The sequence below is a fragment of the Micromys minutus genome (assembly GCF_963924665.1).
Source record: "Micromys minutus genome assembly, chromosome: 16".
Lineage (NCBI taxonomy): Eukaryota > Metazoa > Chordata > Mammalia > Rodentia > Muridae > Micromys > Micromys minutus.
Window position 1 is genome coordinate 41804286 of NC_137985.1, and position 72089 is coordinate 41876374.

At 45.3% G+C, this 72089-nt stretch overlaps 2 protein-coding genes across 2 annotated transcripts in view; both read left to right on the forward strand.

Moving 5' to 3' along the window:
* Positions 1–39291: 39291 nt before the first annotated feature.
* LOC308431074 (large ribosomal subunit protein uL14-like) lies at positions 39292–39714 on the forward strand (the record flags this gene model as incomplete). Its single annotated transcript, XM_080930424.1, has 1 exon — positions 39292–39714. One exon carries the CDS (start codon positions 39292–39294, stop codon positions 39712–39714), a length of 423 nt encoding a protein of 140 aa, XP_080786550.1.
* A 23833-nt stretch (positions 39715–63547) lies between these two features.
* PLET1 (placenta expressed transcript 1) overlaps positions 63548–72089 on the forward strand; it is a 10918-nt gene continuing 2376 nt past the window's right edge. Inside the window, exons 1-3 of the mRNA XM_080929888.1 lie at positions 63548–63743; positions 67984–68182; positions 70022–70077. Coding sequence (XP_080786014.1) covers positions 63560–63743; positions 67984–68182; positions 70022–70077 — 439 coding nt within the window. The 5' untranslated portion in view covers positions 63548–63559. The remainder of the gene's footprint in view (positions 63744–67983; positions 68183–70021; positions 70078–72089) is intronic.

The window sequence follows — 72089 nt, forward strand, 5'->3', positions numbered from 1 at the left end:
TGAGTGTCCCGCAGGTGGTGTCAGGGAGGTAAGGTGGTCAGATAATGTCCCCTTCACTGGTAGTCCCCAGAGTCGCAGCACCACCTGGGAGCTAGTTCTGAATCTCAGGCCTCGGAGAAGAGCCTGATGCCCAGCACGATCCACAGCGTCCTTGTCATTCTAAAGAAACGGGTCAGCAGGAACTGACCACCAGCCGAGGCTGTGGGGAGAGCAGGCAGCCTGGTTGGAATCTCCTGAGAAGCTTTGAAAACCCTGCAAACCCAGCTGCCTTAAAGCAGGCTCAGTGGGGATGCCCCTGTAAGGTCCGAATTTCAAACTTCAGTATAACAGACACTGCTGTGTGACTGATTGTTAAGAGAAAGAAATCCGGTGACAAGGGACATGAGTTCAAATTCTGACCCCGTTTACTGACCATTTCACCAAGGGCAGGTCACCTCACGTCTCGGGGCTCTGGGGTCCTCGTGCGAATAAAAGTGGCAATAACCATGTCTAGCACACATAAACTATAAACACCCTCATAAACTGTGAAGGGCTGTAATGGTGGTCCCTACTCTTCCGGCCTTCTGTGGCATGTTTCCTGCAAAACCAAAGGAAGAAAGAAGGGCCTTCTAGCTCTCCGTTTTGTCATTTAACTTCATCCTATTTGAGCCCACAATGTCGCTTGAAGGCTCAGAGGAAAAGAGTCATCTCCTGGATGTGTCTCACTTAGTGCTCCATGACTCTCCTGCCTGAGGGGGCTCATTTCATTTCCCTCCTAACTGCTCATGGCGTGTGACACAGAGGAGAGCAGTCAGACCTCACAGGCTTTGCCGTCTGATGGGCCAGTAGCTTTCAACTACCAATTCATGTCCAGGATCCCCGTCAGCACACTCCACATGTAGACCCAGGCCAAGAGCTCTTCTTGGGTTTCAAGAGTGTCTTCCTTTGGTCCAAACCAGATGGATCACTGAGAGCTGAGGTGGGAGGGTATACCAGAAAGAGCCACGGAGACAATCTGCACGTGATTCTTAACTGCAGCTCTGCGTTTATTTACCTATGCTCCTACCTGCTCCTACCTGCTCCTACCTGCTCCTACCTGCTCCTACCTGCTCCTACCTGCTCCTACCTGCTCCTACCTGCTCCTACCTGCTCCTCCTGCATCTCTTTCTAACATCACCTGCTGCAGATCCCCATCGACTATTGAAATCTTGTTAGACAGTTGCAAATATTCCACCCAAAGTCAAGCAACATGGGATGTCTGCAGCTCAGGTGTGAAATTACATAAGTGGTGAACAAAAAAAAAAAAAATGCCATTGTTATCCATCTACAAGTTCAAAACTGAGATTTGTGTCCATTTTGAAAATGGTCCATGGGGGCTGAAGATGTGGGTCGAACATTAAGAGCACTGGATGCTCTTCCAGAAGATCCAGGTTCAATTCCCAGCACCTACATGTTGGCTAACAGGCGGCTGTAATTCCACTTCCAAAGGATCTAATCTCCCTTTCTAGACTCCACAGACACTGAACGCAGAGGGTGTAAGCAAAACATCCACACATATAAAATAATTTTTTTTTATTTTAAAAGAAAATTATCCAAAGCCTTGAAGCTTTGCCTGAAAGGCAATGTCAAGAATGAAATCCAAGGCAAAAATGTAACATAAGTTATTATATTAAGTTATATAATATTATAATAGGATAAAATTAAATATATTTGCTAAACATGATTACTAGCGCGTGCTTAGGAATTGCTACATCAATCTAATTAGCATATGAATTACCTCACGTGGTTCAGATCTCTTGAACTTACTCCCCTGGTAGTTACATCCTTTGACAAGAATCTTCCCCTTCCCAAAGACCTTTTTAACACCATCCTATGGTCTGTCTTTATGAATTCAGTCACCTTGGATCCCACACAGACACGAGAGCTAAAGCATTGTTCAGTGCCTGGATTATTTCACTTGAGGTAGCATCTTCCATTTCATCCACGTTGCTGCCAGAACCAGAGTTCTCCTTTTGTGAGGCTGGTCAGTATTCCGCGCCACATCTTCCTTAGCCAGACAACGACTGATGGAAATTTACAGTATTCTGTATTCTGGCCATTATAAAAAGCTGCACAGTGAACACAGGAATATAGATATTTCTTGAACATGCCGGCTTACGTCCTTTGGATATGAGTGAAATTGATACATAATATGTTTGTTCTGTGTTTAATTTTTGAAAAGCACCCGCATGGTTTTCCAGAGTAGCAATATTAATTTACATTCCCATCAGCATGACACGCGAACTCTAATTTATTCACGTCTCTGTCAATACTTTTCTCTCAGCCTTTTGACAATAGCTATTCTAATGGTGTGAGCTCTGCCTTTTGTGATGACCCATATTCAGTGTAACAGGTTTAAAGGGGGGGCTCAGTTGAAAAACTGCCTCCATCCGATTGACCTGAGGACCTGCCCCTTGACCATGAACCGAGGTAGAAGACCCTGCCCACTGCTGTTCTTAGGCGGGTAATAAAAGGGAGTGGCTGATGTGAATAGAGCAAACCCTGGTCTCCAGGTCTCTGCTCTAGGTCCCTGCTGAAGCTGAACCCCTTTCTTCCCCACCTTGATGATGGGTTGCAGGCTGTAAGATGGAGTGTACCCCTTCCTCCCCAGGTGACTTTTGAAAGCAGCAGAAAAACAAACCAGAACACTTCACTTGCATTCCTGATGGTTAGCTTTTTCATGGGCCTGTTGGGGTGTCTGTAAATAAAAATGGAATTTATTAAACCATCAAAACCTCTGTGTGAGAAGCAATACAAGAGTTGACCGGATAGGGTGCACAGCCCAAGATGTATTGTGGGTGGCAAACATTGTCAGGAAGGTCTCATTTCATGGACTCCACGGGGTCTGTTTCCTATAAGTCGGTGATTCTGCAAGTGGGTGGAAGTATGCAGTCAGCGGCATCTGACAACCACATGTGCCAGGGGGCTGTCATGGTAAGGCTGGCACAGCCCAGGCTTGGGTGGACTTGGTCTCAGTTCTGCCTGTTGTGAGCTCTTTAACTGAGTTATGTACATTGTTGTGATTACACGTGAGTGTAATTGCCACTTAAAACATCTTTTAAAAGATTCCGCTATGGTTTGGCATTGAAGCAAGAAGTTACTGAGCACACGGAATGGTGTGGAATTAGAGCAGCGGGGTGTAATTTGGTATTCCCGGGGCAAAAGCCTGTTAGTGAGTCAGGGTCGGAATCCACCCTTTGGGGTTTTGTGGGTTTGGGGGGTGGTTGTTTTGTTTTGGGTTTTGGTTTTTTTTTTTTTTTTTTTTTGAGGAAAACAAAACATGTTTTACAAGACCTAAGAAAGGAAGCTATTATGTGTTATTGACTGATAAATATGCATATACCTCACATATGCATATATGTATTCATTGCATGTCAAACAAAGCAAATAAAGACAAAAGACACTGCCAAGTCCCCAGAAGAAACAGATGAAAGTGAGGGGCTGGTGGGATCAATTTAGCGATTTCACAGGGCTAGCATTATAGCATTATGTCATAGGCTGCACTCTGAGTTTATGTGCACACAATGAAGGAACGTGCTGTCGGCCATATGCAAGGCAGGTATGGTGGCTAATGCCCCTAGTCCCAGTCAGAGAACGAGAGGACCATGTGATCCTAAAACTAATTCAAAATAGAGATCATCCTAAAGTTTTTCAAATTAAATTACAGGACAGTGGTTTCAAAAATATAATCAATACTAGAAGCATTAATTACATTAGAAACTATTAGAAACAGTAATTGTCAGAAGACAATAGCAACAGGAAACCAAAACAGAACAAGAACAAAAAAAAAAAAAAAAAAAAAAAAAAAAAAAAAAACCCTCAGCCTAAGAATCAAGAATCATGTTTCTGAAGAATTCAGAATGGGAGAGAGGAGCAACAACTGAAGGTTTGGTAAAAGAGAATACTCCAAAAATAAACATTAAGAGAGGCTGTGAAGAAAGAAATGTTCGCCAGGTACCAATAACAAAACAAGAGGTAGGTGTCGCTGTTAGTCCCAGCTACTTAGGAGGATTGTTTGAGCCCAGCCATTTGGGGCTAGCCTGGGCAACACAGATAGGCCACTCACTTCAAAAAGGGGGGAGGGGAGGTGTGAAGGACGAGGAAGAGAAGATAAAGGGGAGTTAAGCAAGAGCTGTGTCCATAAATAGTCCAGCAAGTTTCTTCATTCTAAGCAGCAGCAGTAATAAACAATTCCATCTACATCCTGAACTAACAGGGGGCGGGGGAGGGAGGAAGAGGGAGGAAGGGAGGAAGGGGAAGGAGGGGACGGAAGAGGAAAAGAAGTAGAAAAAGAAGGAGAATCTCTAAATCAAGAATGTACAGACTCAAGAATGTACTCTCTGGTACACTCTAGTATTCCAAAAGGAACCACATTCAGAACAACTGTCACTCACATTTTCTTTAAATCACTATGTTAATTTACACTTCAGCTTCCCAAGTGATGAGAGTTGACATTAGAAAATTTAAAAGGAAGGAAGGAAGAAAGGAAGGAAAAAGAAGAAAGGAGGAAGGAAGGAAAAAGAAAGGAAGGAGGAAGAAAGGAGAAAGGAAGGAAGAAGAAAGGAAGGAGGAAGGAAGGAAGGAAGAAGAAAGAAGGAAGAAAGAAAGAAGGAAGAAGGAAGGAAGGAGGAAGAAAGGAAGGAAGGAAAAAGGAAGGAAGGAAAAAGGAAGGAAGGAAGAGGAGATGGCAGACGAATAAGCAATGGGCACAAAATCCGATTCAACATAGAGATCAGTCAGTCATGTGATTGTTACGGTATGGTTACAAGACAGAGTAATTTCAAAAACATGCTAGGATGGAAAGCCAAATAACACCAAAAAAAGTGATTGGATAGTAACGCAGACCCCAAACACAGTAAGCTTCATGCAGGCAGGAGACACAGAGTAAAGTGAAATCACATGGTTTCTTCGGTCTACACAGCTGAGGGCTGAAAGGTGAGGACTATCAAACCCCTTTATTCTTTAATAAAGGAAACATTGTTTGGGAACTGCATACATTTAATTTTTTATTTATCCTTTAGTAATCTTAGACATGAATACAATGTGTTTAGATTATATCCACCCCTGTTCCTCCCAGACACACCCACACCAATATATACATGTCAATGTGTACACACACACACACACACACACACACACACACACACCTCCCAAATTCACATGCTCTTTTTTTTTTAATGGCCCACTGAGTCCAGTCTGTGCTGCCTGTGTGTGCATAAGTGTGGGGTGCCATTGATTTCGGGGGCATTCACAATGTACCATGGTCATACCCCTTGCATATGTTACACAGGAGAGTAGAGGCTGGCCTTTAAAGTAATACTTGGCCTCTGCTGCAAGGAACTCCCACCCGACAGACATAAATATATCCATTTGTTATGAAAAAAAATGAATATCAAATTCCTTGAAGAAATCTGCAAAGAACCCATCTTCAAAAGGTATTTGGGCCTTGCTGCCTGTGGTGGTCTGAAAGTGCTTGACCCAGAGAGTGGCACTGTTGTGAGGTGTGGCCTTAATGGAGAAAGTATGTCATTGTGGAGGTGGGCTTTGAGACCCTCCTCCTTGCTGCCTGAAAGACAGTCTTCTCCTGGCTGCCTTTGGATGAAGATGTAGAACTCTCAGCTCCTCTTGCACCATGCCTGCCTGGATGCTGCCATGCTTCCTGCCTTGATGATATTGGACTAAACCTCTGATCCTGTAAGCCAGGCCAATGAAATGTTGTCCTTCATATAAGAGTTGCTTTGGTCATGGTAGGGTTTCACAGCAATGGAGACCCTAACTAAGACACTGCCTTCTTTGTAAAGGTTCCCGAAGTTTGATATCAAGGGACAGCAGGATTCCTGGTCAGAGTGGCCCTTTCCACACCTGCGGACAGAGCCACCTGATGCCACGTTCATGATGATCCATTTTTGTCTTGTCCAATGCCATCCCCAGCATACCTCACTCAGCCTGTAGGGACAGCTCTCCACAGTAACCATGGTCATGCTTCAGCCCGACACTGGAACAGGCAGCAGGCAGGACAAGAACCATCCTGGTAGGTAACATTTGTTTCCAATTTTACAAAGGAGTTTGAGAAAAAAAAATATTTCTCACAATTACTATGAGGAACGTCAGAGAAGAATCAATTTCTGACTCAAAGTTCTTTGGAGCCTACCACACCATTTCCCTAATCCAGGAAAGGAGAGGGAATAGTTCTGTAATTTATTCAAGTATGAGAACAGAAGCTGCCTTCTTCACAAAATAATGAGAATAAAGCAAAGGCATCAAACTAACCATGCTGTCCTCAGAGCTCACAAACTCCCTTCAAACCTTCACATATTGGATAGAGGCTCCTCCAGGACAACCAGCTTCTTAATAAAAAAGGATCCTGACCATCCCAGGCAATGAGCTGGTCTCTGGTTTGCCTGGCAGGGACCAATTAAAGGACCGTCCTTCCTACTAGCATCTGTAGTATCTAAACTAACCTTTCTCTATCCTAGAGTGGCTTGACTAAGTCACTGACTCACCCTGAGAAATCTAAGCTCTAAGGGACTCTTTGCTGGAGTCTTCAAGAAAGGGCAGTATTTCTGATTTAAAAAAAAATCTCCAGGGGTTTCTCATCTTTTTAATCTTTCTCCCCGGCACACACACACACACACACACACACACACACACACACACACACACACACACACACACGCTAAACAATCCTTCACACCACATCCTACCGAGGTAGTGTACCAAGGACTCTGGCTAACCTGAGGGTTGTCTAGCCCATGACTTGCTTCCGACAAATCATAAGGGCTAAACCAGGGTGTGTCGTGTCCTGCTGATTAATCTAGTTCCAGCTCCCAAGCCAGCCCTCCCAGATGCATCGGGTTGCACCTGAGACCGTCCCCTAGGACGAGGGTCAGCCTAGCCCAATGCCCAGGAGAGGAGCCGCGCCCACCCCAGCCCTGGTGTTGTCCTCACTGCTGGGGCTGCACCCTGGCTGCTTACGGGTCACTGCTGCCACCTGTCGGCTGTCTGTCTAAAGCAGCGCTCCCAAGGAGGCCCTGGCCATGAAAGGAGGGGACTGTCCTGGTAGAAGCTTCCTGCAGGGACATCTTCCTGTCCTTCCAGGTCATTCCTGCTGCCCCTGCAAACAGGACTTGCAGATGTGTGTGCCTATACACAGAACTCTCCTGGGTTCCTTTCAGAGGCATAGCCCTCGCCCTTCCTATCCCAGATTGATCCCTAAAGACCACATACCTGGTACCCAGGTAACCTCATAACCACCAGAACCCACAAATATGGGTAAGCCAGCCCTTAGCTGAAACACTAAGAAATACAGGCAAAGATCTTTTAAACTCAAAGGCAAATGTCAGAATTCCCCAGAGCAGGTATCAAGAAGCTATTAATTACTGTCACAAGTTCCCCCCCCCCCAGGTATCCCCAACAAGCTTGGAGACCCACAAGAGCAGTAGATCCAAATGACCTTTTTAACTTAAATTACACACACACACACACACACACACACACATACACACACACACACACACACACACACACACACACACACACACACACACACACACCAGTCTCTGCCCTTGGCCCTTGGAGGTAGGAAATATTTTCACCAACTTGCCCAGTAGCCTCCAAGGTCTCATGGGTCTCCTTCCTAGTTAAGCCATTTCTGAGACGTCTGTGTTCTAAAGACTGAGTAGCCACTAGAAATAAAAAGAAAATGTGTAAACTGAAAGGGATGGTTTCATTCCATCCTTAAATAGTCACAGCTACTTTGAAATGGGCTGTGTATGGCTTGTGGGTCCTGCAGAGCTTCTCGGACCCTGGAAGTAAGTCAGACACGGGCTGCCTCCTCTGTTCTTACCCTGACTTTCCAGGTTTCTAGTGCAAGCGTCCCGCTCTCTCTTTCTGTGGATGCTATGAGACCATATGCTTCCTGCTCTTGCTGCCACGTTTTATCCACGAATTCCTTCTTCCTTGAGTTGCGTTGGCCTGGTGTTTTGTGAGGTAAGTAACCCAACCGCTGGCTTTCAGCGACCCCTGAAAACCCAGCATCATGGAGACGTTATCAAAAGGCACATAGAATCTGACCCCGAGACCACGAGGCATCCTACGCTGGTGAGTCATTTGTAGGGAGTCATCTTGGACCTTCAGCTTTTCTGTGGGGTCTGTGGGTTCACTGCAGAACCCCAGTCCCTCAGCTTCAGGTTTAGGAACACCTTGGGGCTACACTTCCATGTGGTCTCACCTCTCCCCACACTCCTCACCTCTGCTGCAAAGACCTTCTCTCTTCCTCTGAGCTGGCCAGACATCTCCCCACCACAATATGCTTTGTCCTGTTGTTTTCTATGCCTGTTTTAGCAGGCTTAAGCTCTTAGCCCTGGGGCCTGGATTCAAATACAACCACCCTCCCCACCCCAAAGCCCAACACCCAAACACTCTCCTCAGATCAGCCTGCCCTTGCAACTCCCCTCACAGTCGGCAATGAGCCTGCTTCTTTCTCAGCTTTCTTGTTTCCTGTCTCCCAGAGAGAATGTGTGCTTTATGAACGCCAAGACTAGTCCGCAGACTACAGGCCAGCTCTCTGCAATGAGAAGGCGATTGTTTCGTGAGTGAATGCAGTCACCCCACCCAGCTCAAACAGATAAAAGATATGAAGACTGTTCATCGCGTCTTATTCTCCTCGGTTCTCACAACCGCCTTTTAAAAATAAATATTAACATTGCTTAATAGACCTGGAGCCAGACATGCAGAAATGCTAGGCTTTCAAGGTTGTGCAGCTGAAGTGGGAGGGAACCAAGAACAACGCTTTACATATGTATAATAAGTTGCTTTAGAAAATGTTTTGGATTGGAACTAGGGAGATAAGTGCTCCCCTTGCCAGCCCGAGGACCTGAGTTCAAGCCCCAAAACTCACACTAAACAGCCAGGCGTGGTGGTGTGTGCCTGCAATCCCAGTGCTGGGGCGTAGAGACAGGCGGATCCCTGAGGCTCACTACCAACCAGCCTAGCCTACTCGGACAGTCCCAGGCCAGTGAGAGACCCTGATGGATAACACATGAAGAATGGCACCTGAACTTATCCTTTGACCTGCACACACACACACACACACACACACACACACACACACAAAAGGACAATATTTTAAGTCCTGTGTGGTGCTTCCCAAGTCCTGTCTGTGACAGACCAGTGGTAAAATTGGTAAATGGGCTGATAGACAGCGTCCTTAGATTGGCATTTATCTCCTAACACTCCAGCCCCTCTGTGGAGAGCAACACAGAGGTGCCCCTGGGAAGGCCTAGCCCTGCTGATCCCCCTGGAAGTAACTGGTACCATGAAGGCCTCTGGCTGCCACATCTTCTAGCCTGGTCCGTGTTTCCCTTTATCTGTAATAACAGTGTGACTGGCATGGCTGCTCTAACTGCTGCGTTCCTGTTGATTGACAGGCAGGAGGCTGGCAGACACAACTGCGGGCGGCGACTTGGCAGGCACCAGCCATGTGCCCTCTGCTGCGCTGGATGCTATGAAGTCACATGTTTAGCCAGTCCCACAGTAGGACAGGGATTATCGGGGACCTCATCTGCAGGCCCCAAGGGATTAGGGTACCCTTGGCCCTCTGCGGGGAGCTGCAAAGGCGATACACAGACCAGGGTTCCAGTAGATGAATAAAGTTTGGGACACTCACACAAAATAAAGGTTTAAAATGGGGAGACTGGGGGTGTAACTCGTTGGTAAGCACGGCCAAACTTGTCTAGAATGCATGAGGCTCTAGGTTTGATTCTCAGCCCCACATAGACCAGATGTGGTAGTGCACACCTGTTATCAGCACTCAGGTTCAAGGCCAGCCTAGGCTACTTAGTGAACTGAAGGCCACCTGGTTGCAGGAGTACATTTGAGAGACAGACAGAAAGAAGAAAGGGAGAGAGGAAGGGAAGGAGGGAGGGAGTGTTTCAAATATCCTACATATAACTGGACCCTGGGATATGTCTAGCTGCAGTACGGAGTCTGTGTGCAGTATGGACCTGTGTGGGGTGTGTCTCTCTGCTGAGGCTGTGAGCTGTTTACATGACCTAACATGTGGTTGGCAGACAAGATTTGCTGGGTGTTGCTGTGCCGAAGACATTTTCATAAGACCCCAGGCCTTAGAGGTCATCTCATACAACACATGGGAAACCTCCATCCAGAGACCGCTGTCACAAGGAGGAGCATCCAGGAAGAACTCAAAGACCAAAGCAAGGAAGACCTAGAAAAAGCTAGCCCCCTCCCCGAAGGCCGCCATCACTCTGAGGCTCCTAGCCTGCATCACCAACTGTTTAGAACAAACTGTTCAGGTCGGAGGAGGGGCTACACCTCGGCTCTGCATCGGGTCATGGTGACCGCTTCCTGCACACTCTGCCACAAACCCAGCCTTCTACATGGCACAGATAACTTGTCAGGAAGCTCTTAACAAGGGACTGGGGATCAAGGAAAGGGAAGTACTCGGGAACAGAGGAGACGGCCCTTGTTTTGCCAGCTGCAGAGACCTGGCACTAGGAAGCCTTGGTAGAAGGTCTTAATCACCATCCTCTGCCATGGTGCCTTGTTTCTTCAGAAGCAAGAAACATGTCAGTGTAGGGCCTGAAGAGGCTACCTGAGCCAGGTCTGAGAGAGCAAGGCTTCTGTTCAGGGGAGCGGCAGGCCGACTCCACCACAGCCTGCAGAGGACTGGCTGCTTCTCTACAGGTGAACTCAGAGTGGTTAGAGTGGGAACAAATGTTTCAGGAACTCCAGATGGCCAAATGTCTGCATGCACAGAGAACTTGGGAAGAGAGAAAGAATCAGCAGAGAAAGATAAAGCCAAGTGTGTTATCTTGTAAGAGATAGAAGAGGGAAGAGGCAGAGTTAAGAACTTAATGAATTTTCGGGGAGGGAATAGATAAGTTTTTTTATCATCAATTAGAGTTGCCAGGGTGTGTGAGGCCCCGGAGAGAAAGAGGATTATGAAAGGTGACTAGAATGTTCTAGACCTTATCGCCAAAGACAGCAAACCCAGGCCCTTTGCTTTCATTCCTCCAAACTTTGGTCACCTGAGACTGAAACCCATAGGCCCCAACCATTCAGTTGTCAGCAGCCGGAGTTTTTGTAGTCTTATCTAAATAAAAGTTAAGATGAAGACCCAATACCGCTAGCATTCCTCTTTCCACAAAGCCACCAACCCTCAGCTTCATCATCCACACTTCATGATCTGACCCTGCCTCTCAGCTCACCTGCAGCTACTTTGCACAGTCAGCCCTTTCCATAGCTCACCTTTGTACGAGCTGGACCTTCTCTCCCGACTCTAGACCCATTTTTCTTTTTTAAAACCGGCCCACCCCATCCCCCACAACTCCCCAGAGACACTGTCACTTCTGGGGAGTGAACTTGCTTTGAGTCATCTGGTCAAGACGTGCCTGCTTCCTATGCTAGGGCTGCTCAGGATGCCTTCCACCAGAACAAGAGGGAAAGGGGGTTGGGAAATGGCCCTGTGGGTGAACAAGTCAGTTGGTGGTGAGATCTGACGCTGAAATGTCCTGAAGTAAGGGGATGGAAAAGGTGGATGGACCACAGTGAACCAAGGACATCCAGAGTTCAGAAGAAGCAGAAGCTACCAGAAGCACCAACAAGGGCTGGAGACAGGGCAAGAAGAAGCTCGAAAGAACCTGCAGAGAGAAGCCAGATTGTTGCAGTAAATATTAAAAGGATGGTTTATCCTTTTATCGGCCCCCGAGGTCTCACTCCACAGATCCAGTGTGGAGCCGAGCATACACGGTCATTCCCCACGACACTTGGCACTTCAGGCCACCTCTAAGAACTCGGGCACCATTTGCTTCACCTCCCCTGTTACTTCTATCCCGGGTGGATACAACCGCCCTGGCATGTTCCATTTCTCCATTGCCCGGCACAGACACGACTCCAAAGCCCAAAAGTTTTTCATGCAGGTTTATGTATTAAATTCTCAATCCACAAACCCTCTACACAATAAGGTTACATCCAATGGACAAAGATGCAAACTGCTCTTCTATGTGAGATAAAAGGCCTATAGAACCCATTAAAAATATCCGTATCTACCTATTGCCAATTAAGTCCACCTGGATCTAGATCCTCCTTCTCCAGCTCCATCTTGATTCCTTCTCCGAATCTCCTTTTCGCCCCTGCCTCTGCTTCCTCTCCTCCACTTCCGCCCGCCTATCTCTCTTGTCCAATCATGTATCACCTTAGCATAAATCTACACCAGGTCACTTGCGTGGGCTAAGATTAGTGCAAAGACTTGGGAGTCGTGCTGTGAGATCTCAGGACTGAGGCACGGGCTCCATGAGCACCCTGTTCCTTTATCCTGTCCACTCCCTCCCCGACTTCACGAGCTGCTGTGAGGGGGACTGTGGCAAAGAATTTGCCCTTGTTCTAAAAATCTACCTGAAGCTAAACTGAAGGCTTTTGGATTAACAGCGCTGGTGGAAATTTCAAGATAGCCAAGTATTGATTGGATCATGTGGTTACTAGTAATCTCTCTTATATAGATCTATAAATGAAAAGGAATAAGCCAAACAAAGAGAAATAGAAAATGTGCGGTGTGAGGAGAAAGGTGGGCACCTGGAAATGTAACGGAGCTAAGCCCAGTGCTCTGGGAAATGGGATTTAAAGAGAAGCCAGAGACTGTTTGCTGAAAACAATGGGAACTCAACTAGTGTCAAGGAGGGAAGGAAGCCTCCGGAAGGGGAGACCTTGCTGGACTTTCTGGGAATTATGCTAACTGACACATGAGTAACAATGTTCAAATTCTGGCTTAGGAGAACTATGACTGCGGGGGTGGGGTGGGAGAGTGTTGAGGCGCATGCGCGCACGCAGGCGCACTCTCACCAGCCACTTCACAGAATCCCTCATCAAAAACTGATCGTCAAGAAGCTTTATGCTTTGCATTTGTAGTTCCCCGGGCCACAGCTCAGCACATGCCCTTGAGCTGTAAAGAAAGCTTACAGTGACCTACACAAGAACAGGCCATGGGTAGAGAGAGGATATATCCATGAGGATGTGCTCATAAGGACCATCGGTTTCCCCTAAGCCAATGACCGTCAACTGTTGCTGGGGCCTGTCAGCTTCTCTAATAGCCACTGAGGGATGTCTCGGTGGGAAGGAGTTCAGAGGGAAAGAAAGGGGTTTCCATGGCATAACGAGGGTGAATATATTCACAGTGCATTACGTGTGTGTGTGTGTGTGTGTGTGTGTGTGTGTGTGTGTGTGTGTGTGTGTGTGTGTGTGTGTCAAGAAAGAGGAAAAGGAAGGCCTGGCGCAGTCAAGGGTTTGGAGACAGGAAGAAAGCGTCGCGTTATACATCAGGCAGCCACAAGAGGGCGATACTTCCTTGTGAAACATTTCAACAGCTCAAGGGCATACAAGGGTAAGAAAACCACATTCCATACACGCATAATATGCATTCTTGGGCGTGGGTGGAATCCACAGAATATTTACCTGTGAAATTTTCTCCTTATCTTGTACTTCTGTAATGCTAAATGTGCTACCTAAGCGAGACGGCATCTTAGAACCAGTTTTACTGTCATCCGAATCTCGGGCATCAGATAAAAAGAATTCAGAGGCCCTGGGCTATGATGAAACGTAGCACAAAGTAACACAAAGCAAATTCTGCCTACATTAGACGTCACCATCTTAGAACACGGAGACATAATCTCAAAAAGTGTTAAAGTTTTACAGATAGCTATCCCTGTTACTCCTACCTTTTTCTCTGTCTGTCTGCCTGTCTGTGTGTGTGCGCGCGCGTGCTTGCGTGCGTGCGTGCGTGCGTGCGTGCGTGCGTGCGTGCGTGCGTGCGTGTGTGTGTGTGTGTGTGTGTGTGTGTGTGGCTGTCAGTATGCACAAGCCACAGCACAAATGTGGAGGTCAGGAGACAACCTTGGGGCGTCAGGGTCTCTCAGTCTGATGCTGTGCAGAACACAGGCTTCTGTCTGGTTCTCTTGTCTCCACCTTCATCTCAAAGGAGCAAATGCCAGAATTATAGGTCGATGCCACCACATCTGGCTTTTTAATGTGGATTCCTAGGGTCAGACTCAGGTTGCCATACTTTCAGGCCAGCACTTTTACCCACTGAGCCACCTCCCGGGCATCATCAAGAATCTTTTTATTCTGTGTTTTCATTTAAATGACAATCTGAAACCTTTTATTTAACAGTTTGGATCAAGCAGATGTCTACCTTAAAACTAAACCTAGTACCTGAGGCACAACACTGCTGCGTACCCAATGAGAAAGGACGTCACCTCCTGAGCTTTGAGAGCAATGGTGCCCATAGAGGAAGCCCCCAAGCCAGCATGGCTGTCTAGACACCAGCATGACAACTATAAAGCGGATGGCACTGCCTGAAGCTTATGGGGCTTTAGTTTTACTTCTGCCTTTAGATTTATGAGGCTTGTATTAAGGCTATATTCATGCATATGTACGTATGTGTGTGTTCATATTGTGTGTGTGTGTGTGTGTGTGTGTGTGTAAAGGAGCTACAGTTTTGTTAAATTTATTAAAGGGTAAGAAAGTAATAAATTCAAATAGAATCTAAGATACATGAATTCACTATCAAATGTACATTTATAATTACTTTTGTTGACCATGCAAGTACCAACCTACCTCTAAAAAATACTATATTAATTAACATTTCATTTATTTAATACAATCCAAAGTAAATTCTCTTCTCTGTGAATAAGGTGGTAAGGTGGGGGGCATTTATAATTTTTTTAATTATTGTTTATTTATTTTATGAGTACACTGTAGCTATCTTCAGATACACCAGAAGAGGGCCTCAGATCTCATTACAGATGGTTGTGAGTCACCATGTGGTTGCTGGGAATTGAACTCAGGACCTCTGGAAGAGCAGTTGGTGCTCTTAACCACTGAGCCATCTCTCCAGCCCCTATTCATAATTTTTCTAAAGTCTGTAAAGAAACTTTGGTTTTAAAATGTAAGAGCCCAAAGGTGGTGGGAAAGGACACCTGAGAAACAGTGCCCTCCAGACAGGGCCATTGCATCCCTGAACTCACAACAGCCATGGTTGCCTGCACAAGATCAAGTCAGCCAACATTCTGGCATAAAGAGAGGAGGGGGTCTCATGAGATCCCACCCTTTAGCTGAGGCACTGTTGGATGCTGGAGACTGTTGGACTGAGGTGAGAAAGTCAGTTTTGGTCACGGGAGTGGCCCCGGGTAGGTTGCCCATACACCCCAGGGTCCTACACATGTTCATATGCACATTATTAACTGGTCTCTGCTAATTAAGAAAAAAAAAAGAACATAAAGTTAGGAGGGAGATGTGGAAGAAAGGGTCTAGGAGAATCGAGGGCTGACAATGGGGAAGAAATGATCAAAATATACTGTATGCACACATAAAATGTTCAAAGAATAAATCATTGTCAGCATGCTTTCTTGACCCAAGCAACTTTAGGTTCAAAGTATGATGATTTGAATAAGAATAGCCCCACAGGCTCCAAGATTTGAATACTTGGTCACCAGGGAGTGGCACTACTTGAGAGGGATCAGGAGGTGTGGTCTGTTGGAGTAGGTGTGGCCTTTTGGAGGAAGTGTGCCATGGGGCTGGGCTTTGGGGGTTTAAAAGGTCTCTCTCTTCCTGCTGCCTTTGGATCCAATGGAGAACTCTCAGCCCTCTACCTGCCCTGAGGATAATGGACTAAACTTCTGATACTGTATGACAGCCCCAATTAAATGTTTTCTTTTGTAAGAGTTGCCATCGTCATGGTGTCTTTACACAGTCATAGAACACTGACTAGGACAAAGAGTAAAATATAATCAGGAAAATTAAAACCAATGCATTTAAAGAGCAGTGGAGGATGGGGGAGGGGTCTTGGGGCTGAAGAGCTACAAAAGGGCTGAAAAGATGCAAACCTAGTCTCGGTTGCAGCAGGTTGATGTCTGCTACTTAGAAAACAAGAGATAGGAAGACGAGGAGGAAGACAAAGGCCGTTGTTCAGTGGGTAATGTGTGTATGAGGGAAAATTGGACCCCATCTGCTTTCAAAAGTTGTTATAACTAACAAAGACCATAGAACAAGATTAGAATCAAATAAAATCAAATTTTGATTCTTCCTGTTTCTCCTTACCACATAGACCAATTTCTAAACTAATTCTAAGTCCATCCTAATCTTGACACAAGGATTATATAATGCAGAGAGATGTATGTATGTATGTATGTATGTATGTATGTATGTATGTATTATGTTTGTGCACATACTGTGTATGTGGGCATGAATGTCACTGTATGGGTGTATGTGTTGGTCTGTATGTCTGTGTCTGTATGTGTGTGCACGCATCTGTGTCAGTCTCTGTGTATATCTGTGTATGTTTGTGTGAGTGTGTTTGTGGAGTTGATTCTGCTTTGCCATCTTTCCGTGGGTTTGGGGTATGGAGCTCTTGTCATTGGGTTTACACAGCAAGTACCTTTACCTACTGAGCCGTCACTTCAGCCCCAACATAGTAGCTTTCTGGAGCTAAAATATAAGTACAGTAATTGCAGTGATTTAGTGCTCGCTTCGGCAGCACTGAAATTGGAAGAATACAGATTCATGAAGCGTTCCATATTTTTAATTCTTAGACAAATGGATAGAACTAGAAATATCATCCCGAGTGAGGTAACCCAGACACAAAAGAACACACATGGTATGCACTCACTGATAAGTGGATATTAGCCCAAAAGCTCAGAACACCCAAGATATAATTCAGTTTTTCTTAGAAGGGAGAACAAAATACTCACAGGAGGAAATACAGGGACTAGGAGTGGAGCAGAGACTGAAGGAAAGGCCATGCAGAGACTGCCACACCTGGGGACCCACCCCATATGCAGACACCAAACCTAGTCACTATTGCTGATGACAAAAGTGCTTGCTGACAGGAGCCTGATATGGATGTCTCCTGAGAGGCTTTGCTAGAGCCAGACTGATACAGATGAGGATGCTTGCAGCTAACCATTGGACTGAGCATGGGGACCCCAATGGAGGAGCTAGAGAAAGGACTGAAGGAGCCAAAGGGGTTTGCAGCCTCATAGGAAGAACAACAATATCAACCAACCAGATCCCCCCTGCCAGAGCTCCCAGAGACTAAACCACCAACCAATGAGCACACATGGAGGGACCCATGGCTCCAGACACATATGTAGCAGAGGATGGCATTGTCTGGCATCAATAGGAAAAGAAGTCCTTGGTCCTGTGAAGGCGTATTTCCCCACTGTAGGGGAATGCCAGGATGTTGAGGTGGGAGTGAGTGGGTGGGAGGGGGAGCACCCTCATAGAAGCAGGGGAGGAAGGATAGGAGAGGGGGGGGGACCGGGAAAGGGAATAACATTTAAAATATAAATACATAAGCTATCCAATTAAAAATTAGATTAAATTTTTAAAATGTAGTGATTTTAAATAAGATTAAGAAGTTTGGGTGAAAAGACAGGCTTCACTGATTTTTTTTTCTATGTAAATGATTTAAAATATTGACTTTCCAATTTTTTTAATGAAACAGACCTTTTTTTTCCCCTTCAAGTTCTCTGATGATTTTTGCAGGCTCTTCTGGGTTCTATAGTTATGAAACAATGCAATGCCAATAGCACAGATACTTCTTCACCAGGCAGCTCAGCTCGAATGTGAATCACCTGTACTGCTCATGGGGAAAGAGCAGAAAGCCCTACTGTGTTGAGTCTAGATGATCCCAAAGAGACCCCAGGAGTAACTTACGTTTCTCTAGATCACAAAATTTCACCACAGGAAGTTGAGAGAGGCTGCACAGAGATCCCTGGGTGGAGCAGGCAGGACTTCCCACACAAGTGCTGACCCTGGGTGTGAACACGAGACAGTTCTGATGCCTGTGGAGGAAACAGCTCAGCTCAAACAGCGGCGAATGTGCTCAGGACACAAAGCTTGCCAAGTACAGCATCACAGAGACGCAGAAAGGGGGAAAAGTAGCTTAGGGTTACGGTCTGCCAACCGTTTTGCTCATTAATTTCCCCAAAGAATTTAAAGGGGGAGGGGCATGTTCCTACAGTCTTAAGTTACTATCTGAAATCTTTCCAAATCTGATTACTGACAAGAATTTATATGCCACGGTGAAACCCATTTTGTAAACAGCCCCTTCCAAAAAAAATATATAAAAGTGAATGTAATTTCTGTAAAACTCATGTTTTGAAATAAACACTGTTCTGTTATAAACGCCCAGTGAATTCTAAACACCGAAGGCATTGACATTCACAAAGTAAAGTCTGAAGAAATCCCTCCTAAACAGAGAGCTTATTTCCCTTCCCTCTATAACCCCCACTTCCATTTCCTGGAAGCCTTCTCCCACAGATCTGTATCTTGGGGTTTTTAATACTCATTTTCCTTTTCATTATGCATATGTCCCTGTCTGTGTGGGGACAAGCACACATGGGTACAGGTTTCCTAGGAGACCAGAGGTATTGGGTCCTCTGGAGTAGAAGTTGCAGGTAATTGGAGCTACCCAGTGTAGGTGCTGGAAAGCACACTCGGGACCTCTGGAAGCACAGTACATATTCCTAACCACTGAGCCATCTCTCTAGCCCCCACGGCTTAGGTTTTAAGCATAAAACACTTATTGATCACACTGTAAGTATGAATTTCTACAACAAAAAAGCTATCAGTTTTACCTTTAATTTCCTGTGTCCCTGGGCTGTATTAACTTCCTTCTCAGACTGAGAGATTATTACATTACCTCGGATCTGACAAAATGAACAGCTGTTGGGATTTAATAACCGTTACGCAGAAATACAATGGATTGTAAACATCACTCAATGTGTCGCTGCCGCCAAGCATATACTCCTAAAGAGATACCAGAGATGCCGGACTGGGGAAAACTTCAGCATTGTTGTTTTTCTGTCTTCTCTAACATAGCTGCTGAGGAATGATGTTCATATAAACACTAAATATTAATCCAGAGCTCCAAATTTCTAACTCCTTTAATGAATGCCAAAAAAAAAAAGGATGAAAGACAATTGGATGTTACAGAAGGTGTAAGAACTTCAGTTGTGCGGTGCCCATTAGCAGGTCATGAGAGCCAGTCATTTTCCCAACAAAGAAGACACCAGCGTCAGGGAGCTCTCTGATTCTGGGACAATGTACCACTAAGATCAGGAGTAAATGAACTCATAGCTTTGGTACAAAGGTAGACAAAAGGGTGCTGGGAAAGGGGAGAGGGGGCTCATAGACCACAGGTGTCTGGGAAACCGCTAGACAGCCACACACATTAGTGAAGAAGAAAATGAGAAACCTTTCCATGTTTCACTGTATGGTGATGCCTAGAACCTAGCATGCCTCATCCTATCCTTAAGTAAAGATTAGGACACTGTATATTAGAATTCACGTCGGCGGGGAATACTTACATACATCCAAACAGCATCTGAGGTACCTCTGTGTTTAATACCAAGGAGAAAACGGCACAAACCAAAATAGAAAAATGGTTTAGATACTATACCAAGGGCATGGTCTAATCCATAAGAGGAAATTGATACCCTGGACTCCAAAACATCTAAGTTTTAATTATTTATGATAATATTATCAAGGGAATGGGAAGAAGAGAGGCCACGGAACGCTAAGCCGTGCATTCGGGGAACGCATCTGATAGAGGACAGTTCTCAAATGTGTAACAGGAGATCACAGGCCAGCAGTTGCCTCCTGTGATATGGTGAATGAAAGGACCGAGGTAACAAATACAAGACCCTGTTCCAAAGAGGTGACGGGAAGAGCATCGCAAATGACACATGGGACCACTAAAGAGTAGACAGTGGGCAGCCCAAGAGAGAAAGAAGCAAGCAGCCCTCAGCTGCCCCCACGCAGCCCTCAGCTGCCCCCACGCAGCCTTCAGCTGCCCCCACGCAGCGCTCAACTCCAGTTGAGTGGGGGAGGGAGTGGAGTCTAATCCACAGTGTAACCCAGGCATCCCTGGTGGGAAGAGAGTCACTGGCCCACCCACGGGACCCGCGGGCCGGGTGAGGAGTTCATTTAATCACACCATATGTTCCAGTGGGCTGTGGCCCAAGTACTGTCTTGAGAAGGAACACAAATAAGATTGTATAAGAAACAATCGCAAGTCAAGAGCTTGGAGTCACCTGCCACAGTCCCTGGGTAGGAGACATCTGTGCAAGGCAGTCCTGGACGAGGGAAGGGCTAGACCCAAACATGGTGACGCTGGAGTGCCTGGAGGCTCCGGCGGTGGACAGGTCCTTGCTCAGTGGCCCCCACCACTTTGTGGAAGGTCAGAATGCCTGCCAGCAAATTAACTCCGGGAGCCAGGGGTCAGTGAAGGGCGTGAACTCCTTGGCATGTAGTCAAATGGTTTCCATCCCTGTGCTAAGAACTCCTCCATTGCTGTCCAAACAGACACTCCTGCAAGTACAAGCTGCAATGCCCACCAAGGTTAGGGGAGAACCAGGAAGAGATCAGCCCCAAAGTCCAATTGCCAGGCAACATATGCAGGGGAGGGGAGAAGGCTGGCAGACCCCTGTGGACACTAAAGAAGCTCCGTTTTATGGTAAGCATTCACCATGGTACCCACCCTGGTGTTTGTCTTTCACTCCAGTCCCTGGTAAGGAAGGTAAATTCCCAGTAACCCTGACTCAGTGACTCCCCACCAAAACATGTCCAGCTGTGAATACCCACTTGTGATGATGTCTTATTGCTGCTTTTTTTTTTTTTTTTTTTTTTTTTTTTTGGCTTTTGTAACTTGCTTATGCAGATACCCAAAGACTGTTTTGAGTTTCCTTAATCACTTGACTCGAGTGAGTAGAACCGCTTTTGCTGGCTTGCATAGCTATCAAAGACCTTCCTGTGGTTTTCCTGCTTAAATGCTCTTCCCCACACCCCTCCTGCATGGCAGTCTCAAATTTGACTCAAAGATTGTTTGTCCTGCTAGCAGCTAATCAATAAATCTTTTAATTATAATTGGATTGAGTCTGTGGTCTTTTCCCTGGAGTCACAAACTCCTTAACAACCACAATCACTTTTTAGCTAAAATCCAAAGAAAAAGAAGAGTCAGATGGCTTTAAAAAACACACACACACACACATACACACTCACACACAGAGACACACACACACATGCACACACACATATATACACACATATACACTCACACACATATGCACAAACACACACATACATACACATTCACACATACATACACACACATACATACACACTCACACACACACCCATGGAACACAACAAAACCCCATCTTTAGAGAATCCCACAAACTCTCCAATGGAAGTTCGTGACTGAAGAAGGAAGAGTCAGTAAGACAAAGTAAACACCAATGCTTCTAAGTAATAGCAGCAGCTCTCTGGTTTAAAACACACGTGTAATTAAAATGTATGTCAGCAAGGCTAAAATAGCAGGAGGTAAATTGGCTTAAAAACTATATACCCTCTACAAAGAGGGCTGGAAAGATGGCTCAGTGGTCAAGGGCATGCATTAATTCCCAGCACCCACATGGCAGCTCACAATTGTCTGTAACTCCAGTCTCCGGTAATCCAACACCGCTGGCTTCTGCAGGCCCAGGCATGCATGTGATACACAGAAATACATGCGTGGAGGGCTAGACAGATGTTTCAGCCAGTAGAATGCATGCCTTACACACACATAGCACCTGAGTTCAGTCCTCCAGGACCCACACAAAAACTAGACATGGTACACAGTTGCTATCCCGTCTCCGGGGAGGTAGAGACAGGCAGGTCCCGGGAGCTCACGGGACAGCCAGCTCAGCAAGCTGGAGGCCAATAAGAACCCTTGTCTCAAAATAAGGGGGACAGTCTTTCTGAGGAACGATGCCCAAGTTTCTTCTTATGTCTCTAAACATAACATACACGCATGCGTATGCACCCCCACACACATGCACACACGGACAGAAAAATAGAAGAAGGACGTTAAGAACACTTGCCTCAAAATAACGTTAAATGTAATCCTACTGGCCAAAGGCGAGCTCAGAGATCTCTAACGTGATGTTTGCCCTCATCCCTATGTTGCCGCGTCCTGCACAGTTGGGGTGCCTGTGGGGTGTGCCGGGCTGCAGTATTACTTGTTTTCATCTCTGTGGTGTGTTAACCAGAGGAACGTTATGAATGGAGAAAGCCCATAGTAACATTGCACAAAGTTCCCAAGAGCATCCGCCTTATAACACTTCTCAGACAAACATGAGGGCAGAGGGGACCAGTCTCTCCTCCCTGGGACACCAGAGCAGGTCAATCAGTGTCAACCGTCAACATTATTTAAAAACCATCCAGTGTTAATTCCTTTATGTTTTCATTGAGAGTCCCCCTGATGTTCACAGTCCTGTAAATAAGGAAAGATGTTGGGGTGTGAGGTAGCGCGATTCCCTAACCGACAGCTGTTGGACTCTCCCTAACTGCTCCACACCCTTGAGCAAAACGAGGCATTCAGGCAGACAGGAAGACTGCCCCGGCCATTTTGAACACCCTGCTGGACCCCTAAAGGAGGGCGTGTGCCCATCTCAGCGGCTTGCCCCGCCTCCTGACGGTGAGGCCCCACGCAGGACTGATTTAAGCCGTTTGTAATGAACGTTTTAACTATCACAAGGTTTCGTGAACTTGAAATGATGGAAACCATTTCCACCAAGACCAGAGAAAGCGCTGCCCCAGGACAAATTTTCATGCGGAGTGTGCTGTGATTAGTGCAAACTCACTCGCTCTCCCTCTTTCCCCCTCCCTCGCTCGCTTTCTCTCTCGCTCTTTCTCGCTATACCAGCAGGCTTCTCGGCTCACTTGGTTAGTTACCTACTAGACCCCCCCAACAACCCAACCCCTGTGTTCTAGGAGCCAAGGCCAGCGCTAGAGCTAAGGATCACTTTAGCTAAAGATCTCCGTGTGCAGAGCCTTCATGAGAGTCTGACACTAGAGGGCGCCACCAGCTGCCTCTGCTGCTCCTGCCTGTAGCTTTGCCCACTCCTCATTGATCAAAGGACTCCAGCCAGCTGATGGATCTGTAACACTCCCGGTGACTATGCGCTGGCTGAGTCCTGCCCTGTTAACTCAACCTGTGGCTGTACAAATTGTCACTGCACATCAGCCTTCTCGAACTTTTCTCTGAGAGCCACGTTTGTACAAGTAATAAAAAGTTACCGTTCAAGTCATGGGTAATATATGATCAAAGTCTTCGAATCAAATATAAAAATGTTAGGGTCCCTCAGATAACAAGATCCCTTATCGAGAGCAGTTAGCATGAGGATATAAGTAATTTTGAGCAATTCCGTCTAGCTGACCTCAAAAGTATTATATCATTTAGTTGCCACAAAGTTTTAATAATCATTCCAACAAACATGGAAGACCAAAGCCTCCTCAGAAATAAGCCAAGGAAGAGATTGTACTCGCATGCATCTCTGCTTATTGAATTCCCGGGTCCATGTAGCAAAAGCTGTGAGAGAGCCAGCGAGGTGTCCCCATGCGGAAAGTGCTTGCTGTTCAAAGCTCATGACATGTGAGTCTGACCCCCAGAAGCCACAGAAAGGTGGAAGCAAATGACTGGCTCCACAAAATTGCCTTCTGACCTCTACACGTGTGCCATGGCACCTGTGCACACATACAAACCCCACACCTACATCATCACCACCACCACAATTATCACCACCATCATCACCACCACCACCACCATCACCACCATCATCACCACCACCATCACCATAATCACCATCATCACCACCACCACCATCACCACCATAATCCCCACCACCACCACCACCATCACCACCATCATCACCATCACCACCATCATCACCACCACCACCACCACCACCACCACCACCATCACCACCATCATCACCATCACCACCATCACCACCATCATCACCACCACCACCACCATCATCACCATCACCACCATCATCACCACCACCATCACCATAATCACCATCATCACCACCACCACCATCACCACCATAATCACCACCACCACCACCACCATCACCACCATCATCACCATCACCACCATCATCACCACCACCACCATCATCATCACCATCACCACCACCACTATCATCACCACCACCAACATCACCACCATCACCACCATCACCACCATCACCATCATCACCACAACCATCATCACCATCATCACCACCATCATCATCATCAAATCCACCTCAAGTTGTACCCATCAAGCTCACTCAGGACAGTGGCGCTCAGCCTCCTTTTGAATCCTTTAAACCTTAGATCTGTTCAACATACGGCCTAAGTGTTCCTAGTTCCTGTGAAGACTTCCAAACAGGATAACACGGATTATTTTTTTTATAGCTGTTTCTTTTTAGACTAACATTTCATAGCAAGGATAAATAGATGAACAATGACAAACTCCAATCCATACTGACATCTTCACAGACTCCAGCTTCAATTCACCGGGAGACGTTTCCTCAATACGCCCATTATGTTTCTAATCTGTGTTGACTCACACCAGATGCACCTATACCTCTGGGTGTCATATTCAAATATAATTTAGAACATATTTTCTCCATCCATTCGCATTTCCAGTTTTTAGTAAGAGAAAGACAAGATCACAGTGGCTGGGACAATTTTAAACAGATGGGTTTTTTTGTTAAATGTTAGTGCATTTGCTATGACATGTCCCATCCGTCCTGTGTGCTCCTTGAAGACGGTGATTCTGTGCCCTAATAATTTAGGCCCACATTCCATACGACGGCCACCTCCCACGGCTTCAGGTGCCTACAGTGGCCATAAAAATGCTAGAAGGCTCTGATGGGACAGGGTGTGGAGGGGCACACTTGTAATCCCAGCATTCAGGGGGCTGAACAGAGAAGACTTCGAGTTCCAGGGTCCCCAAGTGAGATGCATGTGATAGAAGGCGAAAACCAGCTCTCATAAATTAGCCTCTGACTGCGACTATACACCACAACACGTGTGCCTGCCCTGCCACCCCACACACCACAGAATACAACTTAAAACAGTTACTTTGGCACTGCCTTTTTACAAGTAGAATTAAAGATAAGATTAGCTTAGTAGTTCCTGGGAAAAGATTGTCATTTCTTAGGGCCCAGTGATTTTGTGGAGACCATGAAGCAACTGAGATGTGAGTGAATCCTTAGCAGCTCCACCCACTACTGCCACTAAGGACAGTGCAACCGCTTCGGGAAATACTCCGAGAGCACCCAAATCCTTTTGATGAGGGCGAGTTCCAGCCTTATCCTAGCCAGGTGGCAAATCCAAATACCATGGGCAGGTTTGCAAGGGTGAAAGCAGAAACAGCTTTCCCCACCAGATCTCCTGGGAACTCCATCAAATGGAATAACCCAAGCACAAGACAGAACAAGCATTCTACACCACCATCACCACCACGGAATATCCACCTCCTTCAGAATGCACAGTGTAAAGCATACTGACTCACTCACCAAGTAAGTTACTGAGCACCTTCCAGAACAAGGCACTGTGATAGAAGCTAAGGAGCGTGAGATTGGGAGAAGAGCAAGATAAATGTGGCTCCTGTCTGGCCAGGAACTCCAAATGGAAACAACTGTTTACATCCATCTGTTTTATTGTGGGTATAGAATGTCATAAAATTATATAACAGAGGCTCTGATACAAAACAAATATACTTACTGGAACAAGAAAAGCCAAAGTCTTGCCAGATCCAGCTTTGGCAGCTCCAATCACATCTTTACCTTGCAAAGCCAGCCCTATGGTCTGTTTCTGTATCTCTGTTACCAAACTGCCCCGGGTTCTTGCAAAGCAGGCAGTGTGGAGAGGAGAGTGAAGCTTCAGAAATGCTCTGTAGGATGACTCTACAGGCTGAGCTGTGTGTCCCTCTGTCTCAGAGTTCCTGCACTGGCGGGGTGTGGCGGTGCGGCATATCTGTAATCTCAGAATCTAGAAGGCTGAGTCACGAGCTTCAGAGACACTTCAACAAAACAGTTAGAACTTGAAAGAGGAAGAAGAAGGAGAAGAAATGAAGGGAAAAGAAAAAGTCAGGCATGCTGGTGTACACACTTAATCCCAGCACTTGGGAGGCAGAGGCAGGCAGATCTATGAGTTCAAGGCCAGCCTGGTCCATGGAGCAAGTTCCAAGACTGTTAGGGTTACATAGTGAGACCATGTGTCTCAACAACAACAAAAAGGAGGAGTGAGGGGGTCGCACATTAAAGACCTGAGTCTTGGTAACTCAAGATGTGTCTGTTTGGAGATAGGGCCCCACAAGGTATAAATAAGTTAAAATGAGTCCCTAAGAGTAGAGTCTAACCCAACAAGAGTGAAGCCTTTATAAGAAGCCATTTGAACAAAGAAACACCAAGAGTACAGGTACACGCCAGGGCAGCCATGTGAAGAAGCAACATCCTAACTACATGGAGTCGATACCTATAAACAGATACCCACTCTCCCTGGTTCATTGCAATACTACCCACAATATCCAAGATAAAGAATTAGCCTCTGTCCACCAGAGGATGAATGGATAAGGAAATATAGATTTGTACATACATTTACATGCACACATACATACATTTTCATACATACACACATCGATTTACATACACACATACATACATTTGCATGCATACACACATACATTTGCATGCATACACACATATATACATCGATTTGCATACACACACATACATACATTTCCTGGAGTAATGAAACACCCAAGGGGAAAAGGATAGACCAGCTCTGAGGTCTCCTGTGGATATAACACAAGCAGGGTGACAGGGGGTTGCTATGGAAATAGAAAGTTCAGCAACCTTTCTAAGGCCTGTTAGCCTCTTAGAGGGACAGTCAGAACAGTCAGGACTGTTCCAGCACAGCCAACCATTGTGCTACAGAACTGAGCATGCACTATGGAAAGAGAATACCAAGGCAGGAACAAGAAGTTCTAACTGCCCTGCTGTCCTAGAATGGGTTTTGACAAATCCTGGCTGAACAGTTCCAATTCAATTTGTTACCTGGTTTCGAAAGCACTCACAGAAACCCAGCTAGAACTGGTCACGAATGCATCATCATGGGTGTGGGAGGCTTTATGTCCCACAAACCTGATGTCGACTCTCTGATCCTTTCCCAGTCCCCACTACTGCCACTAGAAGATTCGATTCACAGGGATACTTGAAATCGCAGCAGAAGTTGGCCCTGACTACCACAAACAAAGTCACACTCTTTCTTCATCATTTCTTAGAAACAATGAGACAACCTGCAGCCCTGGCACTGTCTATAAACACCTTCCTCAATAAGCTTAACATCCAGGTCTGCATTGTGCGCGCACGAATGGGTGAATGCACACACACACACACACACACACACACAAACAAACACACAAACAAACACACACTCACACACACTCACACACACACTCACACACACACACTCACACTCACACACACACACACACCATAGCACAGCCTCAGAAATACATCTCTCAGATCACTTGCTTCAGGGACCATGGTTGACCAGCAGTGCCGGCCATCCACCCAGTCATTCAGAAAGCCCTCGTTTCTCTCTGCTCCCAGTCAATGCCTGAGCTCAGCAGCTGTGACTCTCTCACCTGAGCTCAGCAGCTGTGGCTCTCTCACCTGAGCTCAGCAGCTGTGGCTCTCTCACCTGAGCTCAACAGCTGTGGCTCTCTCACCTGAGCTCAGCAGCTGTGGCTCTCTCACCTGAGCTCGGCAGCTGTGACTCTCTCACCTGAGCTCGGCAGCTGTGGCTCTCACCTGAGCTCAGCAGCTGTGGCTCTCTCACCCATCCATAGCCCAGAAATATTACAAAAACGTCTAGGAACAACTCCTACGTGGCTGGCTACATTTATTACGGTGCTCAGTTATAATGGTTGCATTTTATTATTGCTGATCTCTTACTACACCTAAGCTTAAGGAAACTTTATCACAGGTGTTTCTATATTGGGAGGAAAAAAAGTGTGGAATTTGAGGTTTGGTGTTTTCACATTTCAGATCTCCATCTTGGTCTTAAAATTCTTCCTTCGTAGAATGGAAAGGCAACTCCCCTAAGGCTGTTCCAGTGCTTCTTGGGGGTTGGGATTAGGAGGTCAATTCTTTAAGTCAGTTAAATTTAATGCCATTTGTTTGAGTAAAACAATGTATGATTCACTTGTCCCTGAAACTAGGGCAGGTCTGGGAACTTCAATAAGATTAGACAGCCCTTGGAGGAAAACAAAATCAAGCCACTGACCATGACGGAACTGATCAACCAGCCAGTTAGGTCATGCAGCCTAATTTCTTAAATGCTGACAGTCCTATCGGTTCTGTGGCTACAAAGATCTATGAAGGAATCCAGACCTAATATTAATATTAAACTATATTGGTCTTACTTGTTGGCCCAGAGCAGAAAGTCAGTTCACATCATGGCCTCCTACAAAGCTTAAGACCAACTTTGAAGCCAGAGTCACCATCAGCCTGGTAGAAATGGTCTTAAAATTGAGCTTCAGGGATTAGGGGTAAAACTCAGATGGCAGAGCATGCAGGAAGGCCTGGGTTCTATCACCAGCACCACATAGACCAGACATGTAGGGCACACCTATAACCTCAGCACTCAGGAGGTGGAGGCAGGGGGACAGAAGTTCAGTGTCACCATCAGCTACATAGTACTACATGAGACCCTGCCGCAATAAATAAATAAATAAATTCAACTTAAATATTGAGTGAGCACTTGATACTTCAGAAAGTGGAGGATTGTCAACATTTCCATAGTGTGTTGACATTTTTGATCTTATACTTGCCAATGTGGAGTGTCTGCTTCATGTAAAATAAAATAATAATAATGGTAAGATTGATAATTAATAGTGACAAAAGTGTGTTTAAGGCCATTTCTGAAACTATTAGAAGTCCTGTCTTAATCACACGCCAAAATTCATTAGGAGATTTTTGGTGAAATTCAAGTCACCAAATCCAGCAGCGGCTTTCCAAATCAAGTCCTCTAACACAATACAGCCCCAAGATGATTAATATTTGAAGTTGACGGGAATCGTTCTGGGGAAATAGTAGAAGCCTTTCCTTGCCAAAGCTAAACCATGACCTTTCTCGAAGACCAGAGACCGTCCTACAGTAGAAACACTGTCATTGGTGGTATATGGAGATTCGAATCCGAGCAGAGGGGCCACAGGCAGCACTTGCTCTAATTATGATAAGGTAATGGTGCGCACAAGGCAAAGAGTGTGTGTTGATCATCCAGAGACACAGTGCAATTACTGTACTTAGAGGCACCTTCAACTGTCCCCAAGTTCCCCTCCACCTCCACAGGTGTGATGGGCCACAGCCTGTTTAAGAACCTAGACTAGACCAACAGCCAGCATCCTAACTGGCCTCTCAGGCTCCTCAGATCTTGAATGAATCCCCCAAGAACTGGCTGCCTCTGTAAACATTTTTTTTTATTATTCTTCCTCTAGTGAGTATTCAATGCAAAGGAAACATAGCTACAGTTCTGCAGGTCTCGAGTTCAAATAGGGTTTCAGTTTGCTGAATCCAAAGTGTCAGAAAGCCTATGTTCTTTCTGGTGACTCTAGGGGAAACTTTCCCCTTCCCATTCCCCCTGGCTATAGCCTTTTTTTTTCTTTCTCCTCTCTTTTCTCCCCCACCACCCACTCTCTTTAAGCAGAGGTTTCACTACCTCACTGTGTTTCTCAGACTGGCCTCAAACTTCTGGATTCAAGGTATCCTCCTAACTCACCCTCCAAAGTAGCTGGTACTTCAGGAAAACACCACCAAAGGCCAGCATTCTTTTTGGTCCTTAAAGACAGAGATGCCTAAAGAAGTCAAGGATCTCTCACATGACATGGCTGTGGTCCTTCTGCCTCTTCCTCTTTCACATTTTAGGTCACTGATGATTATGTCGGGGCTCACCCAGCATCTTTTAAGATACTCTGATTAGCAGTGCTAAACCCACTAGCATCTAACACCTTCCCAGGTTCCAGGGATTAGAAAGAGGCCATTGAATGAGGCAGCTATCTGTCTACCACAGTGATGGTTTGTATACGCTTGGCCCAGGGAGTAGCCCTATTAGGAGGTGTGGCCTTGTTGGAGTAGGTATGTCATTATGGGCGTGGGCTTAAGACCCTCATCCTAGCTGCCTGGAAATCAGTCTTCCACTAGCAGCTTTCAAGTGAAGATGTAGAACTCTCAGCTCCTGCACCATGCCTGCCTGGATGCTGCCATGCTCTCACCTTGATGATAATGGACTGAACCTCTGAACCTGTAAGCCAGCCTCAATTAAATATTGTCTTTTATAAGACTTGCCTTGGACATGGTGTCTGTTCACAGCAGTAAAACCCTAACTGAGATAACCACCAAGCCCTGTTCAGTATATTCCATGGAATATTTCCTCCCTGGAGAACGCCATGACACTCATGGTCATCACAAGCACTGGGCAGTCAGTCACTGCACGAAGGCTCGGGAAGGCTCTCCACCCTGCTCCCGGTGTTTCAGCCAGGAGAAGGAAAGGTATCACCCTCAAAGGGAACAGTCTTTTTCTAACACATCTGGCCAGGAGTGACATACAAAATACTTCAAGCTTCCCTCCCCCCCACCACCACCACACCATCCTCCAAGTCACTGGGTTCCATGTTTCCTATGCATTATAATACCTTATACATATTCACTATTATAACACTTGTCAAATGCATCAGTTTCAGTGTCCTCTTGGTTGCCCCGGGACCTGGATGTGTAAAAATGTTGCCATGTGTATTTAAATAAGCTTCCATTAGCACTTGTCAAATTGTTCCCATTTCTCGGCATCAAATTGTTCACTGTTTCTCCAACAAAGCTATGGAGTGCCTTCTGTGTACATGGACCCTGTAATAGGTGTTCCGCACAAATGGTTGCATCCGAGGAAGCAGACAGTGAGGGTTTGCATCAGTCACCTACAGGGTACCAATCTGCTCTTCAAACAAGGGTGCTCTATCTAGCACTGCTCGCTCGGCAGCTGCTCGAATCAGGAAATTCAGAAAGAAAAAGAGAGAACGTGGGGGGGGGGGGGGAGATGATCCCGGGGAGTCCAGAAGGCAACAGATCCCCTGGAACAGGAGTTGGGAGTTTCAGGGGCTGAACTCGAGTCCTCTCCTCTGCAAGTTCGGTATGTGTTCTTAACGACTGAGCCGTCTCTCAGCCCCAACTTGGTGAATTTTTTCTTTAGCAAATTCAGCACAGAATATAAAATGTAGTGATTTGGAGCTCTGGTATCCTTCAAACCCAGACTCCTGGTTATCCTTGCTGTATCTTGAAGCTTTCTTCCCCCGTGTGTTGGGAGCAAATTCTTAGAGTGGGTATTCGAGGACCTGGCAAGTCAGACATAACAGCAAGGCTCCAAGGCGGAGACGAGGACGGGCTGGGAGGGGGCTGCTTCTCTCCCATTTCTTTGACAGTGACAAGCCCTGAGCATCCTTTCTGGAACCAAATAGGCTCCTTCAAGGCAAGGTAATATTTCACAAGGTCTGTGTGATAACCAAAGTTCACAGAGGCAGGCCACAGGAATGGGATTAAAGAGGAATCCACAGCTGGCTCTGTGGGTAGAAGACCTGATGACCTGAGTTTGAACCTCGATTCCACAGCCAGATGTGGTGTATCACATCTGTAATCCCATCACTCCTGAAGTAAGACTGAAAGTGGAGACAGGAGAATTCCTGTAAAGTCATGGGCCAGCTATGAGTTTCTGTAAGGATACGGGCCACCAGAGTAACAGAAATAAAAGATACCCTGCCTCAGCAAGGTAGAAGGAGAGAAGAAATACCTGAAAGCTGTCCTTTGACCTTCTGATGAATGCCATGTGTGGGACTACACACACACACACACCATACACACACACACCATACACACACACACACCATATATACACATCATACATACCAAATGTATACACACCACACATATCACACGTACCACAAACAACACACACTCACACAGACCACACACACAAGCATAGCATACTACACATACTGTACACATGCATCATACACCACACACACACACACACACACACACACACACACACACGAACATGCACACACACATACACACACAAATTAAATAAAATTATATTTTAAGGGAAAAAAAAGAAATCTTGGAGAAGTCAGTCTGCAAACCACTGAGTGTGTTTGCTCCAGCTGCTTCTCCAAGCAAAGGTAGGTAGACCTATAGCCAAGAGATGCACTGAGGAACTTGGCTGCTCAATGCAAGAATTGTTGGACCAAGAGCTGATGGGGCTGACGCAGGCCATCATTTGGGTGTGGAATAGATGGGGCCTGTGATGGGAAATCATTGTCATCAATTTGGCTGGATTGCGGCCAAGAATAGGACAGACCCACACTGGGTGTGCCTCTGAAGGAGGTTCCAGAGAGCAGTTTACTGAGGGGGAAGTTTCACCATAAATGTGGGTGGTGCACCGGAGCTGGAGGCCTGGAGAGGATGGGAGAGGGAACGAGCTGGGCGGGCATTCCCCTTCCTCCGCTTCCTGGTTGCCTATGACACTAGCAGCTGGGATCTGCCACCTGCAGCGTCCCACTCTTGACCTTCTGAAGCCTGGAGGCAAAATAAATCCTTCCTCTGTCTACATTGTTCTGTCGGGAATTTCACCGCAATCCAGCCAAAGGGACGAGTAAAAAGTAACGAATACAGGACATGAGGGGGTTTGGGTTGGATTTTGTGGGAGGTTTTTTCTCAAGACTCTGAGGTCCTCCCCACCTCTGAAAAGCTACAGTACAGAAGTGACCTTTGGCCCCTTCTTGCTTGGGTCTTCGTAGGCCGTACTATTATTATTTGCCACTAGGGGGCAACCTGCTCCAAAAGAAGCCGTAGTTAACAAGCTTTTTAATTTTTTAAATTGTTTTGAAAACCTCATTTATTTTATGTGTATTAATATTTTGCCCACATGTATGTGTGTGTACCACATGCATGCTAAGTGCACACGGAGGTCCAAAGAGGGTGTCTTATTCCTAGAATAAACACCAGCCTGCCGGCCATGTTCAGTGTAGCAGCAACGGATAAAACGCTGCAGGTGAAATGAGTTCTAGGAAAGGACCTGAAAACACATCCAAGTGTGTTGAGGATGTCTGCGTCCTAAATGAAATGAACCCAGTCATATAAACAAAGGCGAACTACTTATTAGCAGCGCGCCCAGCTGACTGCTGCTGCAGCATCCATTGGCTGAGCCCACCCACTCAGAGGACCGGAAACACACGTGACCAATCCTGGCGGCCCACTTCTATTGGGGGCATGGCCAAAGAAGCATGGCCCTGACTGAGCCTTTGAAACTGGGCAAGCATCGGTCTCTTCCTGGCCTGAGTGGAGGTGTGGTGCAGCATCTGCCGGGGAGGGCAAACGGGGTCCAGCGCTCTCAGCAGGGGGTGGTGCCCACATTTCCTTGTCAACCAGGATTGTTCCCTGCAGCACTGCACCAATCCCCCGTGGTTTCCTACAGGAGTGAACTCCTTTTCTGAGGGGTTCATCTATAAAGACTCAAACTTAAGTTGACCCTTCTGACTTGGTACCCAGTAATAGAACAGACTTTTTTTTTTTAATTTGGAAAAGAAAAATAATGTCATTACATTTAAAAAACAAAATAGTTGTTAAAATCTCTACAGCGCCCAGGTCTGGTGATGAACACCTTTAATCCTAGCACTCGGGAAGCAGAGGCAGGAGAATCCCTATGAGTTCAAGGCCAGCCTGGTCTACAAAGTGAGTTCCAGGATAGCTAGCCAATGACTCTGTGTAGAGAGATCCTGTCTCAAAAAAACAAACAGCCAAAAAACTCTTCTACACTGGTCATAAGGAGAGTGGTAACTGATATTTTTAAGGCAGGGCTAAAGAGATGATCTGTGCTCACAGGTCAAAGGTGAACGCTGTCCCTCCAGAGGACCTGAGTTCAGGTCCCAGATTCTTTATCAACCTGCTCACAACCATCTGTAACTCCAGCTCGGGGGATCTGATGCCCTCGTCTGCCTTCTGAGGGGGCTCCAAACTCATGAGTGCTTACTTTACACATATGCGTAACCTTAACAATAAAGTAAATGAAAACATACAATAGGCACTATAGAATCACTCAGAATCCAACCACAGAGTCGAAGAGGTAAAAGTGTGACCAATTAAACTAGGCAAGATTGCACACATCTACAGCCCCAGCACCTATGAGGCATGGGTAAGCCATTCTGCATTATCTGGATTATATGGTGACACCCAGCCTCAAAAGAGAAAAGAAAAATATAAAAGGGGCAGGTAGATTAAGAGGCTCTTAACAACCATCCCATAGAAGTTCCAGAAGAAGAAGGTTGAAAATCCCCCACCTACTTCCAATCCACTAGCAGATTTTCTTGTCTAGCCCTTCAAAAAGCACTCCAAGTTAGACAAGTCATTCCTACCTCAGCTGCTACTCTGATCTCAGCCACCACTATCTCTTGCCACCTGTGTGATTAGCTGCCCCCTACTGTCTGGGGTCCACACAGAAGCCAACATGGATGCTAAGAACATAATTCTGGTCACAACTCTCTCTTCTCTAAGGCCTCTAACACTGTTCTCCCGTTAGAATGAAGTCTGTGCCTATTTATAATAGTTAAATCCTGATTTTAGGGACAGACAAGATGGTTCTGCTGTTAAAAGTAATAGCTACTCTTTCTGTTTTAGTCAGGGTTTTACTACTGTGAACAGACACCATGACCAAGGCAACTCTTATAAAGGACAACACTTAATTGGGACTGGCTTACAGATTCAGAGGTTCAGTCCATTATAATCAAGGTGAGAGCATGGCAGCATCCAGGCAGGCATGGTGCAGGAGGAGCTGAGAGTTCTACATCTTCATCTGAAAGCTGTTAGCAGAATACTGGCTTCCAGGCGGCTAGGATGAGGGTCTTAAAGTCCACGCCCACAGTGACACACCTACTCCAACAGGGCCACACCTTCTAATCGTGCCACTCTCTAGGCTAAGCATATACAAACCATCACACTTCCTGAGGACCTAGGTTCAACTTCCAACACACATGGTGACTCACAACTGTCTGTGGCTCCAATAATGGAAGGATCCAATGTCCTCTTGTGTGCTCTGCAAGGACCAGGCACACACATGGTCACAGCCACAGATCCCAGCAAAAGACCCATACACAAAATAAGGTAATAAAAAAAGGATTAAAGCTACTTGATTGTCTACGTGGTTGTAGTATATCCATAAGTGCAGATCCAGATGATAGGGGACTTGATGTCACCTTGGCCCCCTCCTACTGCTGCTCTACTCTGAACTCTGCCTGCTATAATATGACATAATCTGCCAGGTCCTTGCCGTGGTAGACTGAAACCGTGAGTTAAATCTTGACATCATGTTGCTGAGGTATCTGTTCACAGCTCTGCAAAAGTAATTAATACACTATGCTCTCCATGTCCACCGTGGTCCGGCTGAGGCAAGCACTCCCACACCTCTGGTCTAGCCCATTGAGGTGGGGCCCAGCTCTGTGGCTCTGACTCTGGGCCGCTCCTCCAGCCAGCACTGACTCCATCTCAGGGGATATGCCATTGGCTTTCCTCTGCCCGGAGGAAATAGCCTCGAAATCACTGCACAAGTTCCCTCCGAACATCAAGGTCTCTACCCAAGTTCCCCATCACCAGAGAAGACCTTCCTGTCGTTGTGTGTAAACAGCCCACTCCAGGCCCTATCACTGGCATTAGAAATCAGTAAAAAGACAAAATGGCCTCTTAAGTAAATGTTGTTGATCTAAATGGTTACCCATAGAAGAAAACACCAGAGTCTTCTCGGCCACAGTTACCAAACACAAAAATCAATCTCCGGTAAGTTCAACACTGAAATGGAACATAAAATTTCTAAATTAAAAAAAAAAAAAAAAGAAAAGAAAAACATGGGGAGAGGAGGCTGGGGTACAGCTCAGGTAAGGGTAATGCACAAGGCCCTAAGTTTCATTTCCAGTGCCATATAAATCAGGCTCCACAGTGCACACCTATAATCCTAGTCCTGGTAGGGGGACCTCATTGTCATCTCGGGAAACACAAGACCCTATTTACAAAAGATTTAAGGAAGAAATGGCTCTCTAAAACATCATTAAAGAAAAACAAAATTTTAAACTCAAAACAACACTGACTATAAAAATAAAGATTAGAAATGTGATTCGTGTGAGAAATAAAATGCTTATTCCAAAATATATGCAAAACAAAAAACAAAAACAAAAACAAAGCCATATGGATTCATTTTTTAGTCTTATAAATGAGTACTGTTCTTACAGCATCTTCCTCTTCTCTCTCTCCAGCTCTTCCTGTGTCCACCCCACTCCTTCACAAACTGATGACCTCTTCATTAGCATTTTTATACACACATCACACACACACACACACACACACACACACACACATCTATATGTGTGTATAACAGTACTAATGTACATCTCTCTCACACCGAGCTCACAACCTACTGAGTCTATTTAGTGTTGTTCTGGCTAGCAGCAGGCTTCCTGGTCCTCTGGCTCTTACAAATTGGCCACATTTTAAAGAAAGGTATAACTCACAAAAGCTTAGTGTTTCCTATCCAAGTAGAATAACAAACAAAGGTATGTCCTGGTAAAACAGGAACCGGCACTACAACATCACCGGCAGAGAACACACAAAGAGAGCATTCACTAACGAGAAGGAATTTCGCTTTAAACAATGAGGTCCTACTTTGCGCAGGATTTCCAATAACTGAAGTCTGACAGTTTCAAGAATTAACACAGCAGTGGAGTGCTACAGTCGTGCCTGGGAGGAAGTGGCATCGAACCAGAGCCCTGAAACTGAGAAGCTTTCCATTGGAGAAGCTGGGGGGAAGAACTTCCAAGAAGCTTTGGAGGAACCAAGAGAAGAGCCAAGCTGTTAATCGGCCACAAGAAACAAAGTGTCTCATTCAGTAGAACAGAATGAGGTGGGGAGACAAGGCAGAGAAAAAGTCTGAGACCTGGGTGAGATATTCACAACACATAAATGGCATGGCTAGTGACATGCTCATCTAAGCACGTCCCTCCCCACTTCCTCATTCCGCATCTCACAGAGCCAGTAGCATGCAGGTGACATGAGACCTGCAGCTTATCCAAATGACCTAAAGGATGCTCCTTACTTTACAGAAGGATTCCATACCATTCAGCCTTAAAGAATGGAATCCTGTTGTTTGCCCTTTGAATGGAACTGAAAGACGTTGTGCTAAGTGAAATAAGCCAAGCACATACAACGAATTCCACATGTTCTCTCTCTCGTGAAGGAAGTTACAAATCCAGCTGGGTGTCATGGTACACACCTGTAAACTTAGCAACTTAGCATTCAGCATGCTGAGACAGGTGAATAAAATTTCTGAGGCCAGCCTGGGCTACAGACTTATACTAAAAAAAGAAAAATTAGGGGCTAGAGAGATGGCTCAGTGGTTAAGAGCACTGACTGTTCTTCCTTAGAGGTTCTGAGTTCAAATCCTAGCAACCCCATGGTGGCTCACAACCATCTGTAATAAGATCTGATGTCCTCTTCTAATGTGCCTGAAGACAGCTACAGTGTACTTATAATAAATGAATAAATAAATATTTTTTAAATTTTTTTAAAAGAAAGAAAAATTAAAGTATCTGCCTAATGTGGAATCATGATTTCTAGAGTCTTGGAATGGGGGTCTTACAAAGCAAAGGAAGGCTGGATTTCAGGTTTGATCAATACCTGCTGTATGCATGTGTTGGACTTCACTAATCTGTAGAATTGGCACATGTTTATCACAAATAAAATATTTTTTTTTAATTCCAAAATCACACATTCAAAACAGTGAAGCCTAATGCAAGTGAAGGTGGTAAGACAAGGCACCATTAGCTCCATGATAAGTCTGTTAATGGATCTATTATTCATCATAGATAGGCTGAAATAAATTGTTATTTGCCTGCCCGTCTATACCACTGCACTGTTTGGTCCTGTTGGGGGGCAGTTCTGTTTTGCTCCCCACTCAGCACAGTGGGTGAGTCTCAGGGGCTAAACTACATGCACAGAGAGCACAGCCCCACAAAGCAAAAGTAAGGACTTTGGGACCAGTCTCAGACCCCTGAATGTTATCCCATTACTGTCTTCTCAATGGTGTGCCCTGGTACCAGGAATTTCCCCCCATCCCCAAGCATGTCCAAGTCCTGGACTTCCTCAAGGGCCCAATCACAAAAGCCTCCTCCTTCTTTATCAAACACTCAAACTTCCTGACACCTCCGCCCCACAATAACAACTGTTATTTGTGCTCCTTAAGCCCCTCTGAGTAGGTCTGCAAAAGCCATGTCTTCCCCCTGCTGCAGAGAGCAGCACCTATATGGAACACAGCACGGAACAGAGCAGGTGGGCCTAGGCCCTGCAGCAGTTCCAACATGGACTTTATGATAGCCAAGGGCCTCTGAGATCAGCCCAGCCACCCTCCGTGGGTTTGATGGGTGTGTTGTTTGTGGTGGCTGCTGTGGCTATTGTTTTCCGCTCCTGGCTTTGTGTCCAGAGAGCTCTGTCCCCTTCCAAGAAGACCAGACGATGCATTGTGCTTGTTATTCTGAAATTAAGGTGTACAAAATAAACGAGATGAACACATACGAAGATGGAGACTTCACTCGCTGGCCTCTTGGCTAAGAGCAAATATTAACATATGATTCTACAGATACGGATGTCTCTCTCCCAAGGACCAGATCCTTGAGGAAGTCACTTAAGTCCCACCTTAATCACTAACTATAGGGAGACTCTTGCTCTTGTTAACTCTGGGAAGGGCTGAGGAGACAAAATAGCCAAATAAATGACAGCCAATCTAATCAAGGGCCTGGTCGATTATCTGTTTCTCAATGTTTATTGTGAATATTTATTGTGAAGCAAATACTTTTAAAGTCTGAGTTCCGAAAAACAATAAACAAGATCTGTTTGTCCAGAAAACTGAGGAAGTGCTGAGAGAGGGCTTTGGTGTAGACCTGGGACCAGGGGAAAGGCTTCAGGGACTCACCACTGAGCTGAGCTGATGGGCCAAGGTGAAGCTGGGATTCTCTCAGGCAGTGATGCTCGAGACCTACGTACCCGTGTCTTTTGGAACTTATGTTTTGTTTTACATTTGCTTTATGCTCATTGTAACTAGTGAGATTTCAATGCATACTATCAAACCTTAAAAAAAAATCAAGTACTGACAAAAATATATTCATATAGTTTTATGCAAAAATGCTTTTAAAAATCTGTAAGTTTATATATTTTTTTAAAAAAATAAAGTTGTTTATTTATTTTTTTTTTTTAAAGGAAGAAAGAGCTTTCTGACTCTTTCCGGACGCTCAAGATGTCGAAGCGAGGACGTGGCGGGTCCTCCAGAGCGAAATTCCGGATTTCCCTGGGTCTTCCAGTAGGAGCAGTAATCAACTGTGCTGACAGCACAGGAGCCAAAAACTTGTACATCATCTCTGTAAAGGGAATCAAGGGACGCCTGAACAGACTTCCTGCTGCTGGTGTGGGTGACATGGTGATGGCCACAGTTAAGAAAGGCAAACCAGAGCTAAGGAAAAAGGTTCATCCGGCAGTGGTAATTCGACAACGAAAGTCATATAGAAGAAAACATGGGGTGTTTCTTTATTTTGAAGACAATGCGGGGGTCATAGTAAACAATAAAGGCGAGATGAAAGGTTCTGCTATCATGGGTCCAGTTGCAAAGGAGTGTGCAGACTTGTGGCCCAGGATTGCATCCAATGCTGGAAGCATTGCATGATTCTCCAGTGAATTTGTAAAATATATTCATTAAAACGTCATTAAAAAAAAAAGGAAGAAAGAAAAGGAAAAAAGAAAGAGAAACCAGGCTGGAGCAGAGGCACAGAAACACAAAAACTTCCTTACCATCCATGTGCTCCCTGGCCTTCCACCTCCCATGTAGCACACCCTACAACTACCCCCCAAGGCTCTAGCCAACAAGGAAACAGGAACCTAGAGTCTCTGGGTAAACTGTTGAGTTCAAAGGCAGGCACCACCTTCCCATCAATCAGAGTCTCCAACAGTGAACGTTGGTCCATCCTACAGCATGCTGAGACCCCCCTCTAGCTTTATGCCCCATTTTGCAGCTTCCTTCCTTCCCATCATCCTGATACATGAGGGCATGATGCTGAGCCACAGAAGTCCTCATTTCCCCTACATCCTTAAGAGTGGAGTGCCAGAAAACCATAAACAAGCAAGATATGTTTGTCCAGGAAACTGGGAAAAGTACTGAGAAAGGGTTTTGGTATAACCCTGGGACCTGGGAGAAAGCTTCAGGGACATACCACTGAGTTTCTGGTGGGTCAAAGTAACCTGGGAACATCCCGATACTGAAGGGGCCAAGAAGTCAAGCCATAGGAGTTCTGTTGGCTTGACCGCTGAAACAAACAAACCAATCGCTTCATCTACACCTTTGAGAACCACAGCGTTTTTCTGTTGATTTTTGCTAAGTTATTTGGGTGCCACTCTCTGTTAGTGCAAAGGCAGAATTTAAGCTTCTAAGTGTATCCCTCTGAAGGAAACAGGGCAGAGTTCTGCATGCCTCATGTTTGATTGATAACATCAACAGAGTCCCCTCTTCACCCCCCTACCTTATACCAGGAAATGGACAAACTCATCCTCCACTCAGAACACTCCTGATGGCTTACCTTAAGGCAAATATTGGCTAAGACAGAGATACACAGGAGAATTACGTCAGACCTGGAGCCACTCACCTATGCAAACCAACTCTGACTCTCACAATGAGGATGAGAAAGGTGCTATTTTCCCAAGATGACTCAGTGATTATATAAAATATAATTTCCATACCTTAATCTCTGCTATAAGGCATGACTCTGCTTTTTCTGTTCTTAGAGAGACAGAGATCCCTGAGGATAAGGAGCTAAGGCAGCTGACTGAAAGACTAGATAAAATTTATGTCACAAGCAGACACCCTGCCCTCTCATGCTTGGCTAAACATACTGTGAGCTACCATCCAGCTGCCCTATTTCAAAGAGCACTGGGGGGAAGTGGGGATGTCTGCTGAACTGGGGGCTGAAGGGCAGGTATGGGGAAGAGATCTCTGACAGATGGGAGATGCAGGAAGAAATAACTGGTGGAGGGTTTGTTGGAGCTGTTTCAGATTCTGGATTATTCTGCAGAATAACTCTTGTAGGTCTGTGCCATCAGAAGGTGTTCTTAGTCTGGATGGGAGACAAGGAGAAACCAACAGCAGAGAGACCAGTTAGGCCACACTATTATGTAGACTGAACAAGAAGTACCAACCACTAAAAAACCACATAAAGTACTGAGGGGGGACGCAGAGTGGTTTTGAAGTCAACTGATGCCTGCCAGATTCCTCAGTGCTCTGTGAAATCTCAGAGAGCAAAGGGTGGGGACAGGGAAGAGTGGAGACAGCCTCCTGAGTTCTGTAGCTGCCATCTTCCAAGACAGAAGGAGAAACAGGTTGGGAAAGGAAGTTCATAGCTGCCTTTTAGACACATGCCTTTCGGTCACACACACACACACACACACACACACACACACACACACACACACACACACACGAAGGACACCCACCTCCAAGGAACAGGTGGGTCTGACACCAGGAAAAAGGTCTGGTTTGGAAACAACCCAAACAATTTTCAGTAATTCTGCCATCTCCACTTAGTGAATTCTTTTAAAGTAGCCTTTGGAGAGGTAACCTGTCCAAACCTGTAGGGAACGCAGCTGTGGATTTTATCTGCACCATCAGGCCTGGAAAAGGGAAGGAGGTAGCAGTCACTTCCTGGGAGAGGCAGGAAGAGCCGAGCCTCCAGGGACTTAGGGTTATCACGCACTCTCCTCTGCGGGCCCACGTTCTCAGAGATAAAGCAGAAGAGGGGAAGTGAAGCAGCCGCTCAGAAACAAACTTGAAACCTGCTCACTGTGTCCTTAGATGAGCCACTTTCCCTCTCTGCCAAACTGTAAAACAAAATTTCACAGACAGTCCCTTGTGGTTCCGTAATTCCGTAACACTAACACACACGAATAAGAAACTTGACTCATTAATTCCTTTTTCTATGTTCTTTCCTTCCTTCCTTTCTTCTTTCTTTCTTTCTTCTTCCTTTCTTTTTCTTTATCTTTTTTTTTTTTTTTAATGTATGATTTTTTTCCTTCGCAGTACTAAGGATCAAGATGTCTGAGCCTTTTCTCTTGGCCGACACTTAACATAACCCCCGGCCTTTATTCTGTTGTTTTCTTAAAGTAAACCCCAAGAATTATGTCTTTTCTAAATACTTTGGTTTTCTTACATATTACATATATTAATTGTGAAAACAAAAATGGTAACAAGAGAGAACTCAAAGGAAGAAATAAAAGATAACAACCAGTTAGAGATGGCACCTAGCCTCTTGCTGTGGCTGCCTCCTATCTCTGACTGTGCAGATGTTCTGGGTCCTCTTCTCTGCCTCTGCAAAGAAACAGGGAATAGCGTCCAGAACCAAGCATCTCTGCTACTCATTCTGCTACTTGCTGAACTAAATGCGGCACACACAGCCCATCTTCACAGCAACACTACGAGGGAGAGAGCCAGGGCTCCATTTAACCAGAGCACAGAGGTGGGCAGTGGTGGCACAGGCCTTCAATCCCAACACCTGGGGAGGAAGAGGCAGGCTACAGGACCAGTAAGGAGCAGACCAGAATCCCTACGAGCTGGCTCTGTGCTCTCTTCTTTTGTAACATTTGCTCACATCATCTGAAACAACTTCTCACTTTCAAATACGTGCATGGCACATTATTACAAATGTGTTGCCTACAGAGTCCCTGACTGGTATACATTTGAGATGTTCTCCATTTTCTCCATCTTGAAGAGGGCTGTGATTATCTACGTCTATGCAATTCTCTCCACTCAGCGGTGGCCATTTCTTTAGAGCAAATTGATAGCGTTTGAAAGGGTTTGTGTGTTCTCAATACAGGTGACATAGAATATCAACACGACTGGATGGACATTCTTCCTTTTATGATTTATGTGTTCCATTTGTTGGCAATCCCGCTGATAATGAGAATTATCTTACTTGTGTTAATATTCGGTGGAGTTAGGAATGAAAATTTTGATTTCTAGAATCAATAAAGACTTTTTTTTAATAGAAATTCTTGGTTCCTGATGAGGTAGAATTTTTTTTCTAGAGTCATCTACCATTTCATAACTCATTTTAATAAGCATTTGCACACAGTCCTCGAGGGACTTGAGAATTAATGCAATGTGATCTGAGAGAGAGATAATTACTTTCATTCATCTAACAACAAAGCAGCTGCCTAATACATACAGGGAGCGCTCCGGCCCTCTCCGGTATTAAGATGAGTATAAACAAGCGAATTCAGGCACCTACACTATACTGAGCACTTATTCTAAACGCCAGAGGAACTGCAAAAGGAGACACAACGCCTATGCCCCAAGAACTCACAGGAGAGTTGGGAAAAAAGGAGAAAGCACCAAGGTGTTTTGACCTAATCGCCCTCTCGTCTTGTGTTCCAGGAACCAGATTTCCACCTCCTCCATGGCCTGCTTGGACCAGCCTTAAAATGCTGTTGTTACCCACAGGCCTCTGTTCATATCACCTGGGAGCTTAAGGGCAGGGTTGGCATTCTACTCCCAGACCTGTCACATCGTGTTTGCAAACGGTTTCATAACGCCTCCCTAATTACTCAGTGATATACACGAGGGACAAGTCGTGTCCTCAGCCCACTCCCACATTAGCTCACCGCTCACCCGAGAGTACCAGGAGCTCAGGCCAGGTCCTCAGACATTATATGACAGCAACAGACATCAAATTACCATCAAGAACATTCCCTTCAGTTTGGCTGAACCCTTTACCCTGCAGACTCGGGGGATCTCTGTGTGACTGCTGTTGATGCTGCAGGTTCTAGGACTAAGAGTTCTGTTTTTTTAACTATTTCTTATCTCTTGCTGGTGTCCACGGTTCCCTGTCTGCTGGGATTCCCAGAGCTCGTGACTATCAGGAGAGGGGTCCACTTCACCTCCTTCAGCTAGGTCGTGTTTTCTCCTTTCCCTGCTCAACTCATCCAGGTACCTCATGGCTCTGTCCCTCGGTCCCCTCAGAGCCACCGTGGCCCAGCCAATTTGAGGTTTCCTTTCCTTTTCTCAAAAACAAGTCCCGCATCACCTCCACAGACGGTCCCCCAAGTTTTCCCTTAAGTACTTACTGATGAATTGCCTCTAAGACCACCCCTCTGAATAGACACTTAATTCAAAGTCAGTGAGCACCCCACTGCTCAGAAGGACAGAGTATCACATAAGGACTGGAGGGGGGAATGTGGTCAGGGAGGAGTGGAAAATACTGGCCACTCCTGCCAAACTTGAACCTGACTTAAAAGTATAAATAAAGGGATAGAAAGACAGCTCATATGGTGGCTCAGAACCCTCTGAGACTCCAGTTCCAGAGGCTGAGACTGACACCTGCTTCTAGCCTTCAAGAGCACTGCACACATGAACTTGCACACAGGCAAAACACCTGTACACACACATTTTAAAAAACAAATTAAAAAAAATTTTAAGGGTAGTGTGATTGAGAGCTAAATAATCGAGTGAATAATCATGAATCATGGGTTTACTCCATCCTCTCTTCCGTTCCTTCTCCCTTCCACCTACTCTGAGAGGCCATCAGTATGCAGAGGCAAGACACCAATCCCTGTTGACAAATTACTACAGCGAAGGTTGTGAGGTGGAGACGGGCAGGCGTGGGTGCCTTGTTCGAGGTCCTCTGTGAAAAAATAGCAAAGGGCCTGAGGTTCCAGGCCCACACACGCCACATGGTGACCTCATACCTCTCCGGTGTGGTAGAACCTCCCTTCTTAGAAAAGCTTGCAGTAGCAAAGAGGTTAAGAGAATTGTGGGAGAGGGAAGACGGCCAGAGCCAGAAGCCAGAGCCCAGGGGCATAAAGTAAAAAGCATAGGAATAGCACGCCCCGTCCCTTATGTGTCTCAGAAGAAAATGAAGCTCTCTTGTTGGTAACAGTCTCACACACCTCCCCCTGGGTGCTAGCACATTCCATAGCCATCACTGACCACAGCAGGACTGCACTTGGCACTGAGTCCTGTGACCTCACAGGTGAGCAGTAGGCATTGTGTTTCTTCAGTCTGTTCTTCATCCATCCCAGGTTCTCCCTGTGGTCTCCCTGCTTGGAACCCCTCTGGTCATGTTTTATTCTTTATCGTTCCCTTAGCACCAGAGAGCATCTTCCTTCCTTCCTTCCTTCCTTCCTTCCTTCCTTTCTTGTGGGGGCGGGGACTTTTTGAAACTCTAAACCAGGCTGGCCTTGAACTCTCAGAGATCCACCCGTTCGTGCCTCCTGGGTGCTAAGATTTAAGGTGTGAGCGACCACTGCCCAGCTCCACGCCTTATCTTTTGATTTCTCCTTCTATATTATTTCCTTGCTACATATCCTAGAGATGTGCTCTAGTGTATAATGCTTAAAAGCAAGTACAGGAGCTGGAGAGCTGGCTTGGTGGTTAAGAATACTTACTGCTCTTGCAGAGGAACCACGTTTTGTCCCCAACACCCACAAGGTAACTCACACCCATCCCCATCTATCTAAAGTGCTCTCTTCTGTCTTCTGGAGGACCATGCATTCCACATATATATACTGTGAGTTTACAGCCAGCCTGAGATAAATTGCAAGGTCCCATCTCACAGATGATGGATGGACAGACGTTCAGATCAAGTGCAAGAATTTCCCTTTATGTGGGTTCCCAAAGAAGGAGGTGGAATGAAGGAAGGGAAGTTAGGCTCTTAGGAACTGGCCCCAGGGTGACTCTGACCTCAATCATCTAGAAAACTCCCAATGCCAATTTCAAATGCTCTAAGGATCAAAGCCTGCTGCTTAAGGTGCTCCATGGGTCAAGGCATCTCTTCTCCAGAGCCTTTAGAAAATTATACAAAGCCCTGATGGAGTTCCAGTGCAAGGAGGAGATTCCTCACCCTGTGCATCAGGAGACAAGTCACCTTCCCCTGTTACCCACCATTGTTTTTCTTTGTTCTGTAACTGTTTGAAGACACATAGCCCTTTCCACCTGAGTGCTGTTCTCTCTTGGGACCACTCCTGCTTTGGGAGTGTCACTTTTCCTTTCATTTCTAATTAACTTCAACAGGGCTGGTTGCAGCTCTCAACCCCTGGAGTCCTCTGGCTTCATCCTTCAACGCCCACAGGACGAGATTGTGGGGTCGCAGTAGCTGCAGCCCCTGCAGTTTTCTGTCTGCTCCGTTACATCCCGACCACACTTCCTCAGCTGCCTCTTTTCCCTGATCAACCCTACACTTGCTCTCCCCACCTCTCTGCCTCAGTTTACCAGTTCAACCCGATGCTGTCTGAACTCATAATCACCCCAGGCAAAACCAACCCCCACCATTGTCAGACCCTTTGGGGAAATTCACTGCAGCCAACCCTATTGCTCACTCTCTCTGTCTTCAAACTGTCCACCCTCTAGTCACTATAATGCTATTCTGTCATTGTGGGTCCCTCTGGGACACTGCAGTTCAGTCATGGGGTTTCCTGTCAATCCATGCTTATACCTCTGGGTTTATTTGTTTGTTTGTTTCTAGACAAAAGCACTCCTGTTGACATTTTCCTTGTCACCTCTAACTGCCAGATTTATCTAGTTTGGACTTTCTTCTGGAATGACACATTTGCATATGCAACTGTACATCCCTGTCATTTCTGCCAAGGTCACCTCAAACTGAACTACCTCAAAATGAACTCACAGTCTCTGCCCTGGCCTTAACTCAGGGATCCCCGTCTTACTCAGTGGCTCTGATCACTACCCACCCATCCAGGCAAACCAGACACGGTGAGTTTTTTGGTAACTTCACCCTCTGTTTGGCCGTCAACTCTAAGGTCTGCTCTCCGAATAGCCCCATTCTTTCTCATCCATTCCCAGTCTTAGGCTCTTCCCTGACTGTTGGAATCATTCATCAGGAGAATTGCTGTAACCTCGTCTCCTGGCTTCAGAGTTGCCCCTCTGGTACCCATTTCCCTACGCACAGTCACTAAAGTGATTATCCAACCCCAGATCTGGATATGTCATCTTCTTGCTTTAAAACTCCCTGTTGTCTATAATAGGATTCAAAGTCTTTGACACGACCAACAAGGCCTCCATGACTTGGTCCGTTCATTCACCAGCACCCACCGGCAACAGCATCCGTCTCTCTTTGTCCAAACATTTACCTGTTACTCAACCCCTGCTCATTCCATGCCCTCCCACAACCCACACTCCTCTCTTCAGGAACACTCACCCTTTCTCTCCCATCCTCCAAGCCAGCTGACCTACTATTTATCTAAAAAGCATCACCACCCTTCCCAGATGCCCCGAGGCAATTCTCTGCTTACTTGTACCTCAGCGATGGCCAGCTATTTTGAAATTACCTCTTGATAGACCTGTGTTACAACATCAACCCAAAAGCTATTGAAGAAGAGCACTTACAAGGGTTGGTTGGTACAGTGGCTGACATAAATGATGCCCTTAAAATATGAAACTGGGTGATTCTTACTGGGAGGACGTGCGGTAATGTTCCACATGAAGAGACTGGGTCTCTGACTGTCAGGGTGCTTTTAGGTTTAACCTGGGAAACGTGAAGCACAAAGAGAGAAACGAAGGAGGTGTCAGGACCCTGACTCAGAAAAAAGTATCCATGAGGAAGCTAAGGAATTTAGGGAAGCTTCTAGAAAACAGGAGAATTGAGATTTATGGCCTTGGCACTGTTGACTACTTTCTTTCTTTCTTCCTTCCTTCCTTCCTTTCTTTTTTTCAAGACAAAATTTTACTGTGTAGCTCCCAAACAGGCCTGGAACTTGTGATCTACTTGCCTCACCCTTTTGAGTGTTGAGATTAGGAGCATGTGCCACCATATCCTGCTAACCTTATCATTTCTAGGTAGAGCCCTGAGACACTAAACTCCTAGACTGGGCCTTCTCAGCATCTAACTCTAGATGCTCCCGGCTCAAACACAGCCAGTATACCCGTGAACGTTTACAACTCTGAATCACAACCAGCACTTACAATCACAACCCTTGCACTTACTCACTCCCTGCATACATCACCCCTCTGACACAAGTTTCCAAGAGATTCCGCTTTTAGATCATAACAGGGCGTGTCCACAGGTGATCCAGGTGGACAGGAGGTGGGTAAAGAAGGACCTTCGAAGACAAGAGCCGCCATCCTTCCGCTTCTATGGAGAAGGTTCCGTGTCTCTCCTACCTGCTTTCCAACAGCCTTCGCTACAAGCAGAATATGGTGGAAAGACAAGAAAGGGATGACAAGGCTGAGACAGGAGATAAGCCAAAGAAAGCTGAAGCCCAAGACCTCAGAAAACGATGCTATGTTGTGAGGTGAGGCAGCAAAAGAAAGGGATAGTTAGAGCCAATGATTCCACATGTCAGAAACATGCCCCCCACCACTCTTTTCTGCGGTGCTCTTATGGTGCAGAAGGTGATGCTTCTGGCTGAGAAAAACAAGGGTGATGGGTTAGCATATTTACAGCTTTAAAAAAAAACCCTAAAACTATCATCTTATGTCTACAAAACACAAAAGAGGGCAAGGTTTGTAGGTAATAAGGGCTAAAGGTATTGTAAACCCCAAGCCAGAGGTACGGGAAGAGCAAGAGGTCCAGCTGAGCATTTCCTACAGACCCTCTCTGTCCATACTCAACTGACAGCCGAGTCAACTTCTCACCTCCTCAAGCTTTGCTATTCTTGCTTAAAAACCCAGGGTTTTAGAGGCAGAGACAGTTTTTCCTGCCCAGAGGGGACTGAGGAGGAGATTTCTGGGACCTTCAACCAGCCTAGATCCTGTACATTCTCCCTCCCTGTCCCCTCATTTTCCTCCGAGGCTGAGATAATGGCCTATTGTTGACAAGGTTTCACAAGGAAATGGAATTTGTTGTCCTCCTTTCCAGCCCCCTCCCTGGCTCCACCCCATGTCAGCTGCAGTAGAAGGCCCCAACTGGGTGAGCCTCATCTGTGACCAGCACACCCGCAGCCCTGACTCAACTTTCATTGCTCAAGAAGGAAAAGAAGCCTTGGAAACTCAGGGTCCCTGTCCAGAGACGGAAGGGGCAGCTTGTAGGCACCACCTCAGTACATCCAGTAATAAGAAGAAGAGCACTCACTGAGTGTATTATCTTTTCATCTTATCTCATTAAAAGCTCTTGACAAACACAGAGTGGGAAATCCCCTCAGTTAAAAAAAAAAAAAAAAAAAAAAAAAAAAAAAAAAAGCAAAGAGATGCTTAGAGGACACATGGGCAACAGTCACAGAGACACAAGCACACACTTCCACTTCAGAGCTCTGACTGTCACTAACCACTCAAGGGCAATTCTTCTTGCTCTGAAGAGGAGCCTCCTCCTTTCTGCATGGATGACGGTGGTAATCCTCTTATCCCCAACGGGAGTCTAACTTTCCCAAGGTTAGAAACCACTTTCTGATGGTGTCTTGGGAGTGAAGGCAGAAACATAATTTGAACAAACTAAAGAGCGTTGAATAAGGGTGATTTATTGATCACTACTGAGATACTGTAATGGTTTTCCTCTACAGCAAGGTTTTGTGGTCTCGGTCTTACTGACATTTCAGGCCGGTTCTGTTTTTGTCATAAGGATTGTTCTGTGTAGAAACACTCCTGACCTCTGCCTCCTAGACTCCAGTCGTACCCTAAGACACTGCAGATGTGACAGTCACAAATGCCCCCCAGACACTGCCAGATGCCCCGTGGGTGGCAAAAATCACCTACAGTTGAGCACTGTCGCTTGACTAAACAAATAAATAGAATAAAAGAGCAAGAAAACTTACTTTCTCTACTTCCAACCAAACAGCCCTTCCTACTCACAGTCAGTAAGTGAAAACTCTTGGAAATTATCATAAAAGCCCCAGATTATCATTTTCAGGAGATCAATATAAATCTTCCTATTATCCTGAACCAATCATTTTCTGTATGTAGGGAATTTCATGATGGAATGTCACGAACTAGTAGGAATATGTAGCCAGTTGAGCCTGGGTTCAAATTCCAGTGTATGGTCCCAAGTTGCTCTGTAGAGAGGTGGGACAGAAATAATGGTCTGACTCTTAGCCCTATACACACTAGCTTTGCTCGGTTCCCTAGATATCACCTCACCTCCATCCCTGCAATGACTCCCTGCTGTGAGGAAAATACAGTTAATAAAAGCAACTTAAGTACAGTTTGACTCAAGAAGTCTTGAAAATATTCACTTCTTTCCTTCCTCCCACATCTCAGACCCTTGAGGTTATTGGAAACTTCTGATTTGTTTGGGTCTTTTCTTACCTGAACTAAGTCAGAAAATCTCTGTCTTATGGGGTTACATAGCATCACTATCAATATATTCATTCGTAATAAGAAACCTATAAGCTTTCGTGCAATTTTATTGATGACAAAAGCTGATGGCATGATATTGGTGTTAATTCTAAAAGTGTGATAATACATTATTTTCTACCATCAGAGTATATATGGCCTATGTGAATCAATGCACCTTTATATGCCACCTACTGTAATCTGGAAATATTTCACTTAAACATCTATATATTTGTGTGGCTATCTAGCTTTCTGTCTCTAGAGAGGGTCTTATGTATTCACTGTATACAAGAGGATGACCTAGAACTTTTGATCCTCCTACCTCATCTCCCAGTCGGTGCTGGGATGATAGGTGTCCACGGTCAGTTCATTTATTTGCTGAGGAGCAAACCTCGGGCTTCTTAAGGAAGCACTCTAGCAACTGAGCTCAGCCAGAGTGTTTGATGATTACTCAAAAACCATATGATATTAGTGAGCAAAGGTTGGTATAGGCCGTATGGCAGTTGTGGTGGTCTCAATGTGCTTGGCCCAAGGAGTGGTACTATTAGGAGGTGTGGCCTTGTTGAAATCGGTGTGGCCTTGTAAGAGAAAGTGTGTCACTGTGAGCATGGGCTCTAAGATCCTCGTCCTAGCTGCCTGGAAGTCAGTCTTCTCCTAGTGGCCTTCAGATGAGGATGTAGAACTCTCAGCTCCTCCTGTACCATGCCTGCCTGGATGCTGCCATGTCCCCACCTTAATGATGATGGACTGGACCTCTGAACTTGTAAGTCAGTCCCAATTAAATGTTGCTTTGGTCATGGTTGTCTCTTTAGAGCAGTAAAACCCTAAGACAGCAATGTTTATAAAAATAACACTTTAACATTCAAAATTATAAAGAACTGCTTTTAAATGAGGTTACTTTTTAAATTATCAAATACTTAATAGGATATAAAAAAGTATTGTTTAAGTGGTAACCTTCAACCAAAGGACATGCTCAGAACATGACTTTTCATTTAAGCCCTTCTCAGTATTTATGGAAATAGTCCTACAAATAATCCTAAAATTAGTGTATCAATAACAAATTATATATAGAAACACTGCAGCTATGCATGTATCTAAACTCGGATCTGATTGTTATCAGGTAAGAAAATGCTTTGTTTGTTCTGGTTCACAGGAGACTTAAGCTGTCACACACAGTGATGACATTTGATTGCTCCTACACAGTCACATCAGCACCAAGGGAAAAGCCACCCTTGATTACTAATGGCAAACACTAGTAGCCTTTAAACCAATCAAATGAATTCAAGAGTCCTCCTGTGATTCAGTCCCTCAACTGATACTTAACAGAGATGGTTTGGGGCTGGACTTGGCTGATATTCACAGACAAGTGTGTGTACATGATATCATACACCTCTTGGGACAAGGGCTTCTCTTCTTTGCCCAGGGCCAACAGCAGTACCAAACACAGAGACACTTGACAAACATTTGACAGGACAAGTCCCTTCCTCCCTTTATATTCTTATTCTGTCCACCCTTCTCTCCCCTACGCTCTTAACTTCATATTTTTTAAACTGGTGTGTCTCTAAGATATCCAACTACCACCAGTCCTAGCTGGGGGTTTCTGTGAAAAAACATCATGACCAAAGGCAACTTATGGAGGAAAGGGTTTATGTCAACTTACAACTCGCTGAGGGAAGTGAGGGTAGGAACCTGGAGGCAGGAACTGAAGCAAAAGCCATGGGGGAACACTTGGTGCTCTCAGGGCCTCCTCAGCCTGCTTTTTTGCCCACCTGCCCAGGAGTGGGACCACCCACAATGGACAGGATCCTCCCACACCAATCGTTCATTCATTATTCCAGAAAATGCCAGACAGACTTGCCTATAGACCGAGAGCCTCTCCTCCTAAATGGTTCGCACGTGTGCCAAACTGACACAAAACTAATCAGGACAACTACCTGACTAGTTTGTTCACAGGCTATTAGAAGATCAGTATATTCTTCAAGAATGGAAATGAGCGAAGGCCCTGGGAAGTCTCCTTCCTCGGTCAGGCGCCTGGAGAGGAGCTTCCATCACAGCTCTGTCAATACCTCCAACTGAATCACAGCTCAATCTGGGAGTTCCAGTGCGTGCCACACTGACCAGTCTGCCATGTGAGTCACCACGGAGCCTTCTGCCTAAGCAGTGGGGACAGCTCTCTTCTGGAGGCTCTTGATAAAATGCTACACTTTCCAGAGACATGTCTAAGCATAGTTGAACAGGAACTAAGAGGAGCCTGTCATTTCCATCACCTGGTACGGGTTTGCTTAGCTCTCTTTAAGGGGCTCGATGGGCGTCTCTTACATTCTTGCCTCTCAGGGAGGAGGCCACGTACAGCTGGCCTTGTTGTGTCCAAACACCCTCACCCACCCAGACGTCTGCTCCTCCTCTGTGGGAGGCACCTTTCCTCCTTCCTCTTCTGTCTGGGGATGGGAACACAAAGCCGTGACTTCTCCTGTTCTATTTCACTTCCTCAACCGCCAACCCACCCTCGCCAGACCACCAGTGCCCTCAACACTTCAGCGTCTGCCTTGAAATGAATGAAATCAACTTCTTCTTTTGTGGAGGCGATGGAGTCTACCCTTGTGAAGACAACCAGGTAGTGAACACCCTTCCTGAGACACAGCCTTCCAGGTCCCCCTTAAGTGGCACCCACGCCTTTACCATAGCAACACAGGGCATTTCTGAACACTGTGCTACACAAGGCAAATGTTTTAGGTTCTTGGTTTTTAGACTATGGGATATCAGAGACCTAGATGTGGTAGCAATTTTTTTTTCCAAGTAAAACAGTTAAAACGAGGGGAAACCCTTTCACCTACGGTAGATATGATTTTATATAAAAGGGGCAGTGAGACAAAACATCAGATAGCTGAGGTGAAGCATCAAATGGTCGACCCTGCAAACATACTTACAAGAACTCAACAGGTTATATTTAGGAACATATATACAAGTACGTAATTTCCACATAATAATGATTGATGGGAAATGGATTTCAAAGAGAGAAAGAGGAGGGTACACAGGAGGATTTGGGGGGAGGAAAGTGAAGGGAGAAATGTTATAATTAAATAACAATTTCAAAAACAAGCACACAGGAAAACTGGGGCGGGCAGGATAGCTCAGCAGGTACATCTGACCGGCGTCAGAACTGATGCCTACCTGGAGTTTGGCTCCTAGGCTCCACATGGTCCAAAGAGAGAATTAACTCCTCTGATCTCCACGTTAATGCCATGGTCTGTGTGCCCACCCATATGCACATTCAAAAAGTGCAAGAAAAATACTTTTAAATGTCAAGAACCTCTAACTTCAGTTGTTGAAGTAGGGTTCCTTCAGACTTCCAGTGTTGCTGCACTGCAGAACCTGTGAGGTTACTCAGCCAGGACGCCGGAGGAAACCCAGAACCCAAGACCAACTGATGAGGACAAAGAGGTTGAGACTTCTGTCTTTCAGGCAGAAATTGTCCTGTTAACACTGCCGGTCATCAATACCTTCTACTCAAAGAGATCTTTCTGTGGGAACTCACTTCAAAGTCATCAGACATTCTAGATAAAATCAGATGAGAAAGCTTGACAGATCCAGGTCCCTACACTCTGAGGAGTCACATATCAATTCCCAACAAACAAGTTCAAACCCTCACAACAGGGCATTCTAGAAATGGAGTGTCCATGGCCAATTTGGTTAATAACCTTGGCACCACATGGCAGGCTGGTGCCAACATCTCTGTGATTACTCTGTTAGGTGATGGTTTTTCTCCTCTGTATTTGTTTGCTGGAAAATTATTGTGACCACCAAACAGGTTGATGAGCAGTATGCCTGGGAATCCTTAGCAGGGGACCAGCCACAGTGAGGACCTGCACCTAAGACTATGGGAACTAAAAATACCCTATCTGAAAGAAGTCCAGACCAGATACTGTCAGGAAAGGAGAATAAAGGAGATTGTGAAGAAACATCCTCGGGTTGTTGGCTGCCCCTGTTCTTCTTTTCGATGAGAGCAAACAGGATTTTAAGAGTCAGTGGTGATGAAGTTAAAGAAAAGGAAAGAATAGGACAGAAGGGGAGAAGGGAGGGGAGGTCCTCTGATTTGAACCTGAAATACTGCTGGTTCTGAAGGAGAAAAAAGGAGGAGAAAGGACAAAGAGAGGAGGGTGATGAGAAAGGTGTTAAGGAAAAGCACACTGATCAAGAGGAACTCAAAAAACAAAGCCTGTTCTGACCAGAAATGCCTTGGCCCTAAGTGCAGCGCATGCTGCAGGAGCCTGACCCACAGTTGGGAAGATCCTCTGGAAGTGGGACATCTTTTCTGTTGAAGGACAGTTGGAATACTCAGGTGTTGTTGTTCTAAAATGTGATCCTCTTGATCCAGTTGAAAACAGAAGGAGAAGGAGAAGAAGAAAAGAAGGAAAAATCCAGCATTAAGCTGTGTATCCACAAAGTTCCCATTGTGAGTAGCCGTGAGGAGCCAATTCTCTTGACCCCGAATTTTGTTAGAAGACTGTTGAGTTTCGAGGAGTTCTCTCTAAAGAATTCTCATAAAGTGCTGAGGGGGAAAAAAAAGAGCAAAATTGTGAAAGTTGTCAGAAATCATTTAATGGGAAAATAAATGCTTAGAACTGTCCACAGATGTTGGAGAGGATAAAAAAAAAAAAAAAAAAAAAAAAAAAAAAAAGGACTACAAGTTCTATGAGCACTTCTCTAAAAACCCTGACACTCCTAAAGTGATAAGGTTTGGGAGCTGTAATCCTGTCTCTGGCTATACACCGAATTCCGACAGTGAGAGGTTCCAGAATGAAGGAAAACTAGAAGCATGTCTATTTTCTCACAAATGCCGAATGACCCCAAACCGTGGCTTAGGAGTAATCTGTACTGCGGAACTCATTGATGCTTAGTGTGTTCAATGGCTGAAGAAATCTAAAGGGAAAACCTTAAAGTCAGTCCCCGAAAGGGGCCTGGGTCTTCCAGAAGACGGGGAAGAAAGAAGGTAAAAGAGCAAGTGTGAAAACCTCTGCGCAGTCATCAAAGACCGCGTGGGCGAGGGAGGGGGAGGTCTCAGCAAACCAACTGGTGATGTTCCCATGCTGTATTGTAAACAAGCATGGGTAGGTGGACAGCAACGACTGGGTAACCAGGCAACGGAGACACTCGGCAGAGCCCAGAAGCTGAAAGGCTGTGGAGAGCCTCGCGCCATCTTGTCTAGAACTGCATTGCACTGTGTCCACTGGCATCAGTGTGGAAGATCCCCAGACTTCGGCTGACAGGCCCCACAGGCTGGTCAGACCTGCTCTCAGACTGAGAAGGACAGCCGCGCTGTGGACGACTGAAGAGTGGCAGCTCCTCAAGAGGACAACACATCATGCATGAAGGAGGAGACTAAGGTTCTCCGAGAGAAACCTTATACACCTGTTCAATGCTTGCCTTCACTCCCTCTGACACATCTCCCAGGATGCTTTGTTCTGGTTTGTGCTAGCATTCTAAGGTCCTCTAAGGCAGATAGGATTTCTTTCTACTTTTAAACAACACTCCAAGCCTTAGGCAATAAACCAAAGTTAGTACCTTTTTTTCCCCCACTAGTTTTTCCTTGGCTTATTTACTTTTAAAAACCTGTAACTTATTCTTCTTAGAATTTTATACAATATATTTTGGTCTCATTTGTTTACCTTCCTCAACTCATTCTTGTTGTAAACATTTTTTATAGATCTATTTTATGAGCATTTATGCCTGTATGCATGTCTGTGTGTAACATGCAAGCCTGGTGCCTGTGGAAGTCACAAGGTGTCAGACCTCCCTTAAAACCGGATTTACAGATAGTTTTGAGCTGCCATGTGGTTTCCAGTGCCTTTTCTGTAAAATTTAATGTAAGGTCTTATTTACCCTGTGGTCCAAAGTGCTTTGGCAGCAATGAATTTCTTGATAGGTCAAACCCTTTGTCGCCAACGTGTCCTGAGGAATATCTTAATTTTTAGAAATCAAAATAACTTAAAACGGTTTGAGCTTCGTCCTGTTAAGTCTTCCGTCTCCTGTGGTCCCTTTAGCATGATTAGTAAGTACTCTAGGAATAAGTTAAACTGAAACAAGTTCGTGGGAGGGATCCTCTACAGCTTCTTTTCCTCAGTAAAGTATTAAAGAACAAACCCCTAACTTCCCCATGACCTGTAAAACCGGATGAGAAGGAACTGAGCCAGGCTGATGAATGGAAATGCCCTGTCCAAATCAGTCTGTTTTAAAAGGTAAATACAGATGAGTTAGAGAGGGGGGGGGGGAGGGAGAGGGAAGAAGGGGAGAGAGAGAAAATAAACCAGAACAGAAAATAAGGCAGGGAAAAGTTGCCCACAGGCCTGCATTCTTTTGGAAATCTCCCTACTTTGCTCTGGTGTCTGTCGCTCTACAGGGCCAAGTAAGGAACTTCCAGACTCTCTGGGGCCTCGGCCAGCCTCGAGTTTGATAACTGACTATAGTGTCCCCTTAGACATCATGAACTTGAGCAGCTCACCTAATGCCCAACACCAAACCAAGGACCGCTGACAGAAACCCAAACATCCAAGTGTATCTTCATATATCCCACTGTGCACTTAAAAGCACAGTTCTGTAAAATGAAGGCAGAGATATCCTTGAGCAATGATGTAACAACGGACTGTTGTAACGGGAAACTGTAAAGCCCACAGACAACAAGTAGGCTACACAAGTCTTAGATGTACTAGAAACACATGGCTGATTAAAATACGCTATATTTTGGCTACATCTGAAGAGAAACTGCTAAGCAGACTAAAACGCATGCTGACTAATGAACCCAGAGAGCTATACCATACAGGATTTGTATAGTATGGTATGGAAGCTATTTGCATAGCTATATAGTATGGGTGCTATACGGTAGAAGAGCTATATAGTGTGGGAACTGCACAGTAGAGGAACTCTGGCCAATAAGAAGAGACCAGGATTCACATACTTTTATGCATGAGACAAATTCGTCTTTCTGTGTTATTTCCTTACTAACACATGACGATTATCTCTGAGGAGAAGATGAATTTGAATTTTGTAATGTGACATCTAATAGTGGACTCTGTTGGGAGTGAGAAGCAGAGTCTGCATCTCCCAAAACGCTGGCCACCGTCACCCCGAAGCACAGAAGATGTGCTCATGAGAAGCACCACTAGAAGGTAACAGTCAAAGGCACGGTTATGCCAGCATCTGTGGACTTGAAGGAAGAGGCTCTCCGGCTTCATCTCCTCTGGCCTTTCTCCCTAGAGTGAACAGTGACCTGTCATGGTGATTTAAAAAAAAAAAAAAGAGAGAGAGAGAGAAAGCCTCACTCGTCGCAAGCATTTTGTATTACTGCCTTCAAACCTGACTGCTCCCCCACACACATGTGGTATTCTAATAGGAATCAGACAAAAGGTGCAGAAATTAACTCAGGCCTCAGGTTCTCTCCCAGGCCTGTGCTCTTAGCCACATCATGAGCACACTGTAGACATACTTAGGAGACAAGATCAAAACCCCAGGGCTCCTCAGACCAGCAGTTCCTACCTCCACCACTGGCCACTTCTACTGGACTTGAGCAACTCTTCCTTTTAAACTTTGACCTTGGGAAGGCAGCTGCTTTCTATCCCCTGATAGTGGTCTTTCCCAGAGGCACCAGTAAGGCACTGTAGCCACTGGTGAGTTTTCTACAGAAAAGAGAGGGAGGGAGGGAGAGGGAAGGCGGGAAGGAAAAAAAAAAGCAAATTAACTTTTCAAAACTTTTAAAATACTGTTCCAACATCCTACCGACGCCTCAAAATAATATGCACATAGTTTTCACTTAATATTCATTAAAAAAGTCCAGAATTGGTATTATCACCTAATTCCCAGAAAAAGAGACTTGAGCTGGAGGGGTAACTTAGGGTAGGACCCCCACACTTAGCAAGCTCAAGGCCCTAGGTTTAATTCCTAGCCCCTACCTCACTCCCTAAAAACATGGAGACTAAAGTTTAAATAAGTTAAAAAAATAAAACAAACAAACAAACCAGTGTTAAATATAACACTGGATCCTAAGCCCTGTTGTGTTCCATCACACCAGCTCCCTACATAGCACGCAAAATAAATAAAAATGTTTATCGAGATGAAATTTGCAGCCCATAAAATTCACCCTGGTGGGCTTTGCTTCATTCTCAAGGCTTAGACGTCATCATGGGTTCCAGAACATCTTGGTCACTTCCAAAGAAGCAGCAAGCCAATTCAGCACTCACTTTACTTCCTTCTCACACCTTCCCCCCAGGCTTGGCATGGCTTCCTGCTTCCTGTATCTGGACATTTCACACAGCATGGCCGTCTGTGTTAGTTTTCACAAAGTACAGTCTACCCAAGGACTCTCCACTGGCAGTTCATAAACACATACTTCGTTCCCACTTTGAGGTGACAGTCCATTGTAAAAATAGACCCCGTTTTCTTTATTTATTCATTATTTATTCAAAGTCCATTTGGAGCTACCAGGAGTGATTCTTTTATAAACACTCACATAGAGATTTTTTTGTGGGGAGTCAAGGTTTTTATTCCTTTAGATAAATACCCAGGAGTGGAGTTTTTGGGCCATACAGTAGTAACTCTGTTTAATTGATTAGATGCCAAACATTTTCAAAAGGCAGCCACGTCATTTTTATATTCTTGCCAGAAATGTACAAGTGTTCCAGGGAGAGTCTCTATGCCCTACCAACAACTGAGTCATTGTTATCCATCTTAGGGCTACAATTGTGCCCAAATTCAGGTCCAGCCATCCATCTGCAATTAAACAACTAAAAACAAAAATTAAAAGTACAAATTTGAAAGGGATATTTACTTAACCATGACCACACTGAGAACACAGACGCGGTGGGTCAATGACTCTCCTTGTCTCTCTTCCCAATGTGACCACACTGAATAAATCTCCTTTTCCTGTTTTCCATTTTTAGTTAGCTCTTATTGGCTTATTGAGGGCAGGTGGCTAGACCTGCTGTGGGGCACAGGCTGTGACACCCCCAAGTTTGATTATTGTGGTGTCTATAGTGTAGGATGTCCTAATGTGTTTCATTTGTATTTCTCCAATGGCTAATGCTGATTAGTGCCCTTCTACACGCATACTAATTACAACTATCTCTTGGAAGAAAGTGTTCAAACTCCCTGCCCATCTATTAGACACACACACACACACAGAGAGAGAGAGAGAGAGAGAGAGAGAGAGAGAGAGAGAGAGGAGAGGAGAGAGAGGGGGGGGATTATATACCTAATAGGTATATAAGATTGATATATATTTTCTCCAGTTATGTGAGCTATCTTTTCTTTCCTTTTCCCTTAGAAAAACAAAACATTTTAGTTCTGATAAAGTCCAATCTAATTTTTTTTTCTTTTCCTATTTTTGTCTTTGGAAGCACATCTAAGGAACTATTGTCCCAACCAAGTGCAGAAAGATTAAACATTTTCTACAAGTTTCCTAGTTTTACATTTAGACCCAAGCTTGGCCCACCAAGAGTTAATGTTTATGGTCTAACCTCATTCTTTTGCACACCAATATCCACTTATTAGTAATGTGAAAAACATTGTCCTTCCCCTCATTGAACTCTTTGTTGCCTTCCTTAAAACACAAGCTGGTTGGGGTCAGGTTACATGACTCAGTGGTGCATTTGCCAGTAATTGCAAACCCTGGATGTCAATCTAAAAACCAGAAACTACCAAGCAGGTCATCTGTTCATAAACGCAGGGCTTCCTTCTACTCCATTGATCTGTGTGGCCGTATGAAGGCCATTACTGTCCTGTCCCACCATAGCTTTGTAGTGTGTTTTAAACTCAGGAAGTGTGAATAGTCAAACTGCTTTGTTTTGGTTTTCCCGGACCACTTTGGCTACTCCGGGTGGTTGCCATTTTCAGTATGGAAACCTTGCACCGTTCTTGTTAACTCTATTTAGGTGAGCAATCTTAAAGTTTACTGATACTCCCTACAGACAGTCTAGATCTGCTGTCCAATCTTAGTAGTTTTATAACAATTTATTATTAGGGGCTGTCTTAGTCAGTGTTCTATTGCTGTGAAGAGGCACCGTGACCATGACAACTCTTACCGTTTCAGCAGGTCTGGTCCAGTCTAGTCTATTATCCTCACAGCAGGGAGCAAGACTTCACAGAGGTTCTGGAGAATAGTTCTAGGTCTGGATTGGCAGGCTGCAGGAAGAAAGAAAGACACTGGGCCTGGTTTGAGTATCTAAAACTTCAAAGTTTCACAGGGATAGTCTGTGGCAGGTTACATCTTTAACCTCAGAAGGCAAAAACAAGGAGATCTCTAGGAGCTCAAGGCCAGCCAGGGCTATAAAGTGATAGCCTATCTCAAAAATTAATTAATTTAATTTACTATAGGAATTTTAGCTGAAGAATTGCTATTTGGTTCACTTATGTTTTTTAAAACATTTCTGTCTCTTTATTATTACTCTTTATTTGATCAGACCCAATGTTATGTACCTTCCTTTAACTCCTTAGACACAATTCCTAATTCTTTAAATACATTAATATGTTATTTATTAAATTCAGTAATCGGACTTGTCAAGTACAGTTTCTGTTTACTGATAAAAGTATCCTTCTTTCTGGATCGTACTTTTTGTATGTATGTATGTATGTATTATGGTTTTGTTCATTTGCTTTTGTTTTCCCAGGGCTGAAAATCTAACTGGAGATCCTATGTAAATTAGGCTTTCATTCTATCAGTGAGCTACACTCCCAGCCTCCATCTTGGAACTCTCTGTTGAAGACTAAACATTCAACTCTAAGCTCTAGACTGCCCCCAGCCTCTGCAGCTGCCTCTGCTGAGTTCTTGGCTCCGGGAGTTTTTTGAATTGATTCTTGAGATTGGATTCCTTAGTGGTCCCTGAGTCTTCCTTTGGTTAACTGAGTCGTGGACTACTGAACAGACAGAAGAAAGCCCCTTCAGTATGTTAAATAAGAATCCTCCCAGGCTTCCCTGAATGCTTCCCTCCCTCTGTATCCGGGGCATGTCTTCTGCGGCCAGCCAGGCAGTTTTATGACTCTAACCTTAGGCTTCTCTTCCTGTTTGTGAGAGTCTCAACATGTGTCAAAGGTGAGAGAGGTTCTCTCAGCACTTTCCAAGTCACACGTGCGTGCACACAACCTAGCTTCCCAAGAATTTGGTGCAGCATTCAAAACTCTTTTCTTTTGTTTTGTTTTGAACTCAGTCTCTTGGTCCCACATGGGGGTCACTGCCTTGTGACAATATTTTAAATCCCCACTATCTTTGATCAACACCCTATTGATATAAGACTGTTCAAAGAGAAAGTACTGAATCCAGTCAAAATTGTAAGTTCTAAGAAGGCAACTTTACGAGCAGATTCCAGGAAGGTCACACAGATGCGACTATTTTGAAACTCCACACTTTGACTCTTCCATCAGTGACTAGTCTTCTGGTCTTCACAGTTGCTGTCAATTTCTGTAGTCGCCATGGAGATGAGGGTAGAGAGTGGGTCCAGACAAGTTAAAATGCTACTGTCATGACCATTTCCAATGACACTCTGTCACTCTTTTTCTTTAAATATGTTTCCAAAGTATTTGAAAACCTTTGGTTAATTTCTAAAAGTTTCTGAAAAACAGATTTTGACCATTATTGAGGATATTCCCATTGCTAATGTTGAACAGATTTTCCAGAGTTCTTCAACCGAAGACCCGATGTTTCTCTTAAAGGGACATTTAAAAATATGACTGTGATTCAGGTCCAATAAATGCTTCAGCAGATAAAGGGTATTTGCCACCAAGCTTGATGACCTTAGTTCAAGTCCCAGAACCCACATGAACGAAGGAAGGAAGGAAAGAACCAATTCCCATGGGTTCTCCTCTGATACACACACACACACACTGAGGAGGGAGCAAATTAACTAATTAACTAAAATTTTCAAAACTATAGCCTTGGTTCAATAGTATTTTTATTTCTTTTCTATTTACAAAGTAGCCTACTTCTTCTCCCTCATCTCCTTCAGTGGATAAATTATAAAATTTTAGGAGGGGTTGGGATATGGGGAAAAAAAGTATTTCCCAACTTTTAAAAATCATTTCCCTGTGCTCTGGCACCTTGGAGGGAAGTTTCAGAAACAATGTGGATTTAAATGTTTCTTTCCAAATGATACATTAAAACTATAGGCGCCTCAGATGTACCTCCATTGGTGAAGCCTGCCTATCTTTTAGGAAGTCCTGGACTCAGACCCCAGTGCATGTGATGGCGCACTGCTGTAATCCCAAAAGTTGGGATGTCAATTGAAGCAGGAGGAACAGAAATCCAAGGTCTTAGGCTGCAACGCTGACTCAGTGGTTAAGAGCTCAGACTGCCCTTGTAGAGGACACGAGGAACGTTCTCAGAACCGAGTCATAAATGCCTGTAACTCCGGTTCCAGGAGATCCGATGCCTCTGGACTTCCAGGGCAACTGCTCTCACGTGCAGATACCACACCCACTCATATAACCATGGAATTTAAAAAAAAAAAAAGTGTGATTGTGCACACCTTTAAATCTCAGCATTCAGGAAGCAGAGGCAGACAGATCTCAGGAAGTTAGAGGGCAGCCTGGTTGTAATGGTGAGTTTCAGGCCAGCCAAGGCTGCGTACACAGAAGAACACACACACACACACACACACACACACAGAGACAGTGGCCTGTGCAACCTCCTCCCATCTTCCTGAACCCTTCCACCCCTCCCCCTGCACAAAATCAACAAATGTAATTTAAAAATAGGTAAATAAATATCCAGTTTTTCCAGCTCTAGGCTAGTCCTAAGATGAAGAGGAAACTGAAGGCACATCAGAATCAGCTATACAATGTTCTGAGATACAAAGGGCACCCATGGCTGAGTTCGTGACAGAGAAAAAAAAAAAAAAGCAGGCCTTCCAACCAGACCACCTAGGTGGTAATTACTCAACTGTGGACTTCCACTTTCAGCATTTACCACTCCTAACCAGCCTTTCCCACTTCTTCAGATAGCCGGTGCTGAGACTGAGAAATAATTTAGCCAATCCTCATCTTGAGCAAAACTGGAATTGGTAGAGAGGATCGTTGGTCACAAAAGTGGAGGCTGGGTGATTCATCCCGGTGATGTCTTGGGCCAAGTTCCAGAAGGCAGTATTTTCAGGAGGGCGGGCGGGCGATTTGCATGCATGACCTCACTCAGAAGCTCCAGCCCCAGAGCATATAAACAGGAGCCTGTCACTCCTGGTCTTACTGCCAGGCCCTGCAACCCAAACAGACCGGGACCATGATCGCACTCCGCTCCTTGCTGCCACACCTGGGGCTGTTCCTGTGGCTGGCTCTGCGCTTTTCCCCTTCCTTCTGTGCCAGAGATAATGGGTCCTGCCTGGTCTTTGATCAAGGCTACACCTCCGACAATTTGAGAATCAACACTACGGTTGAGGTCTCTGGTGGGAATACAACCTACACAGGTGAGTCAAAGCCACTCACTCCGCGCCCTTTGTTCTCCGTGGAGCGCTAACCGGGCTCTCAGACGTTCCATATGTGTGTGGTCACGATGGGAAATGGGGAGCAGTGATTGATATTTGGCAGAGTGGATCGGGAGGACTATTTCTATAGTTTCCTGTCCATAACTGGATCGCGGGTGGGGCAAACTGAGCCCCGGGCCGATCACACCCCGGCAAGATATGGCTGCATTAAGTGGATATTACGTTATTTTGAGGGAATCCATTGCAGTCTAGTGTCTTTTTACATCCACTTGACAGAGTGACTGGAGCCCCCGGGACGCCAGGAAGGATGATTTGCACTTAGTGTATGGGAAAGCCTTGTAAGCTAGAGGAAGATATCAGTAGCCCCTTATCTGTGAGTGAACCCCCTGCCAGCAAGGGGCCGAAGCTCTTTGAGTCCTGGTTGTTCCATCTTAATCTAATGTTTTTCTTAGACGTATTTGCGAAGTAGTTCATAACTTTCCCTTTAGGGATTCAACAAACAAGTTAAAAAACACGCTTTCTCATTAGTCAAACCTCTTAAGTCAAGGAATATGCTTTCCCACCTAGCTTTATTTATTTATTCACTTTCTTTTATAGCAACTTCAGTTCCTTTTTAATTTTTTTATTATTATACTGTGTGAACCCTTATGGTGTGTGTATGCCTGTTCACAGTCATGTTATGATGTGTGTATGCCTGTTCACAGTCATGTGCATCTCCTGGCACTCTTGCAAAGGCCAGAGGTAGCTCTGTGGAGTTGCTTCTCTCTTTCCACAATCGTGTGGGTCTGAGACTCGAACTTAGGTCACAAGGTTTTCACAGCAAGTGCCTTTACTCACCAAGCCCTCTCACCTGCCCGCTCCCTCCACTGCCACCTCTTTGCTCCAGTCCCAGATCTGTGGAAATGAGGAACTCGATGTGCAGCCGCATTCTAATGCTAACACGACTTACTACGTGCTGGATTCCGCTCTAAGGGGAAAATGCTATTATTAACCTCCATTTTCCAGAGGAGAAAGAAAGTATACAGGAGTCAAGTTTTTACCCGAGGTCATTAGAATGTAACAGAACTAATATTTGAGCCTAAGGAATGGAGCCAAAAGCCAGCAGCCTTCTGAGCTCCAGTGCCACCCTTCCTCTCTTAGTCTAAGCAAGCTGTGCAGAGGTCACTATGGTGACTGCCCGAGACCCAGCCTGGAAGGTCCGCACCCCACACCGCACCCCCACACCGCACCTCCCCGCGCTGCTGCTCCCCTCTCCTGTTTCCAGGCGACTGTCACTAAGCAAATGTTCATGCTGTGACAGGACTAGGTCCCATTCCCTTGGGAAGTGGGTCTTTTCATAGCAGAGCAGGGAAGATAAGTCCGTAATTCAAGATGAACACTGGGTGAGTATGTGTATGCATCCATTATGGTAAGGCCGATACAGGCCCCTGATGTGAGATGGCACCGCAGGAGACAGACGGGCCTGCTGCTGAAATGGGAGAAAGAAGTCTACAAGGCGAGATAAGATGAAGACGAGGGAGCCTTTCTGAAAGGAGGGAGGCCGGCCGGAAGGAGAAAACACAAGACAATGGGGGAAGGTGGGGGAAGGGCAACCGCAGCAGTCCCAGTAGCCTCCGGGGGAAAGGGAAAGACCTCAGCTTCCTAAGTGCCTGAGCTAGCTTAGCTTTTTATCAGATTCAATTTCAACCTACTACGTGTTTGAGCTCTGAGGCAAATCTGACTCGTACCTTAAATTGAGGGTTAAGAATCCTCTGTCCACGGAGGTGAGACGGGCCGAATTCTATACCTACAGTTATGAAGAAGGCTTTACAAATACTTTTACACATAGTGTCAACAATGGCAAACCATGTATACATGGTTGGCAGACCCTAGAGACAGCCAGCTTAGCCAGCATCTCAGAGGGCTCACTCCACCCCCACCCCAGCCCCTGCCCCTCGGACCTGTTAAGGAAAGAAAGTACTGAGACAATGCAAAGCCAGCCTCTGCTCACTTCTCTGGGCAAGGATGTAATTTATTACTTCCTCAACTTTCCAGCTTCTAGAACAGTGAGTTCCATTGGATAAAGGATTTTTTAAAAGTGCTTGACAGAACCCAAGGCTTCAAGCATGCTGGACAAATGCCCTTTTACTAAGCTATGGTCCACCCCCAACCCTGATGCAGAGTGTTAGAATCAGTTAAAAGTAGTTGTTTAGTGCCACACACCGGGTTGACTGGGTGCAGACTGATAAAACCATAAAATATAATTAAGCATTCAGTTCTATAGAAAGGGTGTGAATGTTTCAGACATAAGGGGGAAAAGAGGCTAAGTTAGTACAGAACGTGAGCGGACGCTAGGCCCAGGTGTGGGACAGATAGAAGCCAGGTGCATTTGCAAAACAGCTGGGGGCGAGGATGGGGGAGGTGGAAAGTAGCAGCTGGAGCTAGAGTAGAAGGTAGACAGATGAGGGAGGCTGGACTCTTGGGTTCCTGAAAGTGTGCAGGGTACTATCATTGACACTGACAGGAATGAAAGGCAGGAGAGTTTAGATTCTCTAGGTGGACAGGCATACACCCCATGTAACAGATTATATGAGGAAGCTTGGTCTGACTGCCGAATGGTCAAGTCATCCAAGGGAGACTGAAGCCACGGATCCAGAGACCCCCAAGTGGGTGGAAGGAAGGAAGGAAGGAAGGAAGGAAGGAAGGAAGGAAGGAAGAAAAGAAAGAAGGAAGGATGGATGGATGGATGGATGGATGGATGGAAGGAAAGCAAAGCTCACAGTGTGAAGGGGGAAGCTGAAAAGGAACTGTGGAGAAGAAATCTGGAGAGCTAAGAGGATTGGCTAGCTATCCAGATGACTCCACTATACATCACCTTCCGCCACACCACCAAGCAGAGATGTAAGGCAAAAGTCAGTTCCTCTCTGAGTGAGTCAGGACATGTGAGATTCAGGTCAGCTGGCCTTCCTGGAGAAGCAAACTAGGTCGAGGAAGCACAATGTGCTCAAATTAGTAGTAACCATCAGTTTATCTGATATGAACCACAAATGTTAGCATCTTCTTTTTAGTCCTAATAGGAGCTTTTACTATGAGGGATAATGTCATTTCCCAGGCCCAGAGCTATGGCAGGCACCAAGTAGGAACTTAAAAAAAAAATGTGGAGGGGTCAGAGGGGTCAGAGATGTAGCCGAATAAGTAGAATGCTTGCCTGGCACATACCAAGTTCTGGGTTCAATGTTCTGCATTTTATAAACCAGGCTAGCAATGTCTATATACAAGATGGAGAATCGGGAGATCAAGGTCATCCTCAGTTGCATTTGAATCCAGTTTAGGATGATATCCTGTTTCAAAACACACAAATTGTGTCCAGTGGCTACTGAGCATGAAGCCAGGGCGCAGAGGTGACCTGTCTTGCTCCTAAGTACCAGAGCCAGGATGCAAACCCAGGACTGTCTGACCTGCTATGAGACTCACTTTGCTTTGGAAGGAGTTTCAGATGACTAAAATGGCCCAATATTGAGGAATTTACTCTTGCAGGCTCTTCTAGGGAAGGAAAACAGACACACTAAAATATCTTCATGTTGAACTTAATAAAAATGTCAGCAAGATCCCCTGTAAGTGCAGGCAGGCTGGGTCATAGACCTCATCTGAGGGGAAAAAAAAAAAAGCACTAAGGTAATTTGATCCTTGGATTAGGACCTTGTGTCTCAGACCTCAGTGTCTTATACCTGGTCCAACCCCTGTCCTACCCAACCCCCACCTTCAACAACCCAGAATATCAACATTTTTGGGGTCAGGAGCGGACCTTTGGTTTTTGCTTAGCAACAGTACTTCCTTGTATCCCTGGAACACTTCCTAGGAGACTCTGAACTCTTTGAAGGGAACTCAGTTTTGAAGAGAGGTTTAGCTCCTCACTATTAGGATCTATCCCCCTGTAGCAGGGCCAGGGGATGGTCAGGATCATAGCTGCCTTTCTCTGTAAATTATCTGGGGGCAGGAGGAACAAGCATAAAGATGAATGTTAAAATCATCTGTAGCCCAGGCGAGCTTTAAGCTTCCCTGTTAGCTGAAGAGGACACTGAACTCCCAAATCCCTCACCTGGAGCTACAGACATGTGACACGCTGGGTCCCCAGTCAGGATCTCTACTTTCTTTTACAGACACAGGCGCATGCCATCCACGCTCCGTTACCTTGGTTTCACTTGGCTCACGCTAACTGCTTCCCCACATCCTTCCCTCCTAGTGATGGTTCCTGTGAATGACTCAGTCAGTGCCGTGATCCTGAAAGCAGTGGGCGAGAACACCCCAGTGGGTACCTGGGGTGGAAACTACCAGATGTGCAACGACAGCAGTGTCTACAACTTGACATCCCCAGACAACCCTGTCTTCCAGACGACCTGGACAGTTCCTAGTTCCGAGGATGTGACTAACATCAGCCTGCAGTAAGGACTGCTCTCCTCTCCTGTCGCTTTGGGCTTTGGGAACATTTTAACAGGTTTACGCAGTTTCACCTTAACCTAGGACTAAAAGTAGACGGAGTGTGAGTGGAGAACCCCGTAGTAGCACTTCTTGATACACACAAACACACATACACTCACACACACACACTCTTTCAAGTTGTCTGTATTCAAACTGGAGAATACTTTTTGAAAGAAACATCGTTTTTTTGCATACAAAATAATAGACTTTCTTATGACATTTCCATCATGTATGTCAGTGTCCTTTGCTCCTTCTTGTTCCTCATTCCTTCAGCGACCAGTTCCTCATTCCTTCCTGCAAACAGCCACTCTGCTACCTTCATCACATACACACACTGTATATATTAAATATAATTAAATGTTATTAATAACTAATTATATAGCAATGAAACATGTTGGTTAATAATTATATCGATACTTAATAATTATATTGATAATAAATATATTAATACTTATATAATTAGAATAAGCAATTAAATATGTAGGTTTATATAACATCCGTGAATAATCATTTGTTAAACCTACACTCATTTGGGAAACCGGAAGCTAAGAGGCAACTGAGTAATAACACTAGTTTCCTCCTGTCATTAAAAAAAAAAAAAAAAAAAAGGATGCCCTGAGGTTCTAAGAATAGGTCACCTAGAGGCTAGCACTATACTTTCACAACAAATGTCTGTCACTCTAAGGACCTGGTATTGACTTTAGAAACCAAGTGTTGTGAAGAGCTTCATGCTCCTGAAAGGACAACCCTGACAATCAGCGGTGCCCGCTGTCAGCGTCCCTGTCTCTGTGGAAGCTGGTGATGCTGTCAAGCCATTCTTCCCTCTCTTGCCAAGCTCTGGAACTAGCCAGGCTTCATCAGCTTTGGAGGAGGAACCATTATGCCCCAACGTGACAAATGAAATCAGAATCCAAACAGAGCTACTGCTACCAACCCTACCTTACAACAGTTGTGACCACACTGTGCTTGAGCAGGTATGGTCTGCAGTGGCACAGCAATGACAATCTACGTTGTCATTATGTAGCTAAGCCCACCGTCCGTTAGGTTCACACCCTCACACGCACACTCACAATACACTAGTCTCTCTTTTTGTTCATGATCACTCATACCCTTGATCTGAAAAAAAAAAACAATTCAAGGGGAGGAAACACAAGAAACACCACCATGGAGGACACTATGCTGAGAAGGGTGCAAAACAATGTCACATGTCTCTGCCCATGGGGTTTACGATGTTGAGGCTGAGGAACCCAGCCCACACATGTGTGAGTGCCGAGGTGAAATGTACCCTTGGTTTTCCCTGGACTCACAGATCCAGAAACAGTTCTGTTACACCCTCCAGCTCCCCTGTGCTTCCTCACACACATCACGACTGACTGACCCCTTAACTAGTCACCTGAATATTTATCAAAATCTGTCTCTGAAGACACTAAAAACGCCATGAGCATGAAGCCATGGACCACTGGATTCACCACCATCAGCTCACACTAGGCTCAGCGACTGACACGCCGACTGTGCGCTTCCATCCGTGGCCTGCTGGCTGTATAGACAAGCGGCTAATATCACAACGGACTCCGTTTAATGACAACAGAACAAGCCCTGAGGATAATTTAATGGGGATGAGCTGTTTGGGGTTCAGTCGAGTCAATAGGAACTAGATCGATAGTTAATGATCCGCTTTATTGTGCCATACAAAAGGTAAGCTCAAAAGAGACTGACAGGTTGGTGATCCAGAAAGGCAAAGGTGTAGCTTCTGAGCTCCGCAGACAAGGCCCTCACCATGTCTCTTACTGATTTTTCTCCAGGGTCATCGTCGTCGTCAATCGCACAGCTACAAAGTCCTCTGTGAGTCTGCCACAAAGTGAGTTCTGTTGCAAAAGCTTTGTATGTTCGGTTTTAAACTCAAGCCGTCTGGAAAGTTATTTTACTCATATACCAGTTGAGTTTCCCACCACCCTGGAACCTATGTGAAATTTCCCCCAGTCTTTTATTTTATGTTATTCGGAAAACAAGAACCCTCTCTAAGATTTGTGCAGTTTTTCAGAAATCCCCATGGTCCCCCCTGGCTCCAAACCCCTGCTGCAGCAGGGGGCTATTTCCGTTCAGTACCAGATAGGCAAGAATATGAAAAGTCAACATTATTCTCAGCGGCCACACAACCCCACTCACACAAGGCCTTCACATGGCCAACTTTAACCAAGCAGTTTTTAAGGGAATTATGCGGGGGTGGGGGGGAGACGGAAGCCACTGGCTATATAAAGAGTTGGTATCACAGAAATATCAATATCATTGGTTCTTGTTAATTATCAGTTTCTATTCTTTGTTCTTCTTCTGGAAAGGGTAGCTTGACCTTAGCACCTTGGCACAAGTACATTATCCCTATGTGCTCTCTCTCGCTCTCTCTCTCTCTCTCTCTCTCTCTCTCTCTCTCTCTCTGCGCATGTGTGTGTGTGTGTGTGTGTGTGTGTTCATAGATCTGCATGTGTCTGTGTTTGTGAAAGCCAATAGACAACCTCACCTTGTTTTAAGAGACAGGGTCTCTCCCTGGCCTGGGACTCACCCAATAGGATGGTCGGTTAATGATTTCGGGGATTTTCCTTCTTGGCCTTCCTGGTGCTGTGAAGACAAAAGCCTGTACCCCTACACCTAAAATTTTCATGAGGGGTGGGGAGATCAAACTCAGATCCACAGCCCTTCCACTGGTTTCTAATAGCCTCAGCTACTGTGGTCACCAGCAGGAGCTTCCACCAGCCTTCTCCAGGGCACAGACCCCAGGTCCACACTTTCCCTGGGCTCCTAATCTGTTTCTCTATCCCCTTTTTTTCTTATTTCCACAGCAGAGTGAGGTCTGTGATTCTTCATCTTACCTGTTTGTCTGCTTTGCTTAGATTTACATTAAAACCAAATAGATTATTTTAAGGCAGTTTTTTATTGTAAGGTTCAGCCAACAGCATTGAATTCAAAATTCAAGATTTGAAGCTAAAAGATGTGCAGCACACTGCTGGTTTTTCTGTAAGTCATTTACTACAAAATGCACAGATGGAATAATTCCAACAGCACATTTTAAAGTACTTATGCCTAATCAAACTATTATATGACAGTGTTTTCTGTTGATGGCTTTCCCTCTGTGAGGTATTTTCCTTCTCAAGGACATTTTCAAGAAAAACACTTGCAGACATGTTTTTTTGGAGCGGGAAGTGTGTATTTCTAATCAGGACCCCTCAGCTCTCTCCTAATAAAATAGAAGTGAAACGTCAGGGGAAAGGCCAGGAGTGGTGTTGTACTAAGGTCAGGTCACAAGTGTAAGGCCAACATGGGCTACCCAGAGAAAGAACATCTCAAACAAAACAGAAGAATGAAAGGAAAGGAGGAAATGTGGCTCTGCTCTGCTCCCCAGCTGCATGGAATGCCAGAGAGAGAAGATGTGGTCTCTACCAGCAGGGCTTCCTCCAGGCAGGAAGAAGGATGCCTGGGCCTGTGGCATTTTCCTTCTCCCTGTTATAACCAAGTTTTAAAGAGGAAGAAAGTGTGTGTCTGTGTGGTGTATGTGTGTGTGTGTGTGTATGTGTGTGTGGTGTGTATGTGTGTGTGTGTCTGTGTGGTGTGTATGTGTGTGTGTGTATATGTGTGTGTGGTGTGTATGTGTGTGTGTCTGTGTGTATGTGTGTGTGTGGTATGTATGTGTGTGTGGTGTATATGTGTGTGTGTGTGTGTTATGTATGTATGTGTGTGGTGTGTATATGTGTGTGTGTTAAGTATGTGTGTGTGTGTGTTATGTATGTATGTGTGTGGTGTGTATGTGTGTGTGTGTTATGTATTGTGTGTTATGTATGTATGTGTGTGGTGTGTATGTGTGTGTGTGTGTTATGTATG